The sequence below is a fragment of the Vigna radiata genome, chromosome 11 (genome assembly GCF_000741045.1).
Source record: "Vigna radiata var. radiata cultivar VC1973A chromosome 11, Vradiata_ver6, whole genome shotgun sequence".
NCBI classification, from domain to species: Eukaryota; Viridiplantae; Streptophyta; class Magnoliopsida; order Fabales; family Fabaceae; genus Vigna; species Vigna radiata.
Window position 1 is genome coordinate 8225147 of NC_028361.1, and position 66793 is coordinate 8291939.

Genomic DNA, 66793 nt, shown 5'->3' on the forward strand with positions numbered 1-66793 from the left:
AAGTGGGTACTTCAGTTCAGGTTTTTGTACGTGGAGGTAGATTGTGAAAATGATGGTAATTTAGGACTGCCTAATTTGATTTTCAACCTTTTCTTTCAATTCAAAGTAATTTGGAACCAATTTTCGAACCATTTAGAAACAAGGTAGTACCCAAAGATCCATACTCATTACAACCCTTGCAACTGGATAACAAGTGATACCATAAACTAAATAACTGAATAATTCAGGTAAGATTTTTGTACATGGAAGTAGACTGTGAAAATGATGGTAATGGTAATTTAGGACTGCCTAATTTGATTTTCAACCATTTCTTCCAATTCAAAGTTATGATAATACAATTATTTACATCATTACCAATTAAATGAATTCAGTTTCATATTTCTTTCTACAAACAATTCATCAATCCTGACTTCCAAATTTTGTGTGAACTGTAGTGCAAAGATTTAAAACATGGATAATTTTGATCATCAAATTTAATTACCAATAAATGTAACAAGTACTTCTCCTTCAACATTCCTAAGAAAATAATTACAGATTCAGCATGAATACATATTCTAAAAGTTCTAAACAAACAACAAATCACTATTGTCCAAAATATTTACAAAATGCCTAAATCTTGCAACACTTTAATCCTTCGCACATTCGCAACATCCAAAATCCATTGACAAACATATTGCTCCCTAAACTGTTGGAGTTCATCCTGCAAAAACAAAATAGCACAACAAATGAATAAAATACAACATATATAATAGAGGTCCACAACATTTATAACTAATATGTCTTTTTGGCGTTTGATATTTATTCTTCTTGAAATTATAATTGGGTTTTGGGTATAAAGGGATGGAAACGAAATGAGAGAGACTGAAGGCACCTTCATTGATATTTGACTTGATATAATCAACAATCCTTTATTTTATTCTTATACTAAATCATAATCTGAAGTTCCATCTACATGAGGAAACAAATCATAAAACTAATTTATGGAAATTAATCCCAAGAGATAAGATATTCTATGATTTATGTAGATATCATTGGATATTCTTCATATATTCTAAAAATTCTCATGAATGATATTTAAGTTATGTTCTATTGTGATGATTAAGTTCTCCTTGAATATATAAAACCAGTATTTCAAATCAGTTCAAATTTGAACCAAATTTATCAGTTCTGGTTGGTATCTCATGACAGAAGCATGAAAACAAAAATCTTGCATTGAACATTTTGCTGACATGCCCCTTCTACCATCCAAAGAACAAAAGCCTACCCACATTTCTTTATCGTCTACTCTCATACCAGTATCATCTACTCGTTTCTAGCAAACAATAACAAAAATAGAGAAAATAACAAAACAAAAAACGTGGTAAAGGTAACACTCCTTGAATTTGTCAGAAGTATAAGAAAAAGGACTGAAATCATAAACATCAATTCCAAAAACCAATCACGATGACAAAGTATGCAACACACGCGTTAAGTAAGCAACAAAGTCAATGAATCTCAAATATATTCCAAAAGGAAAATGAACATGAAACTTAAATCTACACCAAGCACACCAGAGCAACCAGCAGAAGACCAAATGGAAGACCCAGACAACCTTACAATTCTTGAAGCAAAATGGAAGAAGCTAACCTTGGGTTTAGGGTTCTGCCGCAACCAAATCGAACCGCGGTTTTGGTGGATGTTAGACGGCGGCGGGTGTCTGAAGGCTTGAGTGCGGTAGCGGTGGTGACCGGTGGGGACGAGATGGTGAGAGGCGGTGGTGGGTGATTCTTGAACGCTCTTTTAGGGTTCTGCGGAAGGGGGAAGCGAAGCGGGTTTGCGGGTACGGGAGGTTCGCGAAATGGATATTAGAATTTTAATTAAACCCGTTTTTCTCTTTGCCACCATCAGCATATAATTTAAATTTAAAATTTAAATTCCACGAATGAGATTTGGACACGTGGACCGTGTCGAAATGTTGTCTGAAAGTGTTGTTCATATATCATTTTCCTTAACCTTTACATATTTATTTTATAACTTAATAACAAGTGACAATTTTTTTTTAATTTTTTATAATTATTTAATTACTTATTAAAATACACAACTTATGCTTAAATATTATAATTTTAAGTAATAGATAAATGTAGCTTATGATTTTGGCATTGGACTATCCATATTGTTATAACATACAAATCGAAATGTAAATTTATACAACAATTAATTCTAACACTAATATTTTAAGACAAAAAATGGGTTATCACCAATGATTAAGTTATTACTAATTCAAATTTTATTTTAAAATTTATAAATATGAGTTTGAGAAAAAAAAAATAAATATAAGTTTGAGATACATAAATAAATAAGAAGATTTAATAATTAATATATATTAATTGTTGGTAAGTTGTTTTTTGAAAATTTGGTGCAATTTGAATTTTTTTTAATACAAAACTCATTATGTTAACTCAATGTCATGTGTTAATATTTTTTTAATTTAAAAAAAAATATTTTTTTTTAAATTGTTACTTGTTAAATGAGAATCCTAACATTTGACAGAAACAATGTGATATGACAAAAAAACAATGTGATGTGGCAATGATAATGACGTGTGTAAAGTAAAAAATCTCAATTTACTCATTTTATTTGTATTGGGTCTCATTTTAGTCTTAATGTTTTTTTTAATTTGAGCAATTTCATCTTTCCAAATTAAAATCAAATTTAACTTTCATATAAATGTATAATGATATCTTCATTAAAGTTTAATATTTTTATTAAATATTTTTTTATAATATTAAATTTCTATATTATATGTAACATTCCAAAATATTGCATAAAATTATATAGTAATTATCACAATTTTTAATATAAAAAGACCAGTTAGAGTAGGAATTGTAAAGTATAATTTACAGTCATCTAAAATAACCATAAATTTAAAATTTTATATACAATATAGTCATAAACAAAACTATATGCAATAATGGTCATCTAAGCCATAAAAGAAGAGTAAAACTAAAATAAATAACTCTACTATTGTTGCATATGAACATCAGAAAAATCTCCTCACATATTCTACTCCAAGGAAATCTCGTCACCTTCTACTCACACCCACCAGATGATCATCGCCAAACCAAACCAAGTAAACATAACAACAAACACAAACAACAAGAAAATGGTAAGCTAGATTCAAAACATTCCATCATATCAATTAAAACATCTCACATAATAATCTTACAGATAATAGAGATCAACGCAAACATCTTAGTGTAAAAAGACCTAGACTGAATGTTCGGACTTAGAATGAATACCGAGTCATGACGGGTTGTACACTTGTGGTGACCTCTACTGCTTTGCAAAGCCATTGTCAATGGGTTCTAGCTTACCACCCACACAAGGTTAGTCTGTTACCGTCTCATAGGCCATACTGGAAGGTCATAGACTAGGACCTTCAACTACTCTTACCACAGTTAAGAATGAAAGAACATTATAGTGTTAAGATAACCCTCAATATTGAGCTACATGTGTTCAATCTAAATACTTGAAATCATACCGAAGGAGTTTCCTGTGAAACTTGTGTTACCAACCGTGAAACCATTTGAAATCATACATATATACTTATACCTCCGCATAGAATCACAACATATATCATTAATAATCATATAATACCCTAAAAACTTTTGAACCATTCGAACAATAAAAATAGAACCCAAGGTTACCAGAAAACAATGATGGAAGAAAGAAAAAGAAAACATGGGCTAGTCGCTCAGCGACCAAACTCGTTGCGCGAACACAGAAACAGTGGACCAAACTCCCTCACCTATCGCTCAATGACCCAACTCGTTGTGCGAACACAAAGACAGTGTACCAAGCTCCCTTACCTCTCGCTCAGCAACCCAATTCGACGTGTGAACACAAAAATAGTGGACCAAGCTCCCTCACCTCTTGCTCGGCGACCCAACTCGTTCAGCGAGATTGCATAATTCTGCAATATCAAAACTACAGACTTTTCACCCTTAACCACCCTTGACCTATTCTAAATATTTTTTTCCAACTTATGACGCTCCTAGGTCGTATTTTAGACTCAAATGTATCTAAATAAATGTATATAAACCAACCTAAACACATTTTAAACTCAAAGACACTGAGATTTTAAACTAAAATTCATCAAAACCTCACTTTAGAGACTCAAATTGAATTCCACCCGTTATGGCTTATTTTCAAACAGCTCAGAGACTCTAACAAGTCCAAAATGACTCACTCACACCCTTCAAACTGACCAATTAAGCACAAAACCCATAATTCATATTTTACCAGTCCAAACCCCTAAAAACTAGTTTTAAATCAAACTAAACTCTGCATATCTACCACTATACACTTTTACCTCATATTTCTTATATTTTAAAAGCTTAAAAAAGTCATAAACGTCTCTTAGCATACCTCAACTGCATTAAACCAATTTACCATCCCTTTCTCACAACTTTACTATCCAAAACCTCATTTTTCCTTCAAAACACCACCTCAAACTCCTAAGTCTTTAACTCTTTATTCCATAAACTTCATAACACACAGTTCAACAGAATCTGTAACACATTAACTTCCAATTCCAAACCAAATTATCACCCAATACACTTCACAATAACAATTCATCATCATATACTTAAAACATCCATTAATTAAGTTACAAGTATCACAAAACAGAATTTTCACCCCAAATTAGTTTAATACTAAAAAAATCCTCAAACTTGCACAACAAACATCAATTAAAGAAAAACTACAACTTCCCTTACCTTTAGAAAACTTCTACCGTTTTATATATCTCCGGCTGTTGCTTTCGCAGCAAGGAATACTAGAAAAACCTATAAATCACTTATTGGTGCTTGGAGACAGACCTTAGAACCTTAATTGAACCATGAATCAAGGAAAATAAGTTATTGACACATGCAAGACAGAATCCCTTTGCATGATCATGAACCGTAAAAATACCAAAGAAGATAGTACAGATTTACTTGCTTTAAATCGTGAATTGATCGGGTAGATATGTAGACCTTAACACCATTGTATAGGCACCTCCTGATCGTCAAACAGATGATCAAGAAGTTAGAACATTTAGATATATGTGAGAGAAACGAAGGGAAAAAGTTATAGAGAGATAGAGTTTATTTTAAGTACCGAGACAAATTTAGTAAATTCTATTTATATTATGAAATTATTTTATAATAAAGTAATCAGTTTCATTATTTTAATACACCCATCAACTCTAATATTCTATTTTACAGGTTCTTAAATTATACATTGAACTTTATTTAAATTTTGTTTAAATATTTATATATTAGTAATTTTTATACAAATGTAAGAGCTGGTTTAAAAATAACAATATTATAAATTTAAATATAAAATTTTAAAATATTTTTATAACAAATTAAAATAAATATATTTAAAATTTTAAAACAAAATTTAAATAAAATTCAATCTTAAATATTAATTTAAATAAACTTAATCTTATTAAAAATATTAATAAAATTATAAATTTTATTAAAAATATCATTATAATAATTATAATATTTATTAGAGGTGATAAAACGGATCAAATCAACCTCTTTAATAAAGTATAAATATAAATATATTTAATATTATAAAAATTATTTTTAATAAGATTAAGTTTATTTAAATTACTATTTTACAATGAATTTTATTTAAATTTTGTTTTCAAAATTTTAAATATAATTATTTTAAATTGTTATATTATTATACATCTATATATAGTTAAATTTGGTTTTAATAGAATGAACTTGTTCTAACTTAAAACTAAAATGAGATCAAATACAAATAAAATAACTAAATCAATATTCTTTACATGACATGTTATCACTATTACATTATACTGTCTCTGCTATCTCATTAGATATGTGACAATTTTTTCTGAAAAAATAAAAATAAAAAAAAAATCAAATATTAACACGTAATATTAAGTTAATATCGTTAATTTTATATTAATAAAAATAATCAAATTACATCTAATTTTCAGAAATAAAAATCCAACAATTTAAAATGAGATGTCCTATTGAAATTCTTATATTTTAACGTTAATTATTTGAGCACGCCTTAGATAAATTTCAATTATCATTATTATACATTTTATATACTGAATGTTCTGTGTCTAAGTCTGAATTTTAATTATTTTAATTATATAAAGTAGCAGCGTTTTAAATATTGGAGACGAATATTGACATCTACCTGAAAATTTAAAGGAGGCAAAGCACAAGGGAGTTGAATGATCAATAGTCTTAAACTCTTTTGTGGTGTATGTTTGACCATGACCACGTGACCATCCAAATCCCGTTTTCAGTTACCCTACAAATATCTCGTTCCCGTTTTGCGTTTTCAACCGAAACCCCTTTCCTCCGATCACCGGTTAAATGGTTCCGACCACCGGTGACCGGCATTGACACCACTTTTCTTCCGGCGAGGCCTAGCCCTTTCCAGATTCATGGATCCCTCTGATTCTCACTCCCACTCCCAGGAACAGGAAGCGCCCAAGAAGAACGGCGTCGTATCTGTCTTACTGCGATGGGTTATTGCGATTGTCTTCCCCTTCCTGTTCTTTCTCTCAATTCCCTTTTTGGTTGGTTTGCTGGTTCTCATGTTCGCCGATTTCTCTATTCCCAGCCCCATTTCTCTCCCCTCACAGTGCAAAATCGTCTCCACAGGTTAGTTAGTCAATCTTCAAAGCTTAGTTTGGGAACTTTTTTTTTTTTTTTCCTTTGGTTTTGTATTTTCGACACAGGGGAAAGGGTGGGAAAGTGTTAAAAGCTGAAAATCAACCAGAGGAAGTTGATTAAGTGCTTGGTTGGACAAATTTAACTTAATTAATTTAGTTGCTCATACTGCTTGGTTACTCAGTTTTCAGATCAAAATTACTATATTGAACTTCAAAATGTGGTGGGAACTGGGAAATGCTTACCTGCTTTGTGTAAAGCATGTAGATGTGTATTTCTTTAGTAACAATTTAAGAAGCCTTAGACAATGCTTTTACCTGAATTTTCCGTTGTTACGAATCTGATTATATTTTTGAGGCCTTCAACCTGCAACAGTTTGAAATTTTGAGAGCTTTAAAAACTCTGTATTCCGGTTTAGATGCATAATAGCCTGTGTTAAGTTTGTCCTGTATAAACAGTCTTGTCTGTTTCTTTTATCTTGATAGCAATAACGTATATGTATATATTTCCATTGATTGATTTTTGAAAAAGCAAGCAAATTGTTTATGCTACCTTCAAATTACACTTCCTAATGATTGATTTGATTGTTTGCCACACTGATCTTTGTGTTATTGTTATAGTCGCTTGCTTCACAGATAATAGAAGGCATTATTGCTTGTTTCACTTCATACTAAACTGTATGACATAATTATTTTACAGGTGTTGATATCAGGTCATCTAAGATTTGCGAAATTGGATTGTTAAATTATAAAGCCAAGGATGTGTTTCAGCATTTTGAAAGAAGCAAATTTCGCTGCCGTTATGATTATTATTGGGCGTCAGTATTCAAGGTTATTATAACTAGTTAATCTTTTTATTATTTTAGTGAAAGCAGAATTTTTTCTTGCTTTAAGATTCAAAAGGAAGATAAAAATTTATCCCTAACAATGACTATGAAATGGAAACTTGTGTTAACAAACAAGTTCATTGGGCAGTAAAGCTCTCCAATAGTCAGATCACCTTGCAGGGACAGAGAAAAACGCCCTGGAAATTTCAATCTTTCCCATTGATTTGAATATGCTAAAGAGCTATAGAAATTACTCACTGTCTTGAGTTTTCCCTCCATTAGCTCCTCTCACCCTCTCAAAAATTTATCAGTAGAACTGTTCCAAAATCTAAGGATAAATCCAACATTCATCAATAATTTAGAACAAGCTAAAGAAGATGGATTGTGTTTTTGAGTTAGAAACCTCACAAAACTTTAGTAGTAATCAGTGGTAAAAGTTATGTGGTTTGTGAATATGAGCTAACTGATTAGTCCTCTCAAGAGCTTAGGTGTTAGGCTGCTAGTTATTAACTATCAATACCAAGTGATAATTTCTGATATATCTTGCCTTATATACTTATATCTTTTGATTGAGAAACTTCCACAGTTTTCTCTTCTTATCCAAGTGACGTATATCTAAATATAGACCATGCTAGCTTATCTGACGACCAATTCATTGTGTATCAGTGTGCACACAGCTCTTCTATGGTTTATTTTTTATGGTTACAATGACTAGAGTTAGGAAATTCTTTTGGGTAGCATTAAATAGTTTATATAACACTGCTTCAGGTAGAATATAAAGATCACTTTTCTGGTCAGACACAAGTTGCATTTGCCGAGGCTCCAAATGAGGCCCTTCCTCTTTATTGCCGACCTAATTTTGGTGCTGCATGGCTGACACAATATAAATTTAAGGTAGGGGTCTCAACTTGTGTCCTTTTGTACCATGTTGTTGCTAAACCTCTTTGATTGGATGTATATTTCATAATGATGTCATATATAGTAAGAACTGCAATATTTACCAGTTCAACGTAGTTCAAAATGTTGTCATTTTTAATTTTATCTCGCCTTTATTAGGTCAATGAGACTTACAATTGCTGGTACACATCTGGCATTTCCAAAGTTCGTTTACCTCAAGATAATCTTTTTGGTTGTCATGCCCACCAGCAGTCTACCCTTGAAAAGAGTAGAGAATATTCTACCATGTGAGTAGTCTATACTATTTTCTTATATCCGATTGTGCATTTTATATGAATGTATAGGTTATTTTACTAAATAAAACGGGACTACAGAATGAGAATTCCGAATCTAATAATTGTAAGCTTAACATTTTCAAGAGTTATCATTCTCTGTTCAACTCCTAGTTGTTTCTTTTATGTCAAAGAAATAATAGAATTTTGTATGCTGTAATTCAAATCCAAGGTATCTTTGTCAAGGTGATAAGGGTTCTGAATGCTAAAGAAATGAATGAATAAAAGTGGCCTGGGCAATTTGAGAGTGCTCACTCTTTCCTAAAAGTTCCGACTCCCAACTAATTGTAGAAAATGAGCAGCAGAATGATTAGAACATGGGACAAAACCAAGAGGGGGTGAATTGGTTTGAGTTAAAAAATCACTTTACTTTGAACAAATTTTTGCTTTTAAAAATTTCTTCGATAAAACTGAAACTTGCGTCATTCAAAAGCAAATAATTAAAGTAGAGTAAGGAGAAGAAGAATTACACAAGTAATTTTTATACTTGATCGAATCAAAAAATTCTATGTACAATTGTTAATCTCATTAAAAGAGGGATTAACTTTTCCACTAAAAATGTAAAACAATTTACAAGATGATAATAAGAATGAGATTAGAAAACACCTCTCTTAACAAAGAAGAGATGACCAACACCTTCCTTTGACCCACAAAGGAATGAACAACTTGATTCTGTTTGATAAAAAAACACCTTCAACTTAGACACACCAAGTAATAGCTTTTCGTTCTTTAAGCACCGTAACCACAAGCTTGCTTAAACACTACAATATTTCAGATAATTCTTTGTGCTCTGCAAAAGTTTAAGTAAGCACTAATGAATTATGAAACACAGTATTTATAACCCAAGGTTCGAGCTAGGTTAGAAGCTGAACAGACAACTCCCAACTACCATTGATAATCAATTATCACTAAGAATAATCAATTATCACAAGAAAACTAAAAAAACACTTTGATTTAGTAATAATTGATCATCACTCAGAATAATCAATTATCACCGAAAGCATGAATTACCAAAGTTCGCAGATAATTGGTTATCACTTGTGATAATTGGTTATCACTTGGAATAATTGATTATCCCCGAAATGAAACTCTTTTTAACAGCCTGAGATAATCGACTATAACTGACAGTTGGGAGTTGTTTGATTAGCTTCTGACCTAGCTCGAACCTTTGGTTATAAATACCGTGTTTCATAATTCATTAGTGGTTTCTTTAACTTTTGCAGAGCACAGAGAATTGTCTAAAATACTGAGTGTTTAAGCAAGCTTGTGGTTTTAGTGCTTGAAGAAGGAAAAGCTATTACTTAATGTGTCTAAGTTGGAGGTGCTTTTCTATCAAGCAAAATCAAACTGTTATTCCTTTGTGGGTCAAAGGAAGGTGTTGGTCATCTTTTATACGTTAAGAGAGGTGTTTTCTAATCCCATTCTTATTATCATCTTGTAAACTGTTTTACACTTTTAGTGGAAAAGTTAATCCCTTTTTTAGAGAGATTAACCACTGAGCGTAGAATCTTTTGATTCGAACCAGTATAAAAATTACTTGTGTAACCTTCTTCTCTTTACTCTACTTTAATTATTTGCTTTAGAACAATGCGGGTTTCAGTTTTATCAAAGAAATTGTTAAAAGCGACAATCTGTTCAAAGTAAAGCTTTTTAACTCGAACCAATTCACCCCTTCTTGGTTTTGTCCTACGCTCTAATCATTCCCCTGTGTGTTTTCTATACTAATTTTTGCCTCCCTCTCACTATCCGACTGCTGTGTTGTATAGCCTCAACAGCAGAATTCTTATGCTCCCCGTTCTTCTTGCCAGCTATGATTTCCTACAGGCACCCCCCTTTTACCTGTTCACACACCCTAGTTACTGTTGGGATCATACCTTTGTTATTTAATATAAACAGTTATAGTCACGAAAAAAATATCCACACCCTCAATACAGCTTTTTATGGCCATCCATATGTGTAACCAGGCTTGTTTACTTGAAGAGGGCAAATAAACTTGGGCAGAGGTTGGTGGTGATTTAGTCAAAAACTCATTCATATGTTCAACTGATTAATTCATGATAACTCCTTGATATACCCAAGAAAACAAATAGCGGAGAATCTTTTTTCTTTTGCCCAATCAACGTTTGGTCCATGTATAAAATTTGTAGTTGATATTTTTTGAACAAAAGGTTCTTTGAGTGAACACATAATTATTATTGCTTCTAGACAGGAAGTGTTGAGACATAGAGTCGTTTCTCATGGTAAATATATCCTTATGAAGAAAAATACGAAAATCCATTCTGCTCATATCAAGTAAGTGATGTCGATTGTGAACACAGTGAAAGCTGGGTTACATGGGATTAGGTTGAATTGTATCACTACTACCTGTTATTTCTGGTACCGTTGTTTACTACAGAAAGTTGGGCGGTCTGTTATTTCTTCTCCGAGTTGTTGTTTATGTATCAAGGCAATGAACTTTGGGTTATATCCTATTCGTTAAGTAAATTAGAACAAGGCTCGGATGAGTATTTAATTTCATTTGAGAGTCATAGGTGGTCATAGTCCCCACTCTGTGATCCTATAAGAGATGGTGCTGTCCTTGCTTCCATGGCAGCGCAGTATTAACAACATAAATTTATAAATTGTACATTGTGATATTTTATAAGATAATTATTATGTTTGAGTAGCATTTCATATAAATGTATGAAGTTTGATTACAAAAACATTATTTTTTATCAAACAAGTATTTATTAATATGGATGTCCTATCAGGGCTATGGAGATGGCAATTTCCTGGTTTTCCAGTAGAGGAAGGGCCAAGCATTGGAGATGGGAAACTTTAATAGGAGTTGTAAGTGGATTCTTAACTTCATTGATCTCTATAACCTTCATTAGGTTCCTACATATACTGCTATCATCTATATATCAATCTTTCACAACATGGATATTTCCTTGGCGTGTCAATACCGTTCTCGTCAGGCGCGCTTGTTTTCTTATAGCATACTTGTCTTTTGTGGCTTGGTTAGCTATAGAATATGGGAAGAGACTTGGTCTCGTGGACATATTTAGTTTCCCTAAATTATAGCACTCGCATTTAGAAAGAGGAATGTCTTTTTCACAGAATCGCAATGTAATATTATAACTGCAGCAGGTGATATTCTTGTCACATGATAAATAAGTGTCGCTCTGTGTAACGAAGTCATGTATAGTTCGAGGAGAGGAGGAATTAAAACTGTATTAGTTTACAGTAAATGTACTCATTTACTATTCAAGGAAAGAATGTTAATCTTAGTTAAAACAGTAGTTTGGAAATAGTGGTTTTACATTGTGGTATCTTATATCTTGGATCTGTTTGAAATGCTGGTGCTGAGCCACCTCTGCACTAGTTAAAAAAGTTGTAAAAGTCATTACAGTAGCATTTGGCTTGTTGGAATGATTTTGGTAGTCATGAGAATGAAATGGAATTACCATTTATTTTTCATGTTTGATGTCATTGTCATGAAAGAAAAAATTTAATTTATCCTTGAACATGCTAGTTATTTGCAAATAAATCCCAAATTCTAAATAGATGCAAATTATTCGTCGATGTTAATATATGTTGTAAAATGAATCTTATACTACATTAATTGTTAAATTTAATGTATTTGGCCACATGACAATAATGCATGTACCCGACAAATTTAATGATAAAACTTCCTTATTTACTCTGACATGTATCAATTATAGAAATTGCTGCCATCTCTTCATTCTTCAAATGCATGGTGCAAATAATATCTGTCTTAGGCTTATTTCAGAGTTTGCTTGTCAAGTTATCTAAAATGACCCTAAAGATTTAGAACGTATATAAAGTGTTTAACTATATTGGCAACTTTTTTTGTTTCTGATATTTCGAACACCATTTTCTATCTTCAAGAATATTCATGGCCCTTATGAGATTCAGTTTGATTAGAGATAACAATTCACATCTCATTTCAATCATTTGATGAATGTAAATTCCATTAATTGTTCAACAGTATCATATTCATATATTTTGTCTGACTGGAAATTTAAGTTAATTGTTCGACAGTATCATATTCATATTTTCTTAATATGTAAAATAAATACACGAGATATGTGGAGCCACTCTTTCAAAATGTTACTAGTCGAATTTGTTTCCAGAATAACTGTTTACTATTGCATTTTGACTATAAAGTAATGACATAATTTTATGCTTTAATTCTAAATGACCATAGCGAAAGCTTTGAATAAAAACCTTGTCCGGATTTTGACAATTCAGCATTTTTTTTCTTGCACCTGGATGATTATTGCTTGCAGAATATTCTAACAGCAAAAAATAAATTAAAATATTCTCTTTTACTGTATCAAGTTTTACCTTGCGGCTGCTACAGCCATTGCTGTCACTTTATCTTCTTTTTTGTCTGCACTTCCAACTGTATCCTTGTTCTTTACTGCATTCTTTGACAGTGAGAGTAAAATATTGAATTGGTGGAAAGTTTGTTCTAGAAAACATGTCATATGTTTTGAATATTTTATTTCAAAAATTTTATATTCATTTTATATATTTTGGAAAATTTATTTCGAAAGATTTCTGAATTAAATTGTTCGAAAGTCACTATGGTAATCGTTTTAAAAAGGTTTAATACCTATTTTGGTCCCTCCTTTGGGAGGGTTTGTTCAAAGTGGTCCCTCCTTTTTTTCAAAAGTTCACTTAAGTCCTACCTTTTGCAAAAACTGTTCAAAGTGGTCCCTCCTTTTTTCAAAAGTTCACTTAAGTCCTACCTTTTGCAAAAACTGTTCAAAGTGTGTCGTTAAGAAAGTTAAGGCCGTTAGAAGGAGGGACCACTTTGAACAAACCCTCCCAAAGGAGGGACCAAAATAAGTATTAAACCTTTTAAAAATTATGGCGGTGGAGGAGACAAATACCTNTGAAAAAAGGAGGGACCACTTTGAACAAACCCTCCCAAAGGAGGGACCAAAATAAGTATTAAACCTTTTAAAAATTATGGCGGTGGAGGAGACAAATACCTTCAGCAACGAAGTTGAATAGTTTAAGTTAAAACCTTATTTGTCTGAATAGATTAAGACATTGATTTATATACATATCCGGATAACCCAATCGGCTAGATTATTAGATAATTGAATTCCTTTTGGTTTTGCTATTTTGGATTCCTATAAATGTCTGGGTTCAAATTTTATATTTGATTTATTTTATTATTAATAAAAGGTTCAAGTCCAACACTTTTTAAAAGTGCAACAATGGGATCATATTTCATATGATTAAAAGTAACGTTGTTAACAAATAAATAGGAAAGATTTTAATTTACACATAATACAACTAAATAGAGATACCAAAATAAATTATATCAATAAATGATATGATAAAAAGATAATTAAGTATTTTTTTTAGTTTAATATCTATTCATTATATAAATTTAACATGATTATATATTGCTGTTTTATAATTAATTTTACCTTATTGAGCATTATTAAATACTATATATCTTAAAATTTTCCTCATTCTCCCCTCTTTATATCTTATTTTACTTTTTCAGAATTAAAATGTGTTGGAAAAAGTGGTATGCTTACTAACATGAATATTGTTAATAGGTTTAGTTACGTTTTAGTCTCTTAAATTTGGAATTGAAATTCTTTTTTATTTCTTAAATTAAAAAGTGTTGATTGCGATCTCTCAATTGAGTAAAATATGAATTTAGTTCTTAAGAATAAAAACAGTTTAAAAAATTATTTTTTAATCCTCAAATTTAATGTTTAGAAATTAAAATCATATCTTCATTTTAAAAGTAAACTTTTGAAAATTTGAAGAACCAAAATTAGAACCATCTTAAATTTTTAGAGACTAAAAACGCGATTATATATTCATTGTATATATTGTAATCATTTAAATTTGTTATGATTGTGATGACTTTTTAAATAGTTTTCGGTTTTTTTAATGATGTAGCAAAAATAAATAAAAGTTAAGAAATTATTTTTTTTTCAAGTAAAAGAAATTATAGATTAGTAAGGGAGATAAATATTATATGATATTTATTGCATACATAAAAAAAATTCAATTATGACATTGGTTCTAGAAGAAAAATTTTCTTATTTGTTAGTTCAAATGGAATCTTTCATCCCTAATCCTTCTTCATGGAAGGTCATAGCAACTTGGAGGAACATAATATAGCACAAGAAATAATGGTTTGAAGTTGTTAAAATCATTGAAAATTTATATCGACTTATCAATTTATTATATATTTTTCATAATAAATATTGTCGATTTTTACTTTAGTTAAATTGCAAAAACTTAAATACTCTTTATACATCAAATACAGCTTAGTTTGAGTTTTACGTACATTTGTTACAATTAGTTACCATTATTCAGGCGATTTTATTTTTTTATTAAAGTAATTTATTTAAATACAAAATTGTTATTATATTCAATTACAAAAAGGAAAAAACTTCTCTAGACGTTAATAATATTTCTTCAAAAATTAATTACAAATAATAACATTTTATCTTTATAGAAATTATTTTAGTTAAAATAATGCGACCTATAGTTATTTATGTACATAACTAACTTATCTTCTCCGCATTTCAATGTTCAATTAAAGCTTTAACTCATTAGTTAATATATGTGAGTAAAACACAATGGAAATTACAAATATTGTATTAAGACTATTAATACATGCTATATGAAAAATATACAATAAAGTAAGACATGGCTAATTTGTTTAGTAAAAACTTGTACATTAAAGTTTAATGACTTGATTAAGGAATGTAATAAAACATCATACAAAATTGTAACAATGATATAAATATCAGTCCATCCTTTTGTTATTGTGCTTAAAAGAATTTGCAAATACTTGTACATTTCACCCTAAGAAAAATCATATAGAACGAATTTTAAATATTAAGATAACAAAATAATAAATACTTTTTAATTTAATATAGGATAGATCATTGATAAATTGTAATATCATAGTAGATTATACATCAAAGGGGTGAAAGAAGTATTTAAATTATACTTGACTTCTAATTCTAATATAAAGGTGAAAGAAGTATTTAAATTGTACTTGATTTCGAGTCTTAAGTTATGAGGAGAGGAAAGAGAATTTAATCTGTTTAAACCTTGACTTCTAAGCTATCTAGGACTATTAGATATGGTAAGAACAAATGCGGAATCACTTATAAAGAATTATTAAAACAAAAAATCTAGGAAAAGATTCTTGTAAGTTTCTTAGATGATAAATTCAAGAACATATCTTCCAATCATAATAATGTCTATGTTGATAAATGCACTCATCTAAGACTCTAAATCCCTTGGAAGCATACAGATTCTGGATGAATGACCATGCTTTAATTTACCATATCCAAAACCCTTGTTCTTGCCTCTAAAATCTCCAATAAGAGTTAGATTTTACCAAAAACATTATCACACTAACAATTTAGAGATCCAAGCATTTATCTTTTACCAAAACAGAATCCAGAGGTTCACTATTTACCATCATTTGGTCTGAAAGTTAACTGTGGTAAGATTTTTTTTTGTCACAGCTAGTCTGAACACTAAATAGTTTCTGAGCAGAAAGTAGAAGGGAAACAAAAGATTAGATTTTTCCAGTTTCAGAAAGAATTCTTTCAATCTCTTCAAGGAGACGTTCCTTTTCATCTGCCAAGTCTTCATTCTGCTTCTGAAGATCCTCTATCTGCTTTGTTTGTTCAGAATCCTTCCTGAAAATTTACAGTGTTTGAGTTCATTGTATCAAATTTAACTGCTAAAAGGCAATCTTGTGTGGGATATATGTAGTCAATCCAAGCAAAATTGATTCTGCAATATTCAAGATAAAATGTGTTTTAACTCATTGAAATTAACTAGTTTTAGTCTCTATATTTTTAAAACAATGATTTTGGTTCTTGTGTATTGCTTATAATGGTGTGTTAAGGCAACCAAAACACATATTACACTATAGACTAACAGTGATTTGATTTTGATTACCTATTCATGAAGGATAAGTTAAGTTTCAGTGACCGAACTTCCTTCTCAAGGTTTTCACACCGTTTTAAGACAGTTTGCATATCAGAGGGAACTGATGGTGTCAAATTTCTTTCCTTTGCTTCTGCCATTCTGCTTCACAATGTTCTTATCATTAGAATAAGCCTTAAAGAGGTTAAAACTAGAATGAATGTTCTATTATATAGGATGAGACTGTGTGTTTATTTCAACATACTTCCTTGAACGCTCCACTCTACGCTTTTTTGTGCTGTCTCCTTTCTCCTCTGCATAATCATTTGGTAAGAGGGACATAGTCAAATTATGAAGAACAGCTTAAAATAGAGAACTTTCTCTACATTTTTGTCACATGGCCAAGTAGCATAAAATGCTGTGTGGCATTCACCAGAAGGTGGAATTTTCAGTAAAATTAAATCTTTCAACTGATAAGAAACATGTCTACCCTGCAAGATTTGACCAGATAAAGCTATTTGCATAGGTGTTTCATTAAGAGAAAGAGCTATTAACAAAAAAGAAAACTAGTACATTGCTTACTAATAATCTTGACCTGAGGTTTCTAAAGTTAAGGTAAAAAGCTTCACAAAGGGTCAAGCAATAGAGAGGATAAAAGTTACAGAGTATTCTTTAGAGAAAAATAACTCCATTTAATATAAAATAAAATGGCTACCTGAAACAGCTGATGTTACAGATCCGTATCTTTCTAGACTTTTCCTCTGCACAATTTGGCCAGATTAGTTCATATTAAAAAACTGTTAAAATCTTTTGGTAAAGTCACAATTGAAAAAAAAAAGGTTATACCTTCCGGTCATCTTTTATATTATCCATTATCTGTTCTCTGACACCTGCATTTCCAAAGAAAACACAGTGTAATAGAAGTAAATGGGCATGGCTAGAAATTTACATAATCAAGAAAAGATTCATTTTTGACCTTATTTGTTGTGTAAAGGATTTTGATCTAATATGATACTTGTGTGCTAAGTATGATTATATAAGACAACTGAAAAAATTACGGTGGGGGCTTCACGTTAGTAGTCACTGCTGTAGTGTACTTTTTTCACATATAATGCTACCAAATTCAACTGATTTCAAAACTTCATAATTTGGCAAGATTTTAAAAGTATGGCTTAAAATGAGGAAGCCCTTGCGTACAACTGAGTAAAAAATAGATAGAAATACCAAAGCAAATGAATATGTTGCAAGAAGTGAAATGAACAATGATTTAGCCAAACTAATGCAACTCCATCATCATGTAATTTTCATACCTTTGACTCTGTTTTGGGTGTTTTCTGAACTTCTACTCACTCCCACTTGTTTCCACGAGCTTTCACAAAGATTTTGATTTGAATTACTTGGGCCTTCACATGCATCTAAACCAGAAGAGATTACTGGTGCAGCAGCAGAGGATTCGCTTTGAGAAGGTTCACGAGAAACATTTGCAACATATGTTTGGTTTGTCTGATTTGCAAAACCATCCGAGCCAAAGTAAACTCCAGGATCCTTAATTTGACCAGTGGAGGCTCCTTGCACATTTATTAGCTTTTGATCATTCCAATTTTCTTGTTCTTCACTAAAACCAGTTTGGAAATGTGGTTCTTGAGGATAAAAAAGTCCATTTAAGCTATCTCCTGCAGCTTCTTTCTCAACTTGGTTCCATAGTCTCTTGCGTTGCAATGTACCCTTTAGCATACTAACACAAGATGATACTTTATCAGCATTAACCATTTGATGAGCGTGGAAGGTAGAAGAAGATGAGTTAGATGGAGACATGAATGATCCCTTTTGGCTTGGAAGCTCACACACAGTAATGTAATCAAAACCGTTAAAATTTGCTATTTCTTGTTTTGTAGAGTCCACAACATGTTGAGGGGCCATGCTCATTGATTCCATTCCTTGTTTTGTTTGAGAATTTTGCATTTCAGTATACTTCCGCCTGCAAATAAGTGATTTGAACTTTCTCAGACAAATGGTTCAAATTAGCTCACAACAACAATGAAGTAAAAATCTAAAACTTTAGGATCTAATGTATGACTTTGTATCGATGTAACCATATAAAATCCAACGGAGGAACTAATATAGTGCAAGTGCCTCTTGTAAACATGACTTTGAAGAACAGAAATACAAAGGGTGTGGTAATGATACCTCAATTCAGAGGACCGGCTTCTTGTTACTCTTTGATCACTAAGAAACCAGGCCTGCATTCATAATTAGACATTGAAGGGTCATGAATCTTTGTGAAACTAAAGCTTAAGTAATGAATTTGGCATATACAAACCTTGGCCAGAAACAGGTCACTGCTAGATTGTAATTCTCTGTTAACAGGATCTCTGGAAAAAATTTGCAGGTATTGAACAACTTTGTAAATCATATGATTTCTTGAATTGTTGACAAAGAAATTCACCATAAAGGTAATAATGAAGAAACAATAAAGTCCAATGAATAAAATTAGGTTTGCAGAGATTTCCTATGAATAGCAGTTTGAGGAAGACTACAACAATTACCTGATTTGAAAATTGATGTCACCTGAAACATCATTTGCAAAAAGGTTATTTTGCGTGTATAATTTGTCATTGTTTTTTCCCTCTGAAGCTACACTAACACGTTGTTCATTAGACACATTATTTGCAAGTTCGGTGGAGATCCTGCGGTTTCAACACATTCACAATTTCAAAACAAAACACGGATTAGGACTTAATGCATCGGGAAATTCATGTGTTATCCCAGAAAATGCATAAATTAAAAATTAAAATTATTGAAACCAAGATTCGATGAAGGATCAACATGAAAACCACAGTTAACTGCTACTGAATATCATGATTAACACTATCATGATAGACATACCTTTCTTAATTTTGAAATTCAACCAATTATACTAATAAAATGAGTTACTTTCACAAACATACTCACCTCTTTGATAATCGACTGTTTAGTCCCATGCTTGATGAATTGTACCCCTGATTTACAGAAAAGATATCATCAATTGAAAGAAAGTTGCAGAAATGAAGCATGAAGAAACATAAGGTAAGAAGTATCCAAGTACAAGTTCCCTAGTCAAAAAAATGTCTACATACAATTAATTCATCATCAAAAAAACTTTTGTTATTGTTGTGTCCTGGTAATTCAACCCTTCCTGACATAACATGCTTTGGATAAAATCCAAATAGTTTTTCTTTTGTTGGGGTTAAAGGGCTTCACATGTTAAAATGGCAATACTTTTTCATCATTCTTTTTGCTTGCTCAGCTGTTTTGTTCAACCAGTGTTTCTTTAAGGAGAAAAACCAGTGGACTTTGATTCTTCAATTAATATCCACAGATAAATCCTCGTTAATCTTTACTCTTTACCTTCTTCACCACCATTTGTCGTGTGATATTGTCTCTATCCTTGTATATTATAGTTTAAGAAAACAATATCAACTAAGAACAGTTTTTAGAATTACTTTACTGTTATGTGAGGAGAACAGCCTTCATTTCACTGCAAAATTTTCTATCAGAATGAACTAGAGCATTGATAGAAGAAGAGAAGGATGAGCAAGTTGTGAATGGTTTACTCTCTAACCTACCTACCTAAATATAAGCAATAATCACGTAATATATCAATACGATTCATGAAAGGTGGTATGCATTTTAAGGGCTACAATATGAACAAAGTAAAGGCAGACACTGTCAATTTCATATATTAAAAGGTAGTCTTGTTCTTATTTTAAAAATCAGGGAGACTAGGATTCGTAACTATGACAATCAAAATTAGAGTTTCAACTTGGTTTCCAAAATAAAAATTTGCATCAAATGTCAACAAAGGTTCAGAGGTAAAATTCTGATTCCGATAGAAAGACAACACCAAAAGCACATAAGGAATCTGAGTTGTGTTCTTAAATTATGCAGGGTGAGGGGTTTCATATATTCTCTTGGTAGGGGAACTCATCTTGAATGAGAAACCCAGAAGAGTGGTAGTTGTTAAATTTTTCATCCTCTACTAATCATGGTCAACTGGTATATCTGCTCAAATGTACAAACAATGAAGTTCAGGAATTGTCTAGAAACTTGGAACGAAAAATGCATGTCAAGAAAATTTGCTGCTTTGATCTTACGTTCAACAAAAACAAGAACACAAACAACAAACATCAAAGTAACATGATCTTGTGTCATATATAGTGACTTGCCTCTCCATTTGTTAACCAACGTTTGAAGAGCTCTTCACTGTCGGTGCGGAAGTTTTGTGAAACAGCTTTGAATCCCATCATATCCATGGTAGGCACTGGCATACCAATAGGACTCTCCATCACTGTCTTCAGGAACAACTCCTCACTTGTATTCTTGTATAAGCCAGAAAAACCCCTCCCTTCCATTTTCTTCTACCTCAGATCAACACTTACAGCTGCTGGATACTGTTTTCAACTCAAGTTTGGTTGAGCCTTTCAGGTTTCTCAACAAAGCTTTCAGCTGAATTCTGTGTCGTATAAGATAATACCATCATCCAAAACCAGAGGAATAAATAACCTACTTCATTTCTCAAACGTATATATCACTCTCTGAAAATTCAACCCCACAATCCAAGCCTCTAAACTCTGTCAAACTAGAAAATATTACTTTATAAAAGGAAGAAAAAAACAAAGAGCTGATGAGTACCACTGCAGAAACTGTTTTATCCAAACTAACATGCAACACAGGAACAGCTCCTGCAACAAATAACACGTGAAACTTCACAAAAACACTTTTATAGGAAAACAACCTGTGTAAGGACACAGTATTTACTTTGTTCCATGACAAAAGCTGAATTGTAAATTCCTTTTCTCACTAATTAAACAAACATGAGAACAGTGGCATCTAACAGTGAAAAATAAATTCTCTAAAGATTCTTTGCAGCACTAATTTGTCTCTTGTGTGCCCCCAAAGTGAAAATGTTACGGCGGTAAAAATGAAGTCTTGAATGGTTAGAGACCACGTGGAAGTTTAATGGGCAGGTTGAAAAGTAAGTAAAGTTTTTAGCTTTTGATCGAAGCAAAGAGAAGCGTTACATTAAAATAATGAGGGTTTGATCATCTTAAGCAGTAAACAAATGCCGCAGGTGGTACAATTGGAAGAGGTTAGTGTGAAAGTGACGTTGAAGAATATTCAATGGATTTTCTGGTTTTAAAATTGGAAGCTGTTGAGATGGCGCTTTCATTGTTGGCTAAGCACCGCAGCAACGTTCTTTCAACTCTGTTCATAGGATGTGAAAATCATTGCTCAGTGCTGCTTACATGCTCAACACTAAATTCCATCATCATGTCTCATGAATCATTTACATTTCAAGTTTTATATTTGCTTGTTTGAATTTAAATGTGAGACTAAAATTGAATAACACAAGAAAAAAAATTATTATAAACTTAAAAACTAAATAAGGAATTTATATTTTAGTCATAAGTAATTTTTATTTATTTAATAGTGATGCATCAAGTAATAAGAGATCATTATTGAGAAAGAAGAAAAAAAAATGTTTTTTCAGTTCAAATCTGGTTCAATTATTTGTCTTCAATTATGTTTTAATAAATAGGAGTACTTATTTTTTCTAACTGAGGACTCGTATTAATTACACTTATTTTAGGTTTTTTAATATATTGTTATCTTAATATATGAAAAATATGAGCATTTCTAGCTTAGATAATTATGTGAATTGCATTTAAAGCGTGATTTATCATGTATCTTTATTAAGTGTATTCTTTAATAATAATAACATTATACATAGTATGCCAACTAAGCTCACTGAATTTGAAAGTTTTAATTTTCATTTAGTGGGCGACTTGCTCGTCTAACAAGTCTGCAAAAAATAAAAGACTCAGACCATATAATTACTCTTACACGTTTATTAGTTCAAAAATGACGTACATACAAGTTTAAAAGTGCCTTAGATTGATCAATAAACATAATTCACATGCACATTACATAGTTCAAACTAATTCAATCAAGATTATAGGTTTCATGCACCTCACATATTTAAATCTAGGATTAAATATATTTTTGTCCCTATACTTTGGAGCGATTTTGGTTTTATTCCCTCTTTCAACTAAGGTACAATTTAGTCCTTCAACTCTATACAACTCTGGTTTTAATCATTTTTATCAAATTTTTTAAACTTTATTTACTGTTTCAAACGCGTTTACTAATAAATGCATGAATTTTATAATGCAATATAAAATTATATGCATTCACGTTAAATAAATAATATTTTATAAGCAGAAAATTAATAATTATTTAACAAAAGTAACACAGAAATCATTACTTATATTTTAAAAAACTAAATAATTTTAAATGCAATTATCTTAATAGTAAAGAATAATAAATAAGTTACCTGATCATATGCAAAAGATAATAATCTAGTCATCTTAATTTAAAGCATTGTTTGGTACCTTAATTATTATACTAAAAAAAATTAATGTTAAACCCACTATGATTGAAAAGGTAAGAACTAAAGAAAAACAAGTAAGAAAATATTAAAAACAACAAAGTGCAATTTCTTTTACAAGAATTAAAAAACTAAACTGTTCTAAATATAATATTAATAATTTAAAAACATTATCACTCCCTAAGTATAATTTCCCTCAAACAATCTTGCACTGTATTTGAGATGGCTGACACAGTTGTCTCTAATCTCTATGACAAAAAAAGTCAATAAAAATAATGCCATTTAGTGCTTCTTTTTTATTAATATCTTTTGGCAGTCATTATTTGGTGGTCTCAATAAATTGGTCTGACTTTGATTCCTTTCTTAAATTAAATTAATAATGCTTTGTTAATACCAATTTTTGTAATTGATTTTTTCTATCAATCTTCTGCACTCATTTCTCCCTACAAAGTTTCCTCATCTGAAATTATTTGATTGGTATACTACATTCTATTTAAACTTTTGCAATAGAAACATCATTGGTATCATTGTGGAACATTATTTGATATTACATTTAAATTTTTAAAATTATTACTATACTATATGAAATATACCAATCATATTTAATGATCATTCATGAACAATTACTAGGTATTTATGAATCAGATTACCTTACGTTTTAATGTATTGACTATTAGGTTTGATTGTTTAAAAATATATTGATTTGATTGTCACAAGCCTTATAAATATACAATTGATGTTCAGCTAAATAGATTCTTTTATGATCTTATTCTATTCTAATTAAATATAGATTCTTCTACATGTCAACAATTCATCGGAATTAATTGCGTTTTCGAAAAAGATTGAAGATCAAAAGAGAACATAACAAGAAAGGACGACCGTTTCAATCGAATCCGTTATCATATTTTTTAAAGACAATTATATCAAAATTGTGGCCAATAATTAAAAAAAAAGTTCATATCCAACTTTCGAAAGAATAAAATATAATCTGACGTGTTTAGAAACATACACATACCTAAATACAGATGAAAGAATATTATATATAAGAGAGTGATGCATGAATTGTGGAAAAATAAATATATTACCATTAGCAAGCAATTATATGAGATGCTTGCAACATCAATTTTGGTTACGTAATTGAGGAACAAAAACAAGAGAACATGGTTAAGCACCTCTCTCAATCATGCAACTTTTGCAGGCAAATTAATCAATATGCTACTTGCATCCTTCACAACAACTCTTCAAATAAATATTCCCTTCAAAACAAAAATGCGCTTTTACTTTTCATATTGGTCAATCATCTTTTTTTATTATCGATAACTTCAACTTTTATTTCAATGTGTAAACAACTTTTATTTCATAAACATATCGTATCAGATTTTGATGGAAAATAACTTATGCAACATTGTCGTAATTCCATTGAAAAGACTTTCAACATAAAAATAGTGTTTTTTATTTGAAGTGATGACTAAGGCGGATTTATATTTTGATATTCAAAATAAATATTTTAAAAAAGATTTATTTAAATAAATATAATTGATCTGATAATAAGTTTGATGAAGTTTTGTTCTCATAAGACATATCAAATGATAGAATGAGAATTGTATAGTTTTGTTTTTAAAAAGTATATGAAAGAATGAAAAAAAGTAGTATTTAAACTACACTAAATTTCGACTTGTAAACTGTACGAGATTATTGAGTGTGGTAGAAACATCAACAATAATAAAATCTGATTAATATAATAAATTCGTGAATCTTATTTTTTATATAAATTTTTAATTTTTCATCTTTATTCAATATAAAATAATACTCTAAAAGGAAGAGTATTGAAGATAGAAAATGGAGTATATTTTGTGTGGTGCAGGCATAATTAATGGAAGAAATATGGAGAGAGTTTGATTGTGAATAATATGATAATGTGAAGTTTGAATATGAAAGTCAAAGCATGGAACGGCATAATAAGGGGAGGGAACATTTGGTTGATCCGGCAGAAGTTACCTAATTTTCGAGCAAAAGAAGACAAGGCTGCTCTTTTTGGCTTACAAACTGTGACAGCCACTGATAGTAATTGCTCATCATTAATTATTTCAGTAATCACCAATTAGTACTAATTACAGGCTCCACTCTTCATCAGTCGGCACCGTTTTGTTTCATTGGTCACAAAGGTTGACCTACACATCAGTATCTATCATCATTCACACTTTCTTTTTCTGCTTTTCTTTTATATTATATATCTCTAAAATATCACTCTTCATAATTAATGTTTCTTGCAGCTTCTGAGACGTTTATGTTGTTTGGTCTGTTAGAAAAAAATTTAGTAACTGATAATATATTTAACTTTAGTTTTTATTTATCTTAACCATTAACAAAATTCAAACAAAATTAACAAAATTGAAATTTTGTTAATTGTTAATATTAGAGAGTAGTGACAACACATTTATATCCACATTGAATCATAATTTCATGTATTGATTACAATGCAAAAGTTCTAATACAATGCAATGCAACTTTGGAGTGTTTGATTACAAATTCAGTGATGGAGAATATTTTCTGCATCATATATATTTTGTCTTATCCATTATGCAAGAACATTCTGCTAATTATAATAATTACAAATGTTAGAAGTTTAACTCCTGAATTAAGATGTTCCATGAGAAAAATAAAAAGAGCATTTTATAGAAGCTCCTGACAGAAGGGTGGCCATAAAATCTGCTACAAATTAATTTTCAAAAATAAGAAGAAATGATAGCAGTTGATTTAACGATGAAATAATAGAGCTAATGATAGCCAACAAAATTCTCCATAACAGAACAGTAATTTTTCACTCACCCACACAAAAATTAAAAATGCAAATCCTACACTTTTGAGGGTTTGTTACAGCATGCTGAAGGTTCACCCAAAATGTCGTATATTGCTATCACTTTAACATTGAATTCAAGGATAGCTAGTATATCTCATCATCAGGAATTTCTGGGTTTAGGAATTTCCTTGGGTCTTTACTAATTTCTTCATAGTTTAGTGTTGATTTCACCCTTTCTGGCACTGGCATGAGAGGAATAATTCTATCTCTATCGATTACACCATCAATAATTCCATACTCAACTGCTTCAATTGGAGACATATATTTATCCCTATCAATATCTTTCTGTACTTGCTCAAATGAGCGTCCAGTGAAACCTGATATAATTCTTGTGATATTATTCTTGTTGTGCATAACTTCTTTAGCCTGAATTTCTACATCTATAGCTTGTCCACTAGCACCTCCCAGAGGTTGGTGAATCATAATTCGTGTATTTGGCATAGCAAAGCGCTTGCCTTTGGTGCCACCACCGAGGATAACAGAAGCTGTTGAGGCTGAAATTCCAAGTGCAACCGTGGAAACATCGGCCCTCACAAGCTGTACGGCGTCATAGATAGCCATTGTAGCACTATATTAAAAACAAGCAGAGTAAATAAGCTGAGAAAAATAATTAAGCCATCAAACAGAACATAAATTTGCAATGAAAAAGCCACCATGCAGAGAAGATTGATATACAATAATTTAACAAAAGAAATCCAACAGATGGTACAAAACTCTAAGCAAATCTATATTCTATACAGACTTCCAATTCATTCTCGTAGCAATATGAAAGGAACCTAATGGTTTGATCAGCATTACTAGGATTCTGTTTGTTTCAGTTTCTAGACCCCTAGCATATGTTGAAGCCAATGACACGAACGACATAGATTGGCTTTTTAATGTGCATAGGAACATGTGCAGATTGAAAAACAAACACGGACTTAGCTAGCCCAAAAGAGTAGGAAAAACGTTAAGAGCAACTAGCTCTTGTCAAAGTTGAAATTAAAGAAAATACAAGCCCTTCTGACATGGCCTTGGTTCTTATTATTAGTACTAGAATGGAGAAAGACAAGTGTATAAAAGCAAAAGTAACTGAAGAGAAAATCTTCACCAAAGTGGAGGTCTCGATTCTCTTTGCACATATACCAAAGCCCCCCAAAGCCACTCCTTTGTACTAAGAGGTGCCAAAACAAGTACGTCCTTGAAAATTCAAGCATTCCTCTCCAACAATAGGCCCCACATAATAAATAGTAGAAAACATAGACTTGAAAGGATTAATTTGAAAGAAAGAAGATTCTTATTTTTGCTAATTGATTTGAAATAAAGAAGATTCTTGGTGTGGCCAGATTTCTTACAATGAGAGCACCAACGCTCTTCTTTACCTTTTAAGCTAAGTTTCATATTTGCAAGATTTTAAGTCCCAGGTTTGGAAGTCTTTCCGGAGAACATGGCAGCTCCTTCAGTGGAGGGCTCATTCATCATGACCATTCGATGAGCCTCCTCACCTTGGACTATAAAAAAGACTTCAAAAAGATAAGGCAGTCTTTCCTTCCAAAGAATTTGAGCCCTAATACGATCATATTCAGGATTCAACCCTGATAAGAACTTAAATATCCAAGATCATGAAACAAATTGAGCAAGTCTGATAGCATCTCTGCTATTCTCAAGCTTCAAATTTTGATACTGGTCTAACTCAATCCGCAAACACTTCAACATTCCATAATATTTTGAAATAGAGAGAGTTCCCTGCCTGGCACCAAAGATCTTGCTTTCTAACTCAACATGTAGAGATGTCCTGTCGCATAGAATAAGTAGTTGCAAGGTCCTCCCAAATTTCACCTGGAATAGAACATATAGTTTCTACTTATTTCTGTAGTCATGGATCCCCATAACCATGTAATGATTCGTGAGTCATCATTATCCCAAATCTGAAAATCAGAGTCATCCGGGGAAATGGCCTTTCCTTCCATATGATTGAGTCTACCCGTACTCTTTAATGCATGTGTTAGATATATTATCTTTATTTTATATTTATCTTTTATCTTTTAGTTAGTTTGTTATTATTTCTTTTTTGTATTTTGGGTTTAGTCTATATTTCTTCTATTATAAATAGAGAACCCTGTGTGTATTTAACACAAGGGAGATTAATCCCAAATATAGTTTTTCACTACATTCAACAGTATGTTTGATAAATTGAAACCATTGGAGATAATTCCGACCATTAAGGTGATTGTCATCAAGCAAGTGTGGCATTGCTTAGTGGAGTTGTCGTGCCAAAAATAAATAATAGGAATTCCTTAGCCCTCTCCTAAATGAAAATGAAAGGTAAGACAGAAAGCTCTAGTGATGGCAGCAGAAATGGCACCAGTGACAGCAGTTGTGATGGCAGCCGTGCAACAGCTGCTGTGATGGCAGCAGAGCGACAACTGCAGTGATGCAGCAGCGATGATTACAGAAGTGATGCAACAGCAGTGATACAGCAGCTACAGCTCTGATGAAAGCTCCAACAATGGCTCCAAGAACCACTCTAATGGGTGGCAGCAGATGGGGGCAGCAGCAATGGAAAAACCACAACTTGGGGGCACTTCAGGCAACCCAATAATTAAAAGAAATGGCTGTACTTCAGGCAACACTAACGAAAACCATAACCATGATGGGAAATAAAAAATGCGGATGCAGGGCTCCCTAGATCAGGAGCTCTGATACCAACTTGAAAGGATTAATTTGAAAGAAAGAAGATTCTTATTTTTGTTAATTGATTTGAAACAGCACACCAACTCCTATATATAAAGAACCCTATAATAATAATTACAAGAGATCTCTAGAATCTTATAACAACTTCTAGTAATACGTTTAATATCCTACCAACAACTTTTAGTATTGCATTTAATATCCAACTAACAACACATAGCACGGCCAAACTGACTTGCCCAAATCATTTGCAGCAAAAGATCTAGGTCTCTACATCCTAAAATTTCCCAAAACTGAAATCTTTTAAAGATCAGATATTTGAATATTTCGAGGCACGTTGATTTCATGCTGGTGGGGTTTGATCACAGGTTAATTCCATTATAACATCAAAACAAGATAGAGCATGGTGCAACTAATATACCAGCACAGGAAAGAAAAGCTTCCCATTTCATTGAACTGCAATGAGGTAATGTGAAAACGGGACATAAAGGAAGGGGTTATCTGTTTTTTCCCTGAAACAAAAATGACCACCCGACAGTTTGAAGTCCCTAAAGCACATCAACTTGATAAAAGTAGAAAAATTAGATCAATGAATATAATGCAAATGAAATAAAAACTAAAAAAACAAAAGGGATAAAATTGTATAAGCCAGTGATTTTGGTGCTAGGATTGTCTACAGACACGCTTCAGAGTCAAAAGCGTTTTGTAATTTGATGACCAAATACACACCCCAATCTTTGTCTTGTTCTCCATATGAAATAGAATTATTTGCCGTATAGCTCAAATCAAACAAAGTCTCAAATCAAACAAAGTTGGGTCTCTATAAAATCTAAGTAGGTTTACTCTTTTTACAAGTTTTACTTTACTGGTCTAATTTAAGTTAAATTACATAGTAGCATGGCAGAATCTAAAATATGCTAATTATAAACCAAGAACACGATGCCATAGGCAAACAGATACATGCATGTGTGTAAAGGACAACTTTATGACTGAAATGAAAAGAAACTGGATTATTAGATTATCATAAGAAACCAGACCAAGATATCAAGTCATGAAACGTTATAAAATGGTTGTGAGCCATTATTAGAACCAATTTCTTATATCTGAGTGTACAAAATCCGAGTATAACTTAAATAAACCGGGTACCTTAAACCATGTTTTGTCTCGCTTAAAACAAGGTAGCGATTTTGAAATTATTGATGAACATATCAATTGAAAACTAAAATATAAGGCAAAGGAACCTAAAAGTTTACAGTCGGGAACAATATCTCCTCCTAAAACAGCAAACTCAAAAGGCAAAAGGAACAACTAAGCAAAACTCTTCAAACAGAATTAGAACAAAATTGCAATGACACAACTAAAATAGAGGAATAATATCATCAACATCTGAAGACCATCCAATAGTCATAACATTGAATAGTATAAACCGAAGGCAGGAAAATAAAAGGCCTTCATCGTCAACAGCCCGGAGAAGGGTTTACATATGCCAAAATAATCTATCAGAAAACCAATAAGAAAAATACATAAAGCCCATCCCAAACTAAACATAGAACCCCTTGTTCAATCAAGCAAGTCTGTTCGTGTTTTCTGTTAAGTTCATCCAAAGCAAACTTCAACTAATAGCCGTTTCATCAATTAAACATTCCGTTACCAGCAGCAAACACTACAAACAGTAATTAAACACAAAATACCATTTCGGTTCCTCAAAGGTAATGTTCGAGATACTATCAGACATTAAATGTAAAAACTTCCCCCAGCGAAGAATTTCCAATCATTAATTTATCAAGTCGCAAAGGGTTAGCCTCTTCCTCTTCCCTAAGACTTAACTCGGTTCTTAAGGGCTGGCATCTATCCCTAATTCTCCATATCAACTTTTTTCCAGAAAAATCAATTAAATGAAAAAAAGGTAAAAAAAAAAAAAAAGTGGTTTTGTTCCTACCCTTTGAACATCCACTCCTAATCCAGACACATTACTATACATTTGCATTACCATTCTGAAAAATAAGAAAAACCCAACAATCAAAACCTCATCTAACCTGAGAGAACCCCCAGTAGAATTAATAAACAGCTTTATATCCTTAGTGGGGTCTTGGGCATCCAACAGAAGCAACTGACTCATAACCGCATCAGCCACAAAGTCATCGATGCTGCTCCCAAGGAATACGATTCTCTCCCTTAGCAACAACCCCATAACGTCGCCATCCGCCCCTCTCGCGGCCGTCGCCGGCGTCTGCGGCGCGGATAGCTGGAAAGAGAGACTGGGGCTTGGAGAGTCGGACCCAAAGTTTAGGCTTTTAGAGGAAATTGGCGAGGCCGAGACGCCGCATCGTGGTGGGGTTTTAATGGGTTTGGAAAAGCGCGAAAAGGAGAAAGAGGGTTTTGGGGCGAAAGAGGAAATGAGAAGTTTAGGGTTTTGGGAAAGGGTGCGAAGGGAAGGTGAAGGGTGAGAGGGAGAAATTGATAGCAAATCCATGGTGTGAAGAGTGAAAGAGTGATGGAGAAGTGCAGAAGGAAGTCTCAGAAAGTGGTGGCTACTTCCTTGGTTAGATAACACAATTTTATTTATTTTTTATTTCCGAATGCTTTGCTTTTGAAATATTAATTTTTTTAAGTATATTAACTTTTGTTTTTTTTATAAAAAGATTCATGAGTAATTCTCTCTTGCCTTATTAATTATAGAAAAAAAATTGTATCAGCAAAAGGGGAATTTTTTTTTTTTTGAAAACGATGTTTATTTAGTATTTAATCTATATTTAAAAGTAACTTTTTCGGAATACTTAGTTTGAAAATGTTTAATATATGATTTGGTCACTATTTTTGGACGTTTGGTTTAAAAAAGTGCAGTAAGATTTCATATTTCATTAAAAATGGTTTTTGGTCTTTTTTGTTAACACATGTACAAATGTTACCGTGATCAAATTTGAGTATGTTGTGCAGTTTGGTGAATACGTGACATGTTTAAAGGTTGTACTGTGTAAGTACTTTTAAAAAATTAAAATGACTAAGTGTGGAGTCATTTTAATTTTTTAAGAATATTTAGGAAAATGATTGAACATTTTTTTTAACTAAATATGAGTTTTACTGAATTTTGTTTAGAAGGTAGGATCACTTTGAACCAAATGTTCAGAGATCAAATAATATATTAAACCTTTGAAAAATTTTGCTTCTGACCGGAGTATATTGCATTTCTCGGAAGCTTTGGTCAGTTTTGTTTTTGTTTTTTCTCATAGGATGTTTATTTTTATTTTTATTTTATACATAAAATGAGATGTTTTATTTGTTATTTGATGTTTTTATGGAACAAAATGTCAACTTATCAATTCATCTGATATAGAAAAGTATTTTGGAAGAATTTATTATACAATTTGATAACGGGAAAGAGTTAAAAGAGAATAAACTCCACCAATTTAATATCAATTATTATAATATCAATTATAATAATTGATATTTAACACTAATAATTAAATTAAATAAAAGAAAAGTAAATATACAAGAATTAGCTAATAAAGGCTAATTATTCTAATTTAAAAACTAATTATTATAATTGATATCCTCCTGCAAGTTGGATGGTCTGGAAGAGAGATACAACTTTGCTAGAGGTGGCTGCAAGATGTCTTAGAATAAGTGCGCTGGAGAAGAGTCCAGAGATCATGTGATGTCGTTGTTTGAGACACCAGGGATGCCACTTCAGGGGGAGAGTGATGAGGAAAGCACCGTATATAAGACTGTCCTGTCGACGCAGGTTTGATAAACAGAATTCGGAGTTAGAGGTACAATCGTCATCGGCGGCGCAGGGAAGGATCCATTTGGATATTTGAGAAGATCATAGCCATCAAGAAGAGCTTCAACTTGAAGTTTTCAAGTGAGGTAATTTGAGGGTAGAAACTTGGTGATACTGCTAAGGGTGATGCAAGTGAATGGTTTTGATGGCTCATGAAGGTTGCTAATAGATGAAGAATTATCCTTGGCCATGGGAGGCAAAAAGAAAGGAAGGAATGACGTCCTATATTGAAGAAGATAAAAATAAAAACGAAGAGGATCGTGAATGACAAAAAGTTTATGACCAAACCATCCATGAACAAGTAGAAGATAAAAGACATCGGATAAAAAAAAAGACTTTTAGGGGGTCATAGGCAACCGGCGACAACAAAGACAAAATAGAAAAGGATCAGAAAACGTGCTATGATACCCTATAGAAAAGTATTTTGAAAGAATTTATTTATCATTTGATGACATTAGTATAAATATATAATTTGATAACGGGAAAGAGTTAAAAGGGAATAAACTCCACCAATTTAATATTAATATTAATTATAATAATTGATATTTAACACTAATAATTAAATTAAATAAAAGAAATAGAAAAATTAGTTAATAAAGACTAATTATTCTAATTTAAAAATTAATTATTATAATTGATAATCTATGTTGAAAACATTTTAAATATCTCTATTTGAATATTGGAAGAATGTTTGAGACATTATTTTCAATGCATTGAGGGAAAAAAATCAAATAAATTGAAAATTAACTTTTAAGTTAACAACTTTTATCGGATAAAAACAGATAATGATTAATTGCATACTTGTAAAAGTTTGTTTGTGTGAACATTTTAGTTATCTAAATAATAGAAAAAGTAATACGTGTTAATATTTTACTGTTTTATTAAATACTACAATTATATTTTAGAGGGAAGGAGAAAGATTATTTTCTAAAGGATAAGAAAGAAGAACAGAAAATGATTTAATTTCACATTGCAATTGGTTGCGAAAAGATACCAGAATTTCAACAGAGGAAAGGAAAATTTGTTTTTTTATTAAAAAGGTGTGGTCAGTATAAGGAAAAAAAATATATATTTTGATAATGTAATTGATTTTTTTATGACAAATTGAAACTTAAATAACGAGTGTATATATATAACAATTAGTAAGTATTTTTTTAATTATTTTTACATTTTTTACGATTTACTGTGATTATTTTTAATTGTGAAACTGTAACATTTAGTAAAATATAACTTTTAAAAATGTTTCTATATAATTTAACTGATAATTATTAAATTAACTAGTTTTTTTAATTATATTAAGATTTAAATCTCTTTTTAGTTTCTAAGTTATGAGTGGAGGTTCAGTTTAGTTTCCGCTTTTAAAAATATAGATCAAATGAGTCATTTTTTTACTTGAAATATTGTTTTTGGTGGAACTAAACTGAACATTCGTTTATAACTTAGAGACAAAGAAAAAGATTTAAATCTTATATTAATTATTTCGCTGTGTTTTACTGGTATGATAGCAATGTATAAGAAGAAGAAGAAAATTTTTCACTATATTGCAATATATTTTCTTATCTTATTTCATTATTTATCTCCTACTTCTCTTTTCTTTGCTACTTCTCTCTCTTTTCCACCCGCTTTTAATTTATTTATGAGTTTCTTCTGCGTATAAAACAAATATTTATGTGCAAGCTAGTTATTTCCCCTTACCCGTAATAATTAATTTATTTACATATTTTATGTAAATGAAATGTCATGAATTATTTTAAATTTAATGTGTAATTATCTAAAAAATAATTAAGAATAAAAGTGTTTTATTTTAGATTAAGTTTTATATTATATTATAAAAAATTGAATTTATAGATAGAAAATTTGGTTTTTTGAGTTTCATTTTAAAAATTTTATCTTTTTTATAAACTTATATTTTTTATTTTTCTATTTCTATGTTAGATTCTAAAAAAATATGACTGTGTTTGTTTTAAACATTCATCACAAAGAACCTAATGTACAGAATAATAATTTCTTGTCTATTTTCGTGAGTTAAATTTAGAAGTTTATATGCTTAAAATGATGTTGTTTGCATGTGAATCAATTTTATGTAGAATTGTAAAGATATGTTTATATTGTTTATACGAGTATTTTTTTTATATAAATATTATATCATATGAAAGTAATAACTCTTAGGGGTTTAGGTTGAATAAAAGAGATTTAAGTAAGGAAAATTAGTTCAATTTTTGATAATATCATAAGATAAATGACTTGATTTTTGAAGTGAATTATTCTCTAAATGTTTTGTTTATGCAAGTTTGATGTATTTTATTGAAATGTATATGTTTGAAGTGTTAAAAAATCTTGTAGTGTAATTTATAGTCAACTGTCAAATGTGTTTAACTTGATATTACTTTAACTATATATATTAGTCCAAGGAATGAATAAAACAAGACGTTTTGGTCAATGATTCTCTCTTAGAAAATCTAGATTATGCAAACTTGTTAAAAAGACATCCTCTCGCTAAGCAAAATTTGTTTTATTCAAAATTTACAGTGCATAAAAAAGCATTTATAGTTGAGCGAACATTTAAATAAAACTCTAAGTATTTTAGTTTATGAGAGGAACCATTAACTCGTTGGGAAAATTAGTGTTTGTGAAATCTAACCGTTTAAAGAGAATTGATTGCTAAATGAGTTAGATATATTCACAACCTCTCCCATATCTTATATTGTTGGATATAAATTATAACTAAATCCAACAATATTTCAAAATATTTTACAATTTAATTTTTTTAAAATGTTAAAAATTGTTGGTTTTCATTATATTTGTAAGAATTTAGAAAATAGAATATTAAAATTGATAGGTGTTTTAAAATAATGAGATTGAATATTTTAAAGTTAAAATAATTTAATAATATAAATAGAATTTTATAAACTCGTCTAATTTTCTAAAACATTCACCATCTTTAGAACTCTTCCTTTGAGTTTCGTTTTCTACTCTGTACAAATTTTAACTCCTGGACCATCTGTTTGATGATCTGGAAGCGTCTAGGAGATCACAACAATGTGAGGGTAAAGGAAGTTAGTGACCTTTCTTTGATTTTATTTTGCTTTGATATGTATGATTTATGATTGGGAGTGGATTATGTTGACTTGGTTGAAATGAGAATATTTGTTTAGTATAAATTGTGATTAAACGATTTGTAACTATAGCTTTTGATGCTTGATATTGTGAATGATGTTTATGAACTGCGATGATTCTGTTTGGACTTGAGTGTTTGGTTATAAACTTATGTGGTTTTGAATGTTAGTGATGTCAAATTTTGTTGAAATGTTGAGAATGAAGGATTAGGATGGATTATAGTTTAGTTTTGGTCTAAAATGGGGGGTTTTAATAAGTGAGTTTTAGAAATAATGGTATAAATGGAGATATGGTAATTTAAGAACTATTACGGGGCTATTTGAGAATTGTTTAAGTGGTGAATCAATAGATAATTGGTCTAGAAGTGGATGGTAGACAATAGGTTGTGTTTTGAATGAAGTTCAATTCATTTTAGGGGTTTTGGAGAGTGAGATTTTGATTTGGAAGATTTAAGAAAAAATGGAGTGTTTGGGGACTGTCCTTAAGTTATTTGGGACTTGTTCAAATCTCTAAGTTGCTAAGTTATGCATTAGAAAAAGGTAGAAATGAATTAAGGTTTGTGAAATGGAGTTTCAAATGACATGAGTTGGATTTTCATTGTAGAATGAGTTTGAACATGGTTGGAGTTGGGGTACACGCTCTTGGATAGGTCAATTGTGGCTTAGAACACCAAATGGAAGTGGTAGAAGTTGGTAGGAGTGCCTAAGATAGGTCATGTTAGGCTGAGAGGGTGCAAATTATGTAAAATTAGTGTTCTGCAGAATTATGCATAGTGGTTGGGTGAGTAATTGGGGTGTTTTGACAATGGGTTTCAATGCTAGGCGAGTCAACTCGTTGAGCTAGAAAAGTTCTCTATTTAAGCTCGCGCTGGGCGAGTGGTTTGGCTTGCTGGACACCATAACCCTAGAGTTGGGCAGTGGAGTCTAAGTTCTTGGTTGTTTTAATTGCTTTTCTCTACCGTGTTTGGTTTTAAATGGTGTGATGGTGTATCTAATATTCAGTGATATGGTTTGAAATATATGATTGTAAGGATTTGAGTATTGTAAGAGTTATAAGGAGAATTGTTAGTGGTTGCATCAAAGTGTTGTTGGTATGAATGTATGTAGCTCAATTTTAAGGGTTTTCTTGACATTCTAATGATCATTTATTAAAGAAGAGTGATACATGCGGTGAGAGTGACATGAGGTCTTAGTCTAGGTGCTTACAGTATGGTCTAGGACGTGATACAAACTAAACTTGTGTGTGGTATGATGAAACCATTGGCAATGACTCTACAGAGTAGTAGAAGTCACCACAAGTGCATAACCCGTCATAGCTCAACATTCATACTATATCTGGATGGTCAAGTATAGGTTTATGACATGATTATGATGTTTGTTTTACTCTGTATGAAATGTGATATATGATACAATTATATTATATCATGTTGGATTATTTTATCATTAGTTTACACTATTTATGTGTTCTTTTTTGTTTTGTTACTGTGTGTTGACTCTTTGACAATGATCATCTATTGGTGAGTTGAGGGAAATAATGTGTCAATAGAACAAGTTTTAGGTGGAGATGGAATCGACGTGTAGTTATTTTAGTATAGACTAATTTTATTTTGTTTTAGATAAACCATTTTGTATAGTTTTGATTTAATATCTTGCATATGAAGTTTAATTATAGTTATGTTTTGTATAAATGTAATCAGACTTTATATTCTCCTATTTAGTTAACTGTTTTATTGTAATGATTATGTAATAATTCTTGTATAGTATTTATAAATATAATGTTGCAATATTATTTTTTTTACAAATAAGTAAAAGTTAAATATATTTAAATTTAATGAATGGTGATATTTAAGAATAAATTGAGATAAAATATATGTATAAATAAGAATAGTTGATATACTTTACATATTCTTAAAGTGAAATACTTTACTGAGATATGTTTAAACAAAATTAAGAAAATAACATATTCAAAGTCATATTATATTTTTAGACATAATAAATATTATCATGTACCATTATATTAAAAAATGTAATAAATTATACTGTAATTATTATATTTAATTGATTGTATGACTATATAATTAATTGTATTTTAAATATAATATGTTACAAATATTATATCAATATTTACTTTTTAATAATAATATTAATAATATATTACAATAATAAGTAAAGAAAAATGATTGATAATAAAAAAATATTTCACCTTGTTCTACGTCTTCATTTTTTTATACAATTATTTATTTATTCATACTCTATTTATTATTCTTTCAGTTTTTTTATTATTTAACTTTCGAAGCATTAAAATATAAAATACAATTTAGAAGTTAAAATGTACCAGTGACTGTTAACCATAAAATTAATATTAATTTTAAATTTAATTCAATATATATTTAATTATATCATAATTATCATTGTACTCTATTAATCATAATTATAAGGGAAGTTTCTTAGAAGTCAAATACACTTAAATACATGTGATGATATAAAAGGATAAAATAAATCAATCATGTAATCATTTTAGTAAGATAGAAAATAATTTATTACATATGTATTTAATTGATAACGCATAAATTTAAATTTATTTAAAAAGAGGTATAAATATTAAATTGCTAAGCTCAGTGTTATTAATTATTTTAATAATTATTAGAAATTATAAATGAACTGTTTTGAATTAATTAACACAGTAAGAGTCTCTGCATTATCCACAGTGGTAAAATTAAAATCTGCAAAGATAGATTAAAGTTTATATTTAATTTTAAAAGAAATCAGAGTATTTAGTTGTTTCTTTTCTTGGGCATTCAATTTTGGTCATTCTCTTCTCTCACCAGCTGTATCAGCGGTTGACCTCAAACCACCCACCACTCTTCTTCTGTTTCTTTCTATTGTTGTTTTTTCCTCTCAAATAAGACAATGTCATCAACTTTGATCAAATGCTGATAAAATTCAAGGGTACCCTCTCCTAGATCTTCCTTTCGGTTACTGTTGCATCTATTCCCTTTTCTCCAACGCCACGTTGCTTTGGTCAGTCACAACCTTTTTTTATTCATTGTTCCATTTTCCAGCTTCTTCCCTGGATCTGCAATTTCCCACCCTCTCCCATTTAATTTCTTTTTGCAATTTTCAATTTTTCTTCCAAAGTTTGATGATTTTTGTGTTATCACGGAACCCCATTACATCCAAAACGACTTTTGAAGTGAAAAGAATGCATTTACGGGGACTTGAATCTTATATGACAATGCTAGGATCAGTTTTAAGCAATGCCGTGTGAAACGGGGTACTTTGTTTTCTTTGCGATACTAAAGATTTGGACTTGTGTGTACGAGTTTTTGTTTAGATTTTGTGAAATATATATGACCAGTGTGCAATGCCGTTGAAGCTTCTAAGGGATGACAAAATTGGAACTTACGTGGAAAGGGTGGTTATGGAGTGTGTGCAGGTTGGAGAGAAATGATTGATGGGGTCTACTGAGCATGGGAGAGTATCCGTTAGGGAGTTCCAGGCCAATGGAAGCCGCATGGCTGCATCAGAAGTTGAGGCCAAGCTTGATCAAGGAAATATTCAAGAAGCAGAAGATTCGTTGCGAGAAGGATTGTCACTCAATTTTGAGGTTTGTTTGTTAATACTGCCACACTTTACTAGCTTTTGTCAGCCATTTATTTGTGTTGGAAAATATTCCCTTTGTTTCCCTTTTATGACATCTGGTGGCAACTGTTTCTGGATTGTGCATTTCATATTTTCAAATAGTAAGAAGCAAAAACCAAGGGCCAAATTGTCATTTAGAGTTATTGGAGAAAGCTGATCTTGATTTCAAATGGTTGTGATATTTGTCTCTGAATTCTTTTGTTGTTGGAATTTAGCTACTCATTCATCATGTTTGCTAATTATTTAGACTTCAGTATGTTGTCTTGATTTATATTTCTGTTTCCGAGCAACTCTTAGATTTATAGGAATAAGGTCTGCCTTCTAGGTAACAGTAACTACTATGTTCTCAACACCTTCAATAACAAGGCGATAAATTTCATCTGTGAGCCAAACCTCAGGATCTTTGAATCTGAAAGCATGCAATGTTTTTTTGTCATAGTACTCAATTTGAGCATTGAACATATCATGGATTGCAATTTGTACATAGAAACGTAACATAATTGGATTTTTTGAAGCTAGAAAAAACATGTCAATACAAGAAATGAGCTTCGTAATTTGTACTATGTGTAAATTTGATACAAATGATATTTTTGTATATGAAGATCTTGCATGCATTGATTCTTGGCACTGGATCGGAGGAGCTGTTTTTTGGAAAAAATTAATAAGATCATAGAGTTTAGCCTTGATGTTACTCTTAAAACCTTGCAGGAAGCGAGAGCTCTTCTTGGTAAGTTGGAGTATCAGAGAGGTAATGTAGAAGGTGCTCTTCGTGTGTTTGATGGGATTGATCTCCAAGCTGCCATACAGAGATTGCAATCTTCCTTTCCTGAAAAACCACCTGGCAAGAAAGGTCATGCACATACTGAATCAGCCTCGGGCTCTCAGCATGCGGCTAGCTTGGTGCTTGAAGCCATTTACTTAAAAGCCAAGTCTCTGCAAAAATTGGGGAAATTTACAGGTATCATATATAACCTTGACTGTGAAATCTTTTCTCCATCTTACGTTTACCTTCTTAATATCGCTTTCCCTTCTAGAAGGGAGTGATTTCTTAATCAGAATGGATACATTGAAATTCTTGTTTAATGGATTTATGCAGAGGCTGCTAATAATTGTAAACGTATTCTTGATTCCGTTGAGAAGATATTTTATCAGGGTATTCCTAATATTCAAGTGGATAATAAATTGCAAGAGATAGTCAGCCATGCTGTAGAGCTCCTTCCAGAACTTTGGAAGCAAGCTGGTTGCTATGATGAGGCAATCTCTGCTTATAGACGAGCCCTTCTTAGTCAATGGAACCTTGATAATGATTACTGTGGAAGAATTCAGAAGTCATTTGTTATGTTTTTGCTATACAGTGGGGTGGAGGCAAGTCCACCCAGTTTAGCAGTTCAGATTGAAGGGTCATATGTGCCTAAAAGTAATCTCGAAGAGGCTATTCTGCTATTGATGGTTCTTTTGAGAAAGTTTAGCCTCGGTAAGATGAAATGGGATCCATCAGTCATGGAACACCTTACTTTTGCACTTTCTATATGTAGCCAAACTTCTATTTTAGCAAAGCAAATTGAAGAGTTGATGCCTGGAGTATACCATCGAATCGATTGTTGGAATTCTTTAGCTTTTTGTTATAGTAGTGCTGGACAAAATGACTGTGCTTTGAGCCTGCTAAGGAAATCTTTGCACAAACATGAACGACCAAATGACCTTACATCCTTATTGTTAGCAGCTCGGATCTGCAGCTCAGATCCCCATCTTGCTGCTGAGGGAGTGATCTATGCACAGAGGGCAGTCAATAATGCTCGTGACCAAAATGAGCATTTGAAAGGTGTTGCTTTACGGATGTTGGGACTTTGTCTTGGAAAGCAATCTAAGGTTGCTTCCTCTGACTCTGAGAGGTCTTGCCTTCACTCCAAAGCTTTAGAGTCATTGGTGGCAGCAATCAAATTAGAGCCAAACAATTCTGATCTGATTTTTGAATTGGCTGTTCATTATGCACAACACCGAAACTTGTCTGCTGCTTTGCGCTCTGCAAGAAATTTCTTTAATCAAACAGGTGGTTCTATGCTGAAATCTTGGAGATTGCTTGCTCTAATTTTGTCTGCACAACAAAGATTTTCTGAAGCTGAAGTGGTGACAGATGCTGCTTTAGATCAGACTGCAAGATGGGAGCAGGGGCCACTGCTTAGGCTGAAAGCAAAGTTGAAGATCTCCCAATCACGACCAATGGATGCTATTGAAACCTATAGATTCCTTCTTGCATTGGTTCAAGCCCAGAAGAAATCCTTTGGGTCTTCCCAAATTAGTTCAAAGGTAAGATTCCTGTGGATCCTTTGATAGAGGTCACACATTGGACAAACTGAACAGATTTTATTTTGGATTATAATGTATTAGATTAAAAGAGTCATTAATCAATTTTGAACCATTAAAAATTTAATTAAAAAAATATGAATCATTAGATAGAAATTCAATTCAAACCAATTTATCCATAAAAGTAATATATTTCTAAAAAAAAAAAAAAATTTTACAGAATAAATTTTAAATTTATATTTTTGAATTTTTTTAAGAAGGTAAATTTAAGAAAGATTAATTATGAAAAAAAGGTTAATTAGAGTGATTTTGATCCAATAAGCATTGATGGAAGAATCTATTGAGTTTTTAAAAATAGTATATGTATAATTAACTTTCCATATAGTTAAATGAATGGATTTCACCCTATTGTTTTATATTTTTGTAATGGGTGAATTGGATGGATAGATTGCTCTGCCTCAAAACAATTGAATTCTTCTTAGAACAAATTCAACCTCAAAAGCTGTCTCATGAGGATCTGTAGTTGACTTGAAATCACAACACACCTCTATTTGGAAAGTGTTAGGCCTCTTATAAGTAAATATTATAAGAGGAAAAACAAGATGTAGGATTTTAAGCAGGACTGAATAGTTTTAGAAGTTATTAGTAGGGGCAAGCATAACTGCCTTTAAGCAGTTATTAGTAGAATAAAAAATATAGGGGAAGGGAGGGGACAATTTTTCCGGAGTGGGTTTTGGGAAGGGAGAGACCAATCTCTCAACATCTTTGGAGGGAACCTTTGTACTCAATTAATTTTTTAGTTATTGTGTAATTTGTAACTTGGTATCAATTCAATTGAATAAAATTCAATCCTTATTTGCACACTAGTTGGTGTTTATCAATTGATATTAGAGCTAACAAGTTCTTGGAGACCATGCATTGTGACGACACACAACATGGAATTGTGGGTGGAGGCATTGGAGTGGGTTTTGGAACACTTGTTTGTGATGCGTGAAACAATACCAAAGATAGTTGATCATTAAAACAAAGTGCAAGCCTCTATGTGGGACAGGAGGAAGAGAACGTCATTGAAAGCCAAACAATTCCTCAGGCAGGCACACGGAGGAGCCATAATGGTGGATAATACAAAGTGGATAGGTGGAAGAACTTAGAGATAATGATTTTTTATGGAGAGGTGTATGGTTGGACAGCCAAAGTGGAGAGATACTTTGATTTGAAAGGGATGTCAGGAGAGGAAGCATTAAAGGCAGTGATGGTGGCAATGGAAGGAAAAGCATTGACCTGGTATCAATGGTGGAAGTTCTCTAGACACCAATTGACATGGGAGGATTTTTGGGGCAACAACTATTAGGCATTTCTAACAAACAATGGTAAAAAATCCTTTTGAATTGTTGTTGGGTCTATAGCAAACAGGTTCAGTGATGAATATAAAGAGAAGTTCGAACTCTATGAGTAATCCAATGAAAACGTATAGCAATAACTGCATACTGACGTGGGAATAGCGAGTGAAGTAGCAGCTCAATTTGTCCAGAACTAGAAATTCTAGTGGAGAGGGAAGTGTGGTGAAACCTTCTAATACCTTCGGAGGAAGCAGCTTGAGAAAGTTAATAGACGCAAAATTACAAGAGAGGTCTATGAAAGGGTTGTGCTTCAGATGATAAAAATTTGGTTAGGGCCATGTGTGTGCAAACAAACAGTTTATTACCAAGTTTAGTGTTGGCCGAGAGGGAAGAAGAGTATGCAAAGGGAGAAAATACAATGGCGGAGGATGTCGTAGAGATGAAAGATCTCCAATTATCTATGTGTAGCATTGTTGGTCTTACACTAAAGAAAACACTTGAGTTGTGGGGAAGGATTGGGAAACAGCATGTCATGATACTCATTGATTGGGGAGTCTCATAATTTCATTTCAGCCGTGTTTGTGCAACAACAGACATTGGATATGTATGCAACCTCCATTTATAAAATAGAGGTGGGTGACGGCAGAAAACTAGACAGTGAAGGGTTGTGTCCTAAATTGAAATTGGAGATGCAGGGTCTACAAATTCAAAAAGATTTCTATGTCATTGATCTGGATGAGTTGATGTGGTGTTGGGAATGGAATGTTTGGCTAGTCTAGGAGAAATAAGATAAAGTTTTTATGAATTAACTCTTTAAATTTCAGTTGTGGTTGGATATCAAAAATTAAAGGGAGACTCCAATTTGACTAGAGTCACTGCTTCTTTCAAATTTGTCTTAAAGACTCTATGCGATCAAGGCCAAGGATTCCTCTTGTAGTATTGCTCACTGCAAGCTGAAAACAGAGAGCAAACAAACTGTCTTGTGTGGACATAATCGGTTTTGGAAGAATACGACTCGGTCTCTCATTAAACTTAGAGATTACCACCTCCTAGAAGGCATAACCATTCAATTCAATTGAAGGAAGAATCTCATATCCCCAACATCATACCATACTCGTATCCACACTATTAAATTGAAAGGTTAGTTGGTGATATGCTTAAATCTGGTTTAATTAGACCTAGTGTCAGTATTCTAGTCCTATAATCTTGGTGAAAAAGAAAGATGGTGGATGACAATTTTGTGTGGATTATCAGGCTTTGAACAAGATTACTATACCACATAAGTTCCCTCTTCCTATTATCAATGAATTGGGAGGTGCAGTGATTTTTTCCAAGTTGCAATGCGGTTACCATCAGATCAAGATGCAGGAAGAAGACATTCAAAAAATGGCTTTTTGGACTCATGATTTACATTGTGAGTTTGTTGTCCTGCCTTTTGGACCACCAATGTCCCTTCCACCTTTCAATCTCTTATGAACGAGGTGTTAAAATCCTATTTGAGAAAATTTGTACTAGTTTTCTTTGATGATATTTATAGACTGTTTTGGCATTGTTGCAGGAGAATCAATTGTTTCCCTATAAAAAAATGTATATTTAGCCACATTTAGACTGACTCTTATTATTTCGGAAAAATGGGTGGCAGCAAAACCATGTAAAATTGAGGCTATCTTGGATTGGCCAACACCTAAGGATCTTAATACTTTGAGTGGATTTTCGGGAGTGAACAATTACTATAGAAGGGATTCTCAAGGCTCAAGGAAATAATCTCATCTTTGTGGTGGTTGACAGATTGATTAAATACACTCAGTTCCTTGCACTTACCTTTACTGCAAAGGAGGTTGCTGAAATTTGTATCATCGAGGTAGTTAAGTTGCATGGGTTTCCCTCTTATATTGTATCCAATCGTGAAAAAATATTCCTAACCCACTTTTGGTTAGAATTGTTCGAATTGACTGGTACTAGACTCAAGTTTGGTTCTACATAACTTCCCCAAACAGATGCTGAACTGAGGTAGTCAACCGATGCTCAGAGACTTATATGCAATGGGTTAGGTGGTTGAGTTGGGTTAAAAGTTTTAGTTTAACACTAATTACAACAACTCTTTGAAATTGACTCCTTTCAAAGCATTTTATGGCCATGACCCACCCCATCTTCTGAAAGGAGCCATGATTCCAACAAATTTGGAAAAGGTGAACGTGATGACCCATGACAGTGATCAAATGTTACATGATCTCAAAGGAAATTTGGTCAAAGCACAAAATCAAATGAAGTATGCCGATCAGGCAACCATTATCCTTAGCTGTTGTTGGTGATTGGGTGTATCTCAAGTTGCAGCCTATGGCCACCACTATCATTATCTCGGTAGACAGATGAGAAGTTGAGTCCACGTTTTTATGGTCCTTAATTACAAAACATATTGGAGTAGTTGCTTTTCAGTTAGCCCTTCCACCAAAGTAAAATCCACTTATGTTTCATGTTTATTATGTACTAAAGAAAGCCCTTTCTCCCTCAGCAAATCCTCAGCCTCTACCACCTATGTTATCGAAAGAGGTGGAATTGCAAGTAACACCAGCTGTGAAAGCCGTGCAGAACACTACTCACAGGACTGCTGAAGTGCTTATTTAGTGGACTAATCTACCAGAATTTAAAGCCACTTGGGAACTAGTAGATACCATCATGAAGCAATTTCCTTCTTTTAACCTTGAGGACAAGGTGACTCTTTTGGGGGGTAGCATTGTTTGGTAAAGTAATTATTATAAGAGGAGAGCCAGGATTTAGGTTTTTTAGTAGGAGTGAAGTGTTTTAGCATTTATTAATTATTTTAGTAGTTCTTGGTAGGGGCTAGCGTAACTGCTTCTAAACAGTTATTAGCAGAATAAAAAAATAGGATAAGGGAAAGGGAGGGGACATTTTTCTTGAGTGGGTTTCAGGATGGGAGAGATCAAGCTCTCAACATCTTGGAAGGGACCTTTGTACTCAGTTCTGGTGTAGTTTCTAATACTGTATCAGTTTAATTTGATAAAGTTCAGTCCTTATTTTAAGGTGACCAAAACAAGTGTCTATGATAAACATTAAGACTATCCTAAGTTTGGCCTGAACCCAACTTAATCCTAAATTAAATCATGACACCAATTAAGGATTGTTTTAGCCTTCTAAAGCTTCGGTCATATTTATAATGTTTAGGGTTTAAGGTTTATGGATTCTTGAGAAAGTGACACTACAAAAGCTATAATTTTGTAGTTAGGAACCTGAAGGCCTTATAAACCCCACAACATATTCTCTCATTCTACCAAGTCTTGTACATTGTAATTGGAACCTACATCTCACCATGCACCACAGCTTCAGGGCTGTTGCAAGCTCAGTCCATTAAATAGTGCTGTGAACATTACATTACTGATATGCATTGGTGGATCTTTAGAAAATATTTTGGAGGTGCCAAAACCATTTTATAGGTGTACAAAGTTTTGGAATGCCAAATATATAAAAATACTAAAATTAAAAGAAACTATTTTATATTTAATATATATTAATACAAGAACAGTGAGAGAACCACACCACAATGTTTAGCCTTTGTAGTTAGATAGTCCAAGGCCTTATAAACCTCAAATAAAAGTCTACTAAAAAGGTCCCCCACCGTGTAATTGATTCTAACAGTTTCCTCTAAATTCTGTCAGTTTAAGGCACTTGAAGAGGAGATTCGTATTGCAAAATGATACTCCAAAGTACAGTTCTATACTATTTTAGATTTGACTTACAAGAAACTTAAAATCACAGTGATGTAAATTACCAAACAAAAAATACAGTAGCAAGCATTTCTTAGTGTAATAAAAGGGTAACCTGAGTAAAGAGATTGAGTTGGCTTTTGTCTGTAAATATGAGAGCATCAAAGATGTATTTTTTACATTTTTTTACGTTTAGCTTTTGTCTGTAAATATGGGAAAGACAGTTGTATTTTTTACTTTTCTTTTATGCTGTTCTTATGTTCGGATATTTTCCATTTGAGTGTCATTTTTTACGCTGAGTTTTAAGTGATTCCTTCCTCTTTCCTCATGTTTTACTGAGAATGTTTTTTGGACAAACGAAAGAAATATACGCCCCCAACCCCCCTAAGTTATATATTGTTGATTTAGAAATCAATGACTTCAATTTTGTTAACTCTTTCCAGGTTCTGGATGATAAAATAAATGAATTTGATATTTGGCATGGTCTGGCAAATTTATATGCTAGTCTTTCTCGTTGGAAGGATGCCGAAATCTGTCTGCAGAAGGCCAGGGAGTTGAAGAAATATTCTGCTGCAGTAATGCACACTCAAGGCAAGAACAAAATCTTCGTGTTGTTTTATGTTTGCTATTTAAGCATGTTAAACTTAACCCTCACCCCACCCTATTTCAAATCACTTGCTTCTTGCATTGAGGGAGCTTTAGGAGAGCATTTGTTAGATAGCAACAAGCTTTTTTCATATTTTGCTGTGTGGTTTGGCAGGTGTTTTGTTTGAAGGACGTGGGGAAAATGACGAAGCTCTTCTTGCTACTATTAATGGTATACTACTTGAACCAAACCATGTTCCATGCAAGATCTTGATGGGTGGCATGATTCAAAGATTGGGTCCAAAGTTTTTTTGTGCTGCAAGAAGCGCACTGTCTGATGCACTCCGAATAGAACCCACTAACCGCATGGCTTGGCATTGCTTGGGATTGCTTAACAAGCAAGATGGCAGAATAAGTGAAGCTGCTGACTGCTTCCAAGCAGCTTCCATGCTTGAAGAATCTGATCCCATCGAATCTTTCAGCTCTATACTTTGACAGGATTCAAATCCTGATCAGTTAACTCTGCAGCCATCAGTGAGATTTATGTCAGTGTTTTTGTGTTGATATGTCATCTGAGTTCAATGGACCACATCGAAGAGTTTTGGAACTGTATTCCTTTTTTTTTTTTCATTTTAAATCGTTGTGATCACAAACTAGGATGAAAGAAAAGGAATTGAAAAAATAGAGTAAATAAGATAAGAAAGGGAATGAGATGGGTGAATTGTAAAGAAGTTGTTGGAGTAGCAGAGAGTATTAATGTTGAACTGCTGCTCGGCCTTGTAAATATCTGTTGAGCAGTATCATTGTAAGGATAGTAGAGATTCAGTTTTCTTCTTTCTGTTTTAGTTTGTTGGCTAGATTTACAAAACACAAACTGTTCTGTTATGTACATTTCTAAAACTTTTTTCTGTTTTTAATCTTTGAGGATGTTTCATATTTATGCTTATTAAGCCCTGAATATTTTCTCAACACAACGTGGGCATGTATACTCTTTTTTATGATGGATGTCTTGTGCACCTTAAAAATAAGCTTTGCTTTTGTTTTCGATTAATTTAATGCTGTGATTGATAATTAGAAATTAGAGAGCTTTTTTCGACAGTTTACTTTTGATAAATGCTTTTAACTTACGAGTTTATTTTCTTCTTTTATTAAAAAAACTACATGCTATATGTGTTATACTTTATGAAGTGTACCTCCGTGTACCATATTTAGGAGAGTAAAGATACCATGCCATATTTTTATATTCATTTGACAAAGAACACAAGTAAAATAATTATAAAAGTGTAAAATTTTGTATTTTTTCATAAAAGAAGAGAATAAAATGTAAGAAATGATAGTGTCAAATGAATGTAAAAAATTTAAGTGTGTCAATAATATTTTTCTATTTAGGAAGGACAAAGGAAGTTTGTCAGATTCGATACTTCTTCAATAATGAATCAAATCAGTTCGAGGTTGCTGGTTGAAAACATGACTAATAAATAATTGCTTTTTATTCTAAATGTTTTTAATTCAAAATTTTACAATTAACATAAAATTGATGTACAAAGTAAACTATTTATATGGTAAATCAATTAAATATATATCTTTAATTCATTAAACTATTTATATTGTGTATAACCATACGACGGTTTTGCGGGGAAATGAAGGATATTGGAGGCACAAAAGGTTCAAGGAAAGCTTAAGGTTCAAGGAAAGCTTAAGGTTTTTTTTACTTGAGTGGATTTTAGAGAGAGTAATTTAGTGGATTTGAAGGTAATTTTTTTTTGCTGTTTATTTGAGTAAATTTGGAGGTAAACGAGAGTGAATTTGGAAATGAAGTTTGTAAGAATTAGTGTAGGATTTAATTTATGTGACAGATTAAAAAAAATTATTTCCAAATCCACCCTTACTTATCTCTAAATCTATTCAAATAAACAACAAAAAAATTTATCTTCAAATCCTCTCAATTATTCTCCCTCAAATCCACTCAAAGTGAACAAGGCCTAAAGGATGAATCAAATATTTCTTGAGTTCTACAAGTGTGGTAACTTGGTTTAATTTTGTTAAAACATGCATCATTCTTCCCGTGTACATTCATATTGATGTGTGCGTTGATTTGTCCTTGATTGATATGCAAATTGAGTGAAAAACGTGGTTTGCGAGTTTTAACCAATTATACACTTAATATGATCGATTAGACTTTTCTCAATATTTTTCGTTTTTCAAAACTTGAGACCTGTCGCATTTTATTCGGTTAAGAAACTTATATAATCAATTATGTTTTTCCATTGTTTGCTATGATTGATGTTTTTGTGTGTTGCAATGGGTTAATCTGTTAGATAATCTAGGTAATCGATGAAATCTGGATGCTCTAGGCTTTTTCAAATTTTCAAACGGGCTCTCCCCAAACTTTAATCCACTAGGTTAACTAGTTAAATCGATTATTTTGTTCTTGTGCCGCACATTGCCTTCCTCTGTATCCAAAAACCCTTTCCAAGAAGAGTTTATAGATATCTTTGACTTAGAATAGGGATTAGGATCAAGTTTAATTTCTGTTTTGTTTTTGAAAGGTTGTAATTTGGCCATAGGGCCCTGCTCTTTTGAACAATTTCTATATTCTGTTGTTTGGATATTTTAAGTTATTTAATGATATTTTGGGTTTGATTTCATATTTTGTGCTTATTGGTTTTCATGCTTCTAATTGTAGATTTTTATTGCTTAACATGTTCTAACTGTCATTTTATACATTTTAAGCATGTCTTAGATGTCATATGTTGCATATTGTTCAAAAATACTTTTGAATATTAATACATATGCTTCATTTGAAAATTTCACCATTGCTGCAGAATTTCTTAAATTGTTTCATACGCATTCTGCTGCTGTATTAGCTAGTATCATGCATTAGTATTATTGCAATCATACTCTGTGCTTCATATTATTTGCATAAATCATATTGAGTATTTGTAAATTGCACATGATATCTAATGATAAATTTGAAATTAGTATATATACTCTGATCTATAGACATTTATATTGTTATACTGTTTTCATAGTGATTTATGTTGGTATTAGTGGGGGTATGGTTCGAAGAGTATAACGCAGCGGAATAAAACTAAGAGTAGCGTATAAACGTGTTCGGTAACTTTTTAAATGAAGTTGGTCCTTTTTCGAAAAACAATTTTCTTTCAGAAAATTTATCGAACAGTTTGTGAGCAGACAAAAGTAACAAGTGCAGAGAATAGAAAAATCACACAAGTAATTTTTATACTGGTTCGATTCAGAAGAATCTACGTCCAGTCATTAATCACTATAAACAGTGATTAACAGTTCCACTAAAAAGATGTTTCTCAGATTACAATTATAGTGAATGAAAGACAAATAAATAAACCTTCCTTCGACGAACGAACCGGAAGAAGAACACTCTACCAACTCGAAGAGAACCGCTCCGGCAATCGACCAATGATTCGTGAGCTTCTCCTATTCATGAGACCAGGCAGAGCACCTTACTAATTCGAAGAGAGCTTGCTCCAGCAATCGACCAACGATTCGCGAGCCTCTCCTATTCACGAGACCAAGCAAGGGAACCTTGAACAAAGCTTCTGAGAACTTTCCTCTGGCAAACAGTGTTCTACTTAGCTTCTCAGTTCAAAAATGTTGCCTCTGAAAATTACAGAAGCCAAATATATAGCCAATTGCACTGAATGCCAAAGGTCAGGTCCCAACTACCACGAATAATTGATTATTGTAAGTGATAATCGATTATTCAAGTCCGTTACAGGGTTTTCAAAAAGTGATAATCGATTATATGAAGTGATAATCGATTATTCCTGAATGACTTGTGATAATCGATTATTGCTTCATGATAATCGATTATTGCGGTTCAAAATGTAATTTTTACAAAGTTTGAAAAGTTTTCCTACTACATTTAAGTTCTACAAATTGTTTTTAAATAAACTTAAACTCTTCTTCAACTAAATCTTCTTGCAGCATCATCAAAACAAAAGTCTTCAAGATTTACCAATACTCCTTATTGGTAACAATCTATTGAGCTTTGATTTAAACTGTGATAAATATCATACTGCTCATTCTGGTTAAGTGCTACATTGCTTCATGATAGGGGAGCATCACATTCTTAAATGGTCTGTAAGAACTTTATTTTGGTATATCTCTTAGCACTTTATTTCCATGTTACTTGCATTACCAGGGTAATGCCCAAAGAGGGAGAGTAATTGGAAAACAATTTTTTTTTGTGCATCATAAAAAAAGGGGGAGATTGTTCATAGGGGAGCTGGGTAAAGCTAAACCCATCTCACATATATGAGTTTTTTATGATAAACAAAAGAAATGTTATATAGTTTCTTGCACAACAAATGGAAAATCAATTAATTGATCATATATGTGTTTGTGCTTGAACTAATTTATAAATGTATTCATTGTATTAAAATGAATCATTAATTGAAACATATTTCACATTGCATATCTATATGAAATAATCGATTACACTGTTTATATAATCTGTTAAATTTCATCATATTTTAGCATATGCATAACAGAGGCAAAACAACTATGTTTTAACCGATTACATTAATTATATAATGGATTAAAACACGTTGCTATGCCAGTACATGTTTGCTGAATGCATTGAAGTGTTTAGAATGGAAAGTATTTTCAAATTTGCTTGAGTATGAAACTCAACCGATTACATTATTTTTCTAATTGGTTAAAATGTGTTTCTAGTGAAAATCATTTTCTTGAAAAGTCATAATTGCCTATAACGGTCATATTTGTTTGTTACTAGCTTGTAAGATTTGTATAATCGATTGCATGATTCATTTAATCTGTTAAATCTGATACAAATGTAAAACTATTAAAGTAGAAGGATAAGCTTAACAAATTACATTAAATGCTTAATCGATTAAACTGTGTTGAAGTTTGAAAATTCTATAAATAGATGCATTGCTCGCTGCCTCAACATGATTTTATGATCTTACACTTTCATAATTGATTTGTTTGTTGAGAATTAATTGCAGGAGTGTTCTAATATTCTTGGAGAATCAAGATTGCTTAATTGGAAGGAAATTCATCAAGATTCTCACAAAGAAGTTGTGCTTTCTTATTGCTGATCATTCTGCACATTGAGGTGTATCCTGTTAGATTAGTGTTCATCAACAATCAAGAGAATTGTGTGTTTCCCTCTTGCTGCGCATCAGGAAGAGAACGTGAAGTTCTAGTTCTTAGAGTTGGGATTACTCTAAGGTTACAAAAAGTGGGATAACTTTCTGAGTTGAGATTGTGAGGTGTTTGTTAGGTCTAATAAGGAGGGGGTTCACTGGGGAGACACAATACCAATGAGATCTAACCTCAACCACATAAGAGATTAACACCAATCTCTACCAAAAACCTTAAGGCAATGAGTTAATGGGTCTTTCATCTTTATATAGTGCTCTACTTTCTCATTTCTATCCAATGTGGGACTTAGACTCACACTTGGACTCCCAAAAATCTCCCCCTCAAGGGTAAGTCCCTTCCACATTGGTACACTCTCCCTCCAGGAAAAGCATTCCCAACCAACCACAACTACGAGCAGCCCTTTCCAACCGTTCCAACCGCCATTCATCTTAACGAGTTGCTTACCTAAATACCATTTTCCAGGAAGACTTTCGCTATAGGGATCATTATACTTGTTTGAGATAGTCACCAAGACAAACCATCGACTCTCATACCACTGTTGGGTCTAACAAGGAAGGGGTTCACCGGGGAGACACAATACTAATGAGATCTGAGCCCAACCACATAAGAGATTGACACCACTCTCTACCCAAAACCTTAAGGCAATGGGTTAATATTTTCCTAAAATTGAGTCTGCTATTCATTGAGGATTGAAGGGCTTTAAATAGTCATGATACTTAAAATATTACGAGAATAAAAATAAAATTTGAAAATAAAATATCAACTATTTTACAAATAAAATCTGCTTAATCTATCATAAAATAATATTGCACCTAGATAAATAGAAAATCATAACTACTTATCACTATTTTATCTCTATCAAATCAAATTAAATATTACTAGACCCAAAAACTAATAAAATAAGATTTAAACAAAATTATTAATAAAACCTTAAAATTTAAGTTTATCCAAACAAATTCCCCCATAAACTTAAATTCTTCCTTCCTTGCTTTCCATGTGCATCATCCCACACCGGGTTTTCTTCTTTCAATCATATTTGAGTTGGAGTTATCCAAGCTCTTAATAGTCATATCTCGTTTCAAACATCTTCTCTCCAAGATTTTTAGCTTCAGTTCATACAATTGGTTCTTCTTTGCTTTTACCTGGGTTGTTAGACGACCATGCTTATCCTTTATGTACAGTACCTGATTTTTCATAAAAATTGAATTACCTTTTTCAATTATCTGACCCATGCTTAAAATATTGCTCTTCAGCTCCGGAACATAGTAAACATCCCTAATTTCTCCAACTCGTCCATTCTTCTGCATATGTCGGATTGTTCCACGTCCTTTCATGACCACCTTGGAATCATCTCCGAAAGACATAAATTTGGCTTCCACCTTGGTGAGTTTATAAAAGAAGTTCTCGTTTCCACACATATGATTGCTTGCCCCAATATCTAGATACCATACTGTCGCAACCAGTGTCGCAACGGGACGACGATCCAAAAAAGAAACGAGTTTAGAAAAAGTTTTGGAGTCGCCACCATAGTTTATTCTGGAAAACTACTTAAAAACCATAAAATGATAAGACTTGGTCTACAAAAACCAGATTCCAGGTTCAGGAGTCGGTTACATGTAGGGAAGGTATTAACACCCTACAACGCCTGCCCTAAGGCAGTACCTTTAATTAAATACGCGAATATAATGTGGTTTTCAAAATGTTTAAGTATTCCCAAAAAGATATTTTAAAGAAACAAAATATATTTTTTGTATTTTTGTGCCCGACAAGGATTGACCTTACTCCTACATATTCTCAAGATGAGAAATCAGAGTTACGTAGTTCCAGGTGAAAGATTGTTTGCTTGTTTGAAAATGAGAATGATTTTAGTTTTTGGTATTTTTATATAAAAAAGAGAAAAGGTGTTTTAGCACAAGGACGATGCGAGCGATCACACATGTGTTTAACCTTTAAAACATTTTTTGATATATTTTTGTATAGAAGAAAAGGGAAAAGGTTTTTAGCACAAGGACGATGCGAGCGATCACACAAGTGCTTAACCTTTAAAACATTGTTTTAATTATTTTTCTAAAAGAAAGAGAAAAGGTTTTCAGCACAAAGCATACGCGAACGGTCGCACGTGTGCTTTAATCTTATAAAACATATTTTTATTATTTTCGTAAAAAGAAGGGAAAAAGGCCTTTAGCACAAGGCCAACACGAACGGTCGCATGTGTCCTTTAACCTTTTGAAACATGTTTTTTAATTATTTTTATAAAAGAAGAAAATTTTTTCTAGCACAAGGACGATGCGTGCGATTACACATGTGCTTAAACCCTTAAAATATATTTTTGCATTTTATTTATTAAAAAAAGAAAATGATTACTAGCACAAGGACGATGCGTGCGATCACACATATGCTTAAACCCTTAAAATATATTTTTGCATTTTATTTGTTAAAAGAAGAAAAAGTTTGCTAGCACAACGACGATGCGTGCAATCACACATGTGCTTAAACCCTTAAAATATATTTTTTGCATTTTTATTTATTAAAAGAAGAAAAGGTTTTCTAGCATAAGGATTATGCATGCGATCGCACATGTACTTAAACCTTAAAATATATTTTTTTATTTTTTTAATATTTGTCTTTTGTATATTTTATAATTTTATAAATTTGGCCTAACTTATTATATGAAAATAATTTTTTTATAATTAAATAAAAGAGGAATTTTAAACACTACGAAATGCCGTTTTTTTTAATTCCATACCGTTTTATATTATGACAAATTACTTAAATATTTAGAATAAAACAAAAGTTTGAAATAAACAAAATAACGCATATTGGCATAATAATAACATAATGGTAAACAAACTATACAGATAAAACGTAGGTGTGGAAAAAAAATAGATTGATATATTAGGGTTGCATAATAATAAATATATATATATATATATATATATATATATATATATATATATATATATAGAAAGAACGAACATAAAGAAACCAAACATGCATAGATTACAATTGGTGAAGAAAAGTTTGAGACCAAAACCAAGAAAAAAAATGATGATAAAATGTAATAAAAATAACAACAAAATAAAAAAAAATAAAAATCGAAATAGAAATGAATGAATGAGGAAATAAATAAAATAAAACAAGATAATTAGGCAGAGAAAGGAAAGGAAAGAAACAACGCAGCAAAGAAGGAAAAGAGGTTGGGTCCAAAGTTTCTTACCAACCAAAAAGCTCTCCTTCTCTTTTTTTTTTTTTTTCTTACGTGTTCTTCCCGAAATTCAATTCCCTCCCTTTCTTGTTTACAATGTGCATAATATATACACACATTAATATTATTGTGATCTTGTCTTAATGGCGAATTAATTGTCAATTAGCAAAATAGAGAAATAAATGATCTTGATTGAAGAAAAATAAATCAACTAATGATAATTGTCAGAAAATTGTCCAATTTAAAAGAAAATCATATTTCTCTCTTTAGGAAGAAACTGAATACAACAATTAATATATTATTTTTAATTATTACTTATAATGATTGCCATAATGTTGATTCGAATTATTACCAAATAAAACAAAATTTAGAAAATATTCTAAAGTGATTTGTCATGCATTAATATTAATTGCTTTATGGTCCTGCTGCACCATTCTTCCAAGAAAATCACGTGGAACACCTCTCCATTCCCTCTTTTCATTTTATTCACGAGCACCCTTTTTTTTTTCTTTTTTTTCCTCCTTCCTTTTTCCTTTTGTTTTTCTTTTTCGTCTTTTCTTCTTTCTTTTTTTTTTCTTTTCCCTTTTTTCTCTTCTATTCTTTTTCTTCTTTTTTTTTTCTTTTTGTTTGCAATTAAATTTCTTTTCTTCTTTTTTCTTTTTTTTTTCTTTTTTTTACAAGACTAAACAAAATAATAAAATAAAATTAAGAATAACAAAATAACATAAAATAAAAAAAAATGAAATAAGACAACGATAAAAATCAAGTCCTATTATTTAGTCACTCGGACGAAATTGGGTGTTGACAACGTGCACCTTTTTTTTTTTTCTTTTTTTCCTTCTTCCTTTTTTCCTTTTGCTTTTCTTTTTCGTTTTTTCTTCTTTCTTGTTTTTTCTTTTCCCTTTTTTCTCTTTTATTCTTTTTCTTTTTTTTCTTTTTGTTTGCAATTATTTTTCTTTTCTTCTTTTTTCTTTTTTTTTTCTTTTCTTTTTTTCTTTTTTACAAGACTAAACAAAATAGTAAAATAAAATTAAAAATAACATAAAATTAAAGAAAATAAAATGAAATAAGACAAAAATAAAAACCAAGTTCTATTATTTAGTCACCCGGACGAAAATGGGTGTTGACACATACCGAGTTGGTAGAAATCTCATCAGCTTTCATCTCTTCTTCATCTTCTTCTTCACTATTTTTATTTGGTTCAAGAACATTAGATGTTTTCTCTTCCTTTTTAAGAGAAGTCTTCTTCAGTTCCTCAAGCTCAACACTCTGTTTATTCATAATTTCATTAGCTTCATCCAGAAGCCTCCCTATCCATTGAATCTCTTCATATTTTTCTTTGAGTTCCTTTTCCATGTCTGTCGCACCTTTTACCAAGATCACTTCATCCATTATTGTGACCGAATTTTCCATGTCCACTGTATCCAAGCTCTTTCCCAGCAACAATCCTCTTTGTCCTCTCTGAATCCTTTACCTTCTGTTACAATGGCTTATAGATCTAGAGTTTTAGCTCATGGTGTTGGGACTGTTAACATTTTTCCTTTTTTATCCATTGATAATGTTCTTTATGTCCCTGGGTCTCCTTTTCAATTATTATCTGTCAGTCGTCTAACTCGTTCTCTTTATTGTGATATTTCTTTTGACAAAGATCCTGTTTGTTTACTGGACTGGAGTTCGAGACAGGTGATTGGCACCGGATGCGAGTCTCATGGTCTTTATCATCTTCGCCCCACTACACATATTGGAGCAATTATGGAGTCTCTATCTCTTCTTCATGCTCAGTTAGGTCATCTTAGTCTTGCCAAACTACAACAACTTGTTCCTAACTTATCCAAGTTGTCCAATTTGGTCTGTGAGTCTTGTCAATTAGGAAAACATATTCGTAGTTCCTTTCCTCGTAGTCTCTCATAACGTGCTTCGTCTCCTTTTGCCTTAGTTCATTCTGAAATTTGGGGACCTAGTCGTGTTAAGTCTAATTTAGGTTTTCAATACTTTGTTACCTTTATTGATGATAATTGTAGATGTACTTGGTTGTTTTTAATGAGAAATCGTTCTGAGTTATTGTATCATTTTCAAACGTTTTATAATGAAATTAAAACTTATTTTGGTGTTTCTATTCAAATTTTGCATAGTGATTATGGTCGTGAATATCTTTCCCATTCTTTTCAATAATTTATGGCTTCTCATGGTATTCTTCACCAAACTTCATGTGCTTATACACCTCAACAAAATGGGGTGGCTGAGCATCTTATTGAAACAACTCGTACTCTTTTAATTCATGGTAANATTCCTCAATATTTTTGGGGTGATGTTGTTCTTACTACATGTTATCTCATTAATCACATGCCCTCTTCTGTTTTAGAAAATAAAATACCTCATTCTATTTTNCTATGTGTGTATTTAACACAAGGGAGATTAATCCCAAATATAGTTTTTCACTATATTCAACAATATATATATATATATATATATATATATATATAGAAAGAACGAACATAAAGAAACCAAACATGCATAGATTACAATTGGTGAAGAAAAGTTTGAGACCAAAACCAAGAAAAAAAATGATGATAAAATGTAATAAAAATAACAACAAAATAAAAAAAAATAAAAATCGAAATAGAAATGAATGAATGAGGAAATAAATAAAATAAAACAAGATAATTAGGCAGAGAAAGGAAAGGAAAGAAACAACGCAGCAAAGAAGGAAAAGAGGTTGGGTCCAAAGTTTCTTACCAACCAAAAAGCTCTCCTTCTCTTTTTTTTTTTTTTTCTTACGTGTTCTTCCCGAAATTCAATTCCCTCCCTTTCTTGTTTACAATGTGCATAATATATACACACATTAATATTATTGTGATCTTGTCTTAATGGCGAATTAATTGTCAATTAGCAAAATAGAGAAATAAATGATCTTGATTGAAGAAAAATAAATCAACTAATGATAATTGTCAGAAAATTGTCCAATTTAAAAGAAAATCATATTTCTCTCTTTAGGAAGAAACTGAATACAACAATTAATATATTATTTTTAATTATTACTTATAATGATTGCCATAATGTTGATTCGAATTATTACCAAATAAAACAAAATTTAGAAAATATTCTAAAGTGATTTGTCATGCATTAATATTAATTGCTTTATGGTCCTGCTGCACCATTCTTCCAAGAAAATCACGTGGAACACCTCTCCATTCCCTCTTTTCATTTTATTCACGAGCACCCTTTTTTTTTTCTTTTTTTTCCTCCTTCCTTTTTCCTTTTGTTTTTCTTTTTCGTCTTTTCTTCTTTCTTTTTTTTTTCTTTTCCCTTTTTTCTCTTCTATTCTTTTTCTTCTTTTTTTTTTCTTTTTGTTTGCAATTAAATTTCTTTTCTTCTTTTTTCTTTTTTTTTTCTTTTTTTTACAAGACTAAACAAAATAATAAAATAAAATTAAGAATAACAAAATAACATAAAATAAAAAAAAATGAAATAAGACAACGATAAAAATCAAGTCCTATTATTTAGTCACTCGGACGAAATTGGGTGTTGACAACGTGCACCTTTTTTTTTTTTCTTTTTTTCCTTCTTCCTTTTTTCCTTTTGCTTTTCTTTTTCGTTTTTTCTTCTTTCTTGTTTTTTCTTTTCCCTTTTTTCTCTTTTATTCTTTTTCTTTTTTTTCTTTTTGTTTGCAATTATTTTTCTTTTCTTCTTTTTTCTTTTTTTTTTCTTTTCTTTTTTTCTTTTTTACAAGACTAAACAAAATAGTAAAATAAAATTAAAAATAACATAAAATTAAAGAAAATAAAATGAAATAAGACAAAAATAAAAACCAAGTTCTATTATTTAGTCACCCGGACGAAAATGGGTGTTGACACATACCGAGTTGGTAGAAATCTCATCAGCTTTCATCTCTTCTTCATCTTCTTCTTCACTATTTTTATTTGGTTCAAGAACATTAGATGTTTTCTCTTCCTTTTTAAGAGAAGTCTTCTTCAGTTCCTCAAGCTCAACACTCTGTTTATTCATAATTTCATTAGCTTCATCCAGAAGCCTCCCTATCCATTGAATCTCTTCATATTTTTCTTTGAGTTCCTTTTCCATGTCTGTCGCACCTTTTACCAAGATCACTTCATCCATTATTGTGACCGAATTTTCCATGTCCACTGTATCCAAGCTCTTTCCCAGCAACAATCCTCTTTGTCCTCTCTGAATCCTTTACCTTCTGTTACAATGGCTTATAGATCTAGAGTTTTAGCTCATGGTGTTGGGACTGTTAACATTTTTCCTTTTTTATCCATTGATAATGTTCTTTATGTCCCTGGGTCTCCTTTTCAATTATTATCTGTCAGTCGTCTAACTCGTTCTCTTTATTGTGATATTTCTTTTGACAAAGATCCTGTTTGTTTACTGGACTGGAGTTCGAGACAGGTGATTGGCACCGGATGCGAGTCTCATGGTCTTTATCATCTTCGCCCCACTACACATATTGGAGCAATTATGGAGTCTCTATCTCTTCTTCATGCTCAGTTAGGTCATCTTAGTCTTGCCAAACTACAACAACTTGTTCCTAACTTATCCAAGTTGTCCAATTTGGTCTGTGAGTCTTGTCAATTAGGAAAACATATTCGTAGTTCCTTTCCTCGTAGTCTCTCATAACGTGCTTCGTCTCCTTTTGCCTTAGTTCATTCTGAAATTTGGGGACCTAGTCGTGTTAAGTCTAATTTAGGTTTTCAATACTTTGTTACCTTTATTGATGATAATTGTAGATGTACTTGGTTGTTTTTAATGAGAAATCGTTCTGAGTTATTGTATCATTTTCAAACGTTTTATAATGAAATTAAAACTTATTTTGGTGTTTCTATTCAAATTTTGCATAGTGATTATGGTCGTGAATATCTTTCCCATTCTTTTCAATAATTTATGGCTTCTCATGGTATTCTTCACCAAACTTCATGTGCTTATACACCTCAACAAAATGGGGTGGCTGAGCATCTTATTGAAACAACTCGTACTCTTTTAATTCATGGTAANATTCCTCAATATTTTTGGGGTGATGTTGTTCTTACTACATGTTATCTCATTAATCACATGCCCTCTTCTGTTTTAGAAAATAAAATACCTCATTCTATTTTATTTCCTCATGAACCTCTTCACCCATTACCTCTAAAAGTTTTTGGGTCTACATGTTTTGTTAATAATTTTGGTCCTGGTCTTGATAAGTTAGCTCCTTGATCACACAAATGTGTTTTTTTAGGATTTACTAAATCAAAGAAAGGATACAAGTGTTTTTCTCCTTCTCTTGATCGTTATTTTATATATGCAGATGTCACCTTCAATGAGTCCTCCTTTTATTTTAATGATCATTCTTCTTCTGATATGTCTCTTTCTAATACTATCAATATTCTTGTTGTTTGTGATCCTCCAATTGTGCCTAGTTCACTAGTTGTTTCTCAACAACCACCAAGTGACTCAATTGAAGTGTCAACTACCTTGTCTCCTCCGGCTCTGACAACTGAATCTACCCTTCCAATTTCCCTTCGAAAAGGTATACGTTATACCCGTAATCCCTCTCCACATTATCTTGTTTTAAGTTATCATAGACTGTCTTCACCTTTTTATACATGTCTTTCTTCTATTTCTTTTGTGACAATCCCAGAATATATTAATGATGCCTTAGCCCATCCTGGTTGGCGTCAGGCCATGCTAGATGAACTAAGTGCTCTTCAGCATAGTGGAACTTGGGAGCTTGTCCCGTTACCATATGGGAAATCTGTTGTTGGTTGCAGGTGAGTTTTTGCTATCAAAGTTGGTCTTGATGGAACTATTGATCGCCTCAAAGCTCGTCTTGTGGCCAAAGGTTACACTCAAATTTTTGGTTTGGATTATGGTGATACTTTTTCTCCAGTGGAAAAGATGACATCTATTCGTTTATTTATAGCCATGGCGACTCTTCAACAATGGTCTCTTTATCAACTGGATGTAAAAAATGTATTCCTTAACGGAGATTTGCAATAAGAGATTTATATGGAGCAACCTTCAGGAATTTTTGCTCAGGAGGAGTCTTCTGGGTTGGTATGTTGTCTTTGCAAATCCTTATATGGCCTAAAACAATCTCCTAGGGCCTGATTTGGAAAATTTAGTGATGTTGTTCAACAATTTGGTATGACTCGGTGTGAGGCAGATCATTCAGTCTTTTACTATCACTCAAGTGTTGGATCTGTATACTTGATAATATATGTTGATAACATTGTTTTTACAGGCAGTGATAGTCATGGCATCTCTCAGATGAAACAACATCTTTGCAACCATTTTCAGACCAAAGATCTTGGCAAACTTAGATATTTCTTGAGTATTGAGGTGGCACAATCCAATGATGGTATTGTTACATCTCAAAGGAAATATGCACTAGATATTTTGGAGGAAACTTGGTTGATGAATTCAAAACCTGTGGACACACCCATGGATCCTAATACTAAACTTCTACCAAAACAGGGGGAGCCTATGTCAGATCCCGAGAAATATAGAAGACTAGTTGGAAAATTAAATTATCTTACAGTTACTCATCCTGGTATTTCCTTTGCAGTTAGTGTGGTAAGTCAATTCCTTAATTCCCCATGTGAAGATCATTGGAACGCAGTTATTCTTATATTAAAGTACATTAAAGGATCTCCTGGAAAAGGGTTGTTATATGGTTCTAGTAACCATACAAGAGTGGTTTGTTATTCTGATGCTGATTGGGCAGGATCTCCTTCTGTTAGAAGATCTACATCCTGATATTGTGTCTCCATTGGTGGTAACTTGATCTCTTGGAAAAGCAAGAAACAGAGTGTTGTGACAAGATCTAATGCAGAAGCATAATATAGAACGATGGCTTCAACCACTTCTGAACTTGTTTGGCTTAAGCAATTGCTCAGAGAGTTACAATTTGGAGATGTCACGCAAATGACGCTTATATGTGACAATCAGGCTGTTCTTCATATTAGTTCTAATCCTGTCTTTCATGAGAGGACCAAACACATTGAAATTGATTATCATTTCATTCGAGAGAAGATTGTATCTGGAGATATCAAGACTGAATTCATAAATTCAAGTGATCAATTAGCAGATATTTTCACTAAGTCTTTAAGGGAACCGAGAATTGATTATATTTATCTTTTATCTTTTAGTTAGTTTGTTATTATTTCTTATTTGAATTTTGGGCATAGTCCATATTTTTTCTATTATAAATATTGAATCCTATGTGTGTATTTAACACAAGGGAGATTAATCCCAAATATAGTTTTTCACTATATTCAACAATATATATATATATATATATATATATATATATATATATATAATATATATATATATATATATATATAAAATACTATTTGTACATAAATGAAACTTGGTAAATGATATATTAATGAAAAAAGTCATGCCCATAAACAATTCCGTTTCCATTTGCGGTGTTGCTTAAAAATTCTGCCACATTTTCTCATTCATGAGTAAAATTTTTAAATAAATTATTTATACTCTTAAGTATTAATACCTATTAGTACCTCTTAAGTACTACTAAATTAGTTAGCTTTTAAAATAAATAAATAATTACTTCTTCTTTTAATTTGTGTCTATAACAACTTAAATAATACTAAACTATCAAACATGATACTGTATAATTGCTATTCAACAAGCATACATAAAGTATATATATCACTTCATTTACACTCAATTGGAACCAAAAATGAATTTATATACATCCCATAGACATAAATTGAAAAGGACAACAACTAGAGTTTTTTTTTTTTTTTTTTTTTTTTTTCAAAAAATAACAGGTAATGAAATACATAACTAAAACCTAAACAGCTGCATCATCACCACTGTCTCTTCCTGGCTCAGTGCCTAATTCCTCATTCCCTGACACCAGATAATAATGATCGTAGCAAAAGGAGAGAATAACACAAATACACAGGACATAAAAAGGTAAGCTAATTTCAAAAGCAATATTTGATCTTAAACAAATACAGAAAACAATATTTAATGTTAAACAAATTCAAAATAAAAATTTTATACAACCCAATAGCTGATAAAAAATGCCAAAGACAAGCCTAACTTCACAGGAGAGAGAAGTAAACACAACACTATTGAATTTACCATAGGTCTATCTTTGGAATGTGGTTTATGTATTGCCAATCCTCTCCTGTTTCCCTCTTGCACCGCTTCTTCAGATCAGGACATCCTTGTATAAATAAATAAGACAAGTTGGTGAGGCGTTGAATGCTACTTGGAAGTGACCTCAACTCATTACAATACGCAATGGTTAATTGTTCAAGAGTAGTCATGTCCCCCAGCCAGTCCGGCAATGAAGTACACGTGCAACCGAATATAACTAAAAGTCGTAGGGAGGGGACACGTTGTAAGCCATCTGGTAATGTGCAGCAATAATAAATTGAAAACACCCGCAGGGCAGATAGTTGACTCATATTGCTTGGTAGAGCCACCAGCTCTGGACATTTACTGATCCTCAAACTCTCAAGACAAGCAAAATGTCGCACACCTTCAGACAAGGATTTCAATTTCTTACAGTTTTCAATGGTCAAAATTCGAAGAGAAGTTAGGCCTTCCAGCACGTGTTCTGGAAAATACTCCACATCATACCATTCTGCAATGTATAGTTCCTGCAGTGCACCCAACCTCCTGAATTCGTCGGGTAATACCACCACTCCTTTAATGATTTTAATGATCAAGGTCTCTAGACAAGCCATATTCTCTCCAACCCCTTCTATGAAAGAAGCCCCTGCCTCTATTCCTCTAGCCTCAAGTTTCTCAACACAAGGAAGATGTGGGACTTTAAAGTTCAACACATCTTTAATTGTTAATTGGGAAAGACGAGGGAGCATCTCTACTCCTTCATCTTTCAACAACCTCTCCAAATTTGGTAAATTATCCATTCTCACTTCCTCCAACGATGGAAATGCCTTCTCCTCCACGCCGTCATACGTCTCACCATCTATCCACTTCACATTTTTCATTCCTCTCACATTTATCCTTTTCAAGTGTGGTAGTTTACCAAGTGGGGGAAGCTCCTCACAGTTCCGAAAGTTGGAGAGTCTAACATCCACCAAGTCTCTCAAAACTGCTTTATTTCTCATCCAACTCGATATCTGCCTTCCCTGATATCCATACATTTGAAAACTCTTGAGAGTTGAGGGAGGTTCTAGGGCTTCCAGTACTCTCTCCACACTTACATTACTACCTTTTGGATTAGCATTACCATCCCATGACAAGTGTAGGATATTCAACTCCTTCTTACCAATCAAATTTGCTTCTTTAGCATCCCATTCATTCGGGACGTTCTCAAGGCCTATGATTCTTAGCCTGCCTCCCAGATTTAAGCTATGCAACTCTGCTAAGCCACACCCTGGCTTTGAACCCACCACGAAAATGCTTAGTGTTCTTAGATGCCTTAACTTGCTAATTTTGGGAAGCGTCTCTACTACTGAATCATAATCATCTATCACGATATGTCTTAGATCTTGTAATTGCGTCAAGTTTTTGGGCAGTCCCCTAATAGCGGAAGATTTCAATTTCAAAATTTGCAATTTCGGCATTTGACAAATAAAGTTATTTAAGCTTGCTTTAGAATGACAAGTCAAACTCAAATATCTCAAATGTGTTAAATCCTTGAGTGGGGACAATAAAGAAGATTTTGTGCATAATGCTCGGAGAGAATGGTTTGATGGCACCGGGCAAAAATTATAAATAGAAGTCCGCAAATCAAGAAAAGTCCGCAGGGATTCAACTTTCTTGAAAGCATGCATGAATCCTCGATAAGAAACATTAGAAGATAAATAGTGAACCCTACTTGATAACGGAGTCAACCTTCCTTCCACAACAGCCGCACATTCTTCACCCATAATAGACTGGGCAAGATCATGAAATAGATCATGCATCTTGAAACTTTTTACCATACCAAACTCATCACACTTTGCTTCCTGAAAAAATGATCTACGGTATAATTTATTCCACACTTTATTTCCAACATCCTCCACTTCTGTGTTTCTTTCACTTTCAATAAATCCATTAGCTATCCAGAGATAAATCAATTCTTCCTTGTCTATTTCAAAATCTTTGGGGAAAATTGCACAAAAAGAAAAGCATCTCCGCAATGACAACTCCAAATTAGAATAGCTAAGTTTCAAAGCACGCATAATAGAATTATCCTCATCTGTCATAGAACTACTTTCCTTTACATTTATCCATTGTCTTACCTCACTTTGATCACGCAAGAGGCTTCCCAGTGTTTTTATTGCAAGCGGCAAACCAATGCAGTTTCTCACAATTTCTTTGCCAATTGCCACGAGCTCTTCCGTTTCTTCTCGGTTTGGTCCAAACGCATGGTATTTGAACAACGACCAACTTTCGTCTCCTGGCAATTCTTTCAAATGGTAAGCAGGATGCGTCTGCATGATGGAAGCAACTTCCTCGAGTCGAGTAGTGACTAAAATGGTAGATCCTTTTGCTGCTCTTGCACACTGCAACTTTCCCTTCAACTGCTCCCATTTCTCTTGGTCTTCATTCCACACATCATCAAGAACAAGTAAATACCTCTTCCCATGCAACACTTCTTCAACCTTTTTCCGCATTGCTTCTAAGCTATTGAGATTGGGATTTTGTCCGGTGATGCATTCTAAGATGGATTGTAGTATTGTCATGGTGTTGAAATCATCAGAAACACAAACCCAAATTGTCAAGTCAAAATGTTTGCATACCCTGTGATCATTGAAAACCTGCTTGGCTAATGTTGTTTTTCCAAGTCCACCCATACCAAGTATAGGAAAGATAGAGAGCTCTTCACGGTTATTAGCGTCTTCCAGAAGAAACTTCACAATTTGTTCTCGATCCTTGTTTCTGCCATAAACTACAGGTTCTGTAATGTCAGAGCTAGTTTGGCGCCAATCATCATCCACTCTTTGCACCACTTCTGTGAGACCAGGTTCTAAATTAAACGTGCTCTTTTCTTCATGAATGTCATGAAATCTTTGGGTGATGTCTTTCATCCTCTTGCAAATATTGAAACGAAAGAGAATGTCATTAGGATGGAGACGAGATAGGCATGAAGTATGTCCATCATCAGAGTGCATCTTTGCAAAGTGAATTGAACATTCATCCAAGATATCATCCAATACATATGCTGCATCTGTGAGTTTCTGCAGCCAATCCTTCACAGCATGATTTGTCATTTGCTTTCTCTCAGCATCTCTGAGGACAGCACGGATTGCGGTGAGGTTGCTGGACAGTTTATGAGTCTGTTGATCAACACCCCAACAAG

General features: G+C 32.2%; 5 protein-coding genes, 1 long non-coding RNA gene and 1 pseudogene across 11 annotated transcripts in view; 3 read left to right on the top strand and 4 right to left on the bottom strand.

The window, feature by feature from the left end:
- Positions 1 to 488: 488 nt before the first annotated feature.
- Positions 489 to 1832, bottom strand: LOC106777470. The gene is made up of 2 exons (XR_001376943.2): positions 1627 to 1832; positions 489 to 700 (listed from the first exon to the last, which is right to left on the bottom strand). It is a non-coding gene; the product is annotated as an uncharacterized LOC106777470 (long non-coding RNA).
- Positions 1833 to 6196: 4364 nt separating this feature from the next.
- Positions 6197 to 12207, top strand: LOC106776486. 3 transcript variants are annotated; one of them, XM_022775583.1, is made up of 5 exons: positions 6197 to 6677; positions 7386 to 7516; positions 8311 to 8406; positions 8569 to 8696; positions 11492 to 12207. In XM_022775583.1, the coding sequence occupies exons 1-5, from the start codon at positions 6458 to 6460 to the stop codon at positions 11802 to 11804; spliced, it is 888 nt and encodes a 295-aa protein (XP_022631304.1). In that variant the 5' UTR covers positions 6197 to 6457; the 3' UTR covers positions 11805 to 12207. The 3 variants fall into 3 exon arrangements, with proteins under 3 accessions (XP_022631304.1, XP_022631305.1, XP_014519449.1); XM_022775584.1 differs by lacking the exon at positions 11492 to 12207 and adding an exon at positions 9965 to 11473 and having other exon boundaries at positions 8281 to 8406; XM_014663963.2 differs by having other exon boundaries at positions 6198 to 6677; positions 8281 to 8406.
- Positions 12208 to 15946: 3739 nt separating this feature from the next.
- Positions 15947 to 21934, bottom strand: LOC106777382. The gene is made up of 11 exons (XM_014664964.2): positions 20885 to 21934; positions 19632 to 19678; positions 19226 to 19366; positions 19000 to 19051; positions 18867 to 18919; positions 17990 to 18657; positions 17526 to 17569; positions 17395 to 17440; positions 16945 to 16993; positions 16713 to 16841; positions 15947 to 16447 (listed from the first exon to the last, which is right to left on the bottom strand). Exons 1-11 carry the CDS (start codon positions 21068 to 21070, stop codon positions 16324 to 16326), a joined length of 1539 nt encoding a protein of 512 aa, XP_014520450.1. The 5' UTR covers positions 21071 to 21934; the 3' UTR covers positions 15947 to 16323.
- A 3825-nt stretch (positions 21935 to 25759) lies between these two features.
- LOC106778038 (ATP-dependent Clp protease proteolytic subunit 4, chloroplastic) lies at positions 25760 to 31183 on the bottom strand. Its single transcript, XM_014665925.2, has 2 exons — positions 30673 to 31183; positions 25760 to 26534 (listed from the first exon to the last, which is right to left on the bottom strand). Exons 1-2 carry the CDS (start codon positions 31107 to 31109, stop codon positions 26051 to 26053), a joined length of 921 nt encoding a protein of 306 aa, XP_014521411.1. The 5' UTR covers positions 31110 to 31183; the 3' UTR covers positions 25760 to 26050.
- A 7139-nt stretch (positions 31184 to 38322) lies between these two features.
- LOC106776376 (protein NPG1) lies at positions 38323 to 48182 on the top strand. Of its 4 annotated transcripts, XM_014663816.2 has the most exons (7): positions 38323 to 38554; positions 38728 to 38807; positions 38970 to 39140; positions 39884 to 40133; positions 40272 to 41482; positions 46985 to 47132; positions 47302 to 48182. In XM_014663816.2, the coding sequence occupies exons 3-7, from the start codon at positions 38988 to 38990 to the stop codon at positions 47619 to 47621; spliced, it is 2082 nt and encodes a 693-aa protein (XP_014519302.1). In that variant the 5' UTR covers positions 38323 to 38554; positions 38728 to 38807; positions 38970 to 38987; the 3' UTR covers positions 47622 to 48182. The 4 variants fall into 4 exon arrangements, with proteins under 4 accessions (XP_014519302.1, XP_022631306.1, XP_022631307.1 ...); XM_022775585.1 differs by lacking the exon at positions 38728 to 38807 and having other exon boundaries at positions 38868 to 39140; XM_022775586.1 differs by lacking the exon at positions 38728 to 38807 and having other exon boundaries at positions 38892 to 39140.
- Positions 48183 to 60855: 12673 nt separating this feature from the next.
- LOC111240551 lies at positions 60856 to 63300 on the top strand (annotated as a pseudogene).
- The window catches only part of LOC106776711 (putative disease resistance protein RGA4), a 4522-nt gene continuing 997 nt past the window's right edge, over positions 63269 to 66793 (bottom strand). Inside the window, exon 3 of the mRNA XM_022775697.1 lies at positions 63269 to 66770. Within this exon, the coding sequence (XP_022631418.1) occupies positions 63612 to 66770 (3159 nt within the window). The 3' untranslated portion in view covers positions 63269 to 63611. The remainder of the gene's footprint in view (positions 66771 to 66793) is intronic.

Bases quoted from the DNA above. Each gene is read 5' to 3' on its own strand.
- LOC106776486 (XM_014663963.2), top strand. From the start codon at position 6,458: ATGGATCCCTCTGATTCTCACTCCCACTCCCAGGAACAGGAAGCGCCC. The intron at 6,678-7,385 runs GTTAGTTAGTCA...ATTATTTTACAG, and splicing joins GTGCAAAATCGTCTCCACAG to GTGTTGATATCAGGTCATCT. The intron at 8,407-8,568 runs GTAGGGGTCTCA...CGCCTTTATTAG, and splicing joins TGACACAATATAAATTTAAG to GTCAATGAGACTTACAATTG.
- LOC106777382 (XM_014664964.2), bottom strand. From the start codon at position 21,070: ATGGAAGGGAGGGGTTTTTCTGGCTTATACAAGAATACAAGTGAGGAG. The intron at 19,052-19,225 runs GTAATTGTTGTA...AATTTTTTCCAG, and splicing joins GACATCAATTTTCAAATCAG to AGATCCTGTTAACAGAGAAT. The intron at 18,658-18,866 runs GTATCATTACCA...ACTTATTTGCAG, and splicing joins AGCCGGTCCTCTGAATTGAG to GCGGAAGTATACTGAAATGC.
- LOC106778038 (XM_014665925.2), bottom strand. From the start codon at position 31,109: ATGGATTTGCTATCAATTTCTCCCTCTCACCCTTCACCTTCCCTTCGC. The intron at 26,535-30,672 runs GTTAGATGAGGT...TTTTTAATATAG, and splicing joins TCTACTGGGGGTTCTCTCAG to TGCTACAATGGCTATCTATG.
- LOC106776376 (XM_014663816.2), top strand. From the start codon at position 38,988: ATGGGGTCTACTGAGCATGGGAGAGTATCCGTTAGGGAGTTCCAGGCC. The intron at 40,134-40,271 runs GTATCATATATA...GGATTTATGCAG, and splicing joins AAAATTGGGGAAATTTACAG to AGGCTGCTAATAATTGTAAA. The intron at 41,483-46,984 runs GTAAGATTCCTG...AACTCTTTCCAG, and splicing joins CTTCCCAAATTAGTTCAAAG to GTTCTGGATGATAAAATAAA.